We start from the raw sequence: 57,296 nt of genomic DNA on the forward strand, positions 1-57,296 counted from the left end.
CCTATGAGGTGGGAGTCCACAATATATGTTAAGTCTTCCCTACTCAGGCCCCCAGCATGGTCAGTGCCTGGGCTAGAGTTCAGACTTGTGGTTAATTAAAACGATGGCATTATCCACCTCACAAGCAAACAGGCGTTTCACACACACACACACACACACACACACACACACACACACACACAGATGTGGGGTGATTCTTCAAAATAAGAGATTCCTTGACAATTAAATATGATTTTACTTCCCCAGCTGATTGCCCAGATATTTTAAGCAACAGATTCTACCATACACAATAACTTCTGCCAGGTCCTTGAAATTCATAAGAGTGGACATCTAGTTTTATCTGAAGTTCACTCAGAGCTTTCCACTTCCTCTGGGCATCTACAGTACAAAGATAATAACATATTCATGAAAAGTACCCTGAGGCACTTACACGTTGAAGAGCCTTAGGTGAGCTGTGGTTAAGTTTTTTTTGTTTGTAGTTAAGATTTGATAGTCTACATGTGTATACCGTTGTCACCAATTAACCAGAATATAGAATCCATCAAAATGGCCAGTTCCTCAGCCAAGCAGAATAGCTGTTGGGCTATATTATTCTTTTCCTGGATGTGTAGAGACTGAACTACGTGCTCTTTTCCACTGAACACACTTACTTGAATATGAAAGTGGGAAATTCTGAGTTCCTGAATCCCAGAGCCTTGGGGAGAGAGCCTGTGTGTCTATATTAATAGCTTGACTGCAGGTCTTATTCTGTTTTCAGTTAAAATTTTTTTAAAATCAAAATCATGTTCCTTACTGCCTTTGTTTACTCTTGTTTTTAAGGTGGACTGAGCATGTTGAAGGCTCAGACCTGGCACGCATATAGACTACAGGTGTGACAAATTATTTTGGATGGAAGGGTAAGAGCCCAAAGTTTAGAGCAGTTGCTGGGGCAAGAGGGTTTAAAGATAAAGAGATGGGGAACGGGACAGTAACAGGGTCATGAATGGGAATTTGGATGTGGTGACAGGGAGTCATTCAAAGAAGGCAGAAGCAACCAGTCATATTTGTGTTTTAGAAAGTCACTAAGTGTGGGAAGGATGGGAGAGGAGGGGAAAGTAAGACAGACGGCAGGCCAGCTAGGAGCTGGCTGTAATGGTTCTGGGTGGGGAGGATGAGAAATGTCAATTATGTATTTTTAGAGAAGCTTGATTTCTTTTTTAAACTAAAGAAACGGTGAGGTTATTCTTTTTTTTTTTTTTTTAAGGAACGAAGAACTATTTTCTTAAAACCAATCACTTTCCTAAGTTATTTTGTAAATTGGGCTTGTTTGCAAGCAGGGCACACTTTTATGGATTTCAAAGGGAGAAAGATCCACATTTGTTGTTCGAGACTGAGCTGAGCACTGGGTTTCTTCTCTAAAGGAAAGAGGGGAAAGAAGTCTTCCCTCTCCCCTTTACTACCTGGCAAAGGAGAAAAGGACAGCCTGTGCCCTCCCAGGTAGGGTCCAGAAGGTCCGCCTCATAAACAGACAACAGCCAGAAATAGCAGTGCTTTTCCCAGACCCCAGAGTTCCATGTTCTCCTCTTCTGCTATGTGCTTGGCCTCTTGCTGGACAGGAGACTAGTAAACAAGAAGCCTGTCCTTGAGGAAATTTCCAATCCAGTGAGGACAGGATCAGCGCCAGCAGATAAGTGATTATAGCAAAGAGGGAGCTGTTATAAAAACTTAAGAGTGAGTGCACAGAAACAACTCTTTTTTGGAGATGCCCTGGAATTGTCTGCAAGTATGAGCTGGGTTTTGAAGAGCACACAGACATCCCTCCCAGGGAAAAAGGGGTTGGGCATCTTGGGTGCCCTGACAAGCAGGCACAGTGTCCAGACGATGTCATGGAAGTTAGCAGATCCCAAAGATCCTGGTCACTCCTGATCCTGAAAGACAGTCTCTCAGGATGTTCTCCCAGATGACCTGACTGAACTCCAGTTGAATGGGTTCTACTGCAGTGATCTCCATTTCCCCTTTTCGTTTCTGGGTTAAAATTTCGTTCCTGGGTTAAAATCCTGTTCTAAAATTAGAGATGCGACACACTAGCTTGTTAGAGAATCCTGCTTAACGAACGTTCCAGTTACTCAACTGATTGCCTGATGTGCAGTCCTCACACCAGATATTACAGGGAAGCATCATTGTTTTAGACCCATTCAGTTAGGATTCGGGATCATCTGGACTGGGCAGAGTTTTATTATTTACACCCTGTGAACAAAGGGGTTTGCCAAACAAATTAATACTTCGTTAAATAAGATTTCAAGAAGGATACCTAACCTGTTGATAATTATGGAGAAAATAAGAGGGTTTTTCTCTTTTTTTTAAAAGCGGGTTCCAGGATACTTTAAAGAAATGAATCTTTTCGATTCATGAAAGCAGCCCTGGTAGGAGTTTTAAGTGTTAATTTTTTAAAGTAAGTGAGACATGAACATGTCATTTTTTTTAAAAAGCAAGCAAGACAGAAGCAGCTAAAATAAAAAGTACATGTCCCGTTTTACCAACCAAATGTTTGTAGCTACCTTTTTCTGTGCATTTACATATATATACACTTAATGACATATAGTTTTGTTTTGTGCTCTTAAAAAACAGATCAAACCTAATCTGTAATTAGCGCTCATCTTATAACATTATGCCTTGAAGAGTGTCCTATGACCGTGGATACATGTCTACTTCATTCTTTTTTTTTTTTTTGCGGTATGCGGGCCTCTCACTGTTGTGGCCTCTTCCGTTGCGGAGCACAGGCTCCGGACGCGCAGGCTCAGCGGCATGGCTCATGGGCCCAGCCGCTCCACGGCATGTGGGATCTTCCTGGACCGGGGCGCGAACCCGTGTCCCCTGCATCAGCAGGCGGACTCTCAACCACTGCGCCACCAGGGAAGCCCTACTTCATTCTTTTTAACAGCTGTATAATGTTCAGTATTATGACTCTACTATGATTTACTTATTCATCTCCCTGCTTGTGGATATTTAGATTATTTGCATTCTTTGTCATAACAATGCAACAGTATCTTCCTCTATTCAAATCTTAGTGTCTATGCAGAAGTTTCTTCCCATAGGATTTCTATCAATAAGTTCTTGCTTAGCAGTTGTAGTCAATGTTTATTTATACTTGGAGATAACAAAAATATTCTTCTTTAGAAATATTCAATTTTCTTGTAAATTATGATGCCTTTTCTATAAATAGTTAGGCTTGTGACATCCTTTGTGGAGCATTCCATGTAGCCACTGTATGGGATGGTGTCAGCAGTTTTATTATGAAGTCTTGCCAAAGGCAGTGTCAGGAATGAGCCTTCATAGCACAGAAGCAGAAATTAGTTCCTGGTTCTTTTTTCGCCTTCCTATCCTGACACAAGATTAGAGGTTCTACAGAATGGCTTGTATAGTCATTTAGGCAGCTCTGGTAAAGCATGAATGCGTTCTCTTTTTTAAAAATAAAACAAGACAGAAGTAGTATATGGGATCTAGAACAGAGGGATGGGGTCCCCCTTAATTTAAAAAAAAAGATCAGAGGAAACAGGAGCCCCTCAGTTCCTTCATTATTTGTTTGTTGTTTCCCCTGTCTGTGTACTTCTCTGTCTCTCTCCTTTTTCCTCTCTGCATGAATTGTAACATTTCTTTCTGTGGCTATTGCCCAGATTAAAGCCATGGAGAAATGTATGGCTGCATATAGCAACTATTTGATACCTCTTACACAAGAAGGAAAGGAAAAGTAATGGGGCTACACTTTGGCCACCACATCTCTTCTCTTGCAACCCCCAAAGGCGATATTTATGGGATTTCAGTGCCAAGCCCTTCCATTGAAATGACCTCTTCTAATATTTAAATGCTGATTTGTGTTTTCTTTCTGGGATCTAACATATTCTCCAAAGATAGAAAAATTCTTATCTTCGTATTTCTATTCTTCTTTCTATCTAATTTTAACGCTTAAGTAAAAACAAGACATGATCTAAATCACTCAAAGTTATCAGATATCTTAGAAAAAAAGAAAAATCTTCTGAATAAAAAGGCAGGAGAAGGCCCACATATCCATCAATAGGGGATGGATATTTGGTACATCCGAGTAGTGTAAAATAGAATGAGGATGTTCTCTATCTGCCAATATAGAAAGATCTTCAGGACATTACTGTTAGGTGAAAAAAACAAGATTCAGTGAGTGTGCAGAATATGCAAATATTTCTATAAGAAAAGGTGAAAATAGGATTGTATATTTGTATTTACTAGTATTTGCATAAAGGAACTGAAGGCTACACAAGCAACGAGTAAGACTTTTCATGGAATACCTCTTTAAAGTGTCCTGATTTTTGAATTAGGACTGTATTACCTATTAGAAATAAAAATAATTTTTGAAAAGGAAGTTCTGCATTGTTAGGTAAGATCCTCTTTAAACCTACTGTGTATGTATTCCATCTCTCATGTTTGAGCCTAGGTACCTCTTGGGGTAGGGTCACTTGCAGGACTATGTATGTTGAGGAGGAAGGGAATAATTCTATAATTAGAACATGTGTGGCAATTTAAATTCTAACTATTTTGGTAGGAAATTGAAAAGGCAGATTTGCATCTAACTAACCTGTTTCTTTAGCTTGTTCAGACTTCTTGGGTTTGTTCTTTATTTTTTTCCTCAAAGTAATTGAAAGTTTTATTTATTTGTTTAAAACAGCTGTGTTTTATTTTATTTTTTTTTTTATTATTTGGCTGCATTGGGTCTTCATTGCTGCGCGTGGGCTTTCTCTAGTTGCAGCAAGCGGGGGCTACTCTTCATTGTGGTGCGCAGGCTTCTCATTGCAGTGGCGTCTCTTGTTGCGGAGCACAGGCTCTAGGCCGAGCACGAGCTTCAGTAGTTGCAGCACACAGGTTCAGCAGTTGCAGCACGTGGGCTCAGTAGTTGTGGTGCATGGACTTAGTTGCTCCGTAGCATGTGGGATCTTCCCAGACCAGGGATTGAACCCGTGTCCCCTGCATTGGCAGGCGGATTCTTAACCACTGTGCCACCAGGGAAGTCCCTAATTGAAAGTTTTAAAACAAGCTGCTCTTTTTTTTTCTTCTTTTAATTTTTAAATTGAAGTATAATTGATTTACAATATTCATTAGTTTCAGGTGTACAGCATAGTCATTCATTTTTTGTGTGTGTGTGGTTTTTTTTTTTGCAGATTGTATTCCATTATAGCTTATTACAAAATGTTGGGTGTAATTCTCTGTGCTATACAGTAGGGCATTATATAATGATAAAGGGATCAATACAAGAAGAGGATATTGCACTCATTAACATTTAGGCTCCCAATATAGAAGCACCTAAAATATATAAAGCAAATACTAACAGACATAAAGGGAGAAATTGACGAATGGCTTAAAACAAGATGTTCTTGATTCACAATCAAAATCCCTTGCTGGTGTCTTGGTGAACATAGTGAGAAAGTAAACTCAACTGTGGTCTTAAGCCTGTTTGTTGTGTCTGTGCTTTTATCTTTTACAGGAGCAGGAAAATTCAGATTCGAAACATCCCTCCTCACCTGCAGTGGGAGGTAGGCCAATGTCATCTCTATATTTATTATCTTCCTGCTCTCTTTCCTCATTTTATTTTTTAATGGGTTAATAAGGGATTTTCTCCCTTTTTTATAGTTCCCTTTCACATTTAGGAATTAGAGGTCCTCAGACTTTCCCTTCTTCAGTGCCCCTAATGTGCATGATCTGCCCTGAGTTTGGGGTCAGATTTGTCCCTTTCGTTGTGCAGGATGTGCACTTTGATCCCTTATGTTCTGTCTTCTCAGAAACCAAGCATCAACAGACAAACTGTGAAACAAAATACATACCTTGCTTGTGATTTTTATCCCATGATTTTATAAAAGATTTTTACCTTTCTAAATTACGATTTGGGGAAAAATAAAATAAATGGAAAACCCATAAGAATAGAAGGTTCTTTGTTAGTTTGAGCAAGTTTTTTGTTTATTTTGAATTAGTTGCTATGAATAACAGTTAAGACATATTTTCGGAGTTGTAAAACTTCTTACAAGATTGTTACCTTGAAATAAAATAAGCTAGAATATGAGGAGTGGCTTTACTGCATTATTGAAAACATACTGCCCCATGTTCCCCAACCCAAACAAAATCAAAATAGCCTTAAAGGAAACAGAATGTTTTGTCTAATGTTTTTATTCCTTTAAGAAAAAAAATTTTCATTGTGGAAAATTTTGAACATATACATATCTCATTACTTTGTAAAATAAGGAGATCCCTAAAGGAAAACTGAAGGAAGAAGGTTAAATCTTCCAGAAAGGAGAAGTGATCTTTGTACATTATTCTGCTTCTCATTTCAAAAGCAGCAAGTGGGTTCCAACCATCATGATGAACGTGATTGTTAACAATTACTAAGACTTCGAAGCTCTGCTGTGTTTCCTCAGTGAACAGATTACTTGAGAGCCAATAAGCACATGAAAGTCCTGTACATTTATTCAGTTCTAGCTGCTTTTATGGAAGACCTGAAATTCTGACAGCAAAGCTTCTTTTTCAGGTGTTGGATGGACTTTTGGCTCAGTATGGGACAGTGGAGAATGTCGAACAAGGTAATAAGTGACGAAATTAGCCTATTGAATTTTGAGAGGGATATTACCTGTTATTTCTTATAGGTCGGGTCAAATCCAAGGACAAATAATAAGTTCAAATTCCTTTGAAGCAAGCTTCCTAGAGTATATGTTTGTATATCTGTATGTGAGAGATGTCTATATCCGTCTATATCGATTTTTTCAAAGAATGGTTTTCAGGCTATTTTTCTTATACTCTTTAATGTACTCAAGCACTGGACAAATGCTGTCAGGGTGGGGGAAGCTTAATTCACTTGGAAGTAACTGGATTTACACTATTACAGCTTTCCTCTTCCTGGTTAAGAATAACATATCCCTAATATCTTGCGCTGAGTGTTTCTCAAGGTGTAGGACTCCTACCCCAGAATCGCCTGGAGTGCTTGGGAAAATGCAGATTCCTAGGGCTCACCGTAGACAGACCTACAAATTAAGACTACGGGGGAAGAAGTCATGAATCTGTATGTTCAACAAGCACCCCCAAGTGATTTTTGTGTGTACTCATTTGAGAGCCTCTGTCTTAGGAACAATGCTGTAAATCCCCAGAAAACATATATTCTTTTTCCTGCCGCCCTTATTTTTGTCTTCTAAAACATGAAGTGCTATGATTTTTAAAGAAAAAAAAAAAGGGTACCTCAGCTGATATCTTATGTAGCTATTTAAGAGTCCCTGAAAAGTAGATTCTAAGCTCCTGATAGGACAGGCAGTAACATGTGATAAAGATTATTTTTGCACTGACCTAGAAAGCAGACTATGAATTCAGTCACTTACTGACTGTGAGCCCTTGTAAAAGTCACTTAACCTTATTGACTCAGTTTCCACATGTGTATAATGGGGAGAATAAATTTACCCTTCCTGTATCACTGAATAGTTGGGGCACCCAGAGAGAACCTGAATAAATATTTACAGACAGTGGAGTCATACATAATGGTTAAAGTTCACTTAGGAAAAATCACAGAGAATCCATTTTCTCATATGCAGTCTGTTCTATCCGCCAGTATAATTAATATAATAGTTTTAAAGCAGTAGTTATTCAGATGCTCTCCACTCCTGGATATTAAAAATATTATTAGGCAGTTTCATACTGCTGACTGCCCATACCCAAAGGTGAAGGGAAAGAGCTCAGAAGGAAGACATGATTTACAAGGATTCTGTTTTCTCAGTTCTTGTTATTTCCCTCAAATGGAAAAGAAGACATTCTAATAAGGAATGGATTTAGTAGGCAGGATGACCTTCCAGACATGAACCTGTAGAAGTTACTAACTAAGACCATGTTATTAAACTTAGGACAGTGCCATGCAAAGAAGAAATACTCCAGGTCCCTGGGGGCAGTTCACAGCTCCAATGGCACCTGTGCCCTGAGAGCACCCAGTTTCTAGCTGCCTCACAGCTACGGGATAGAAGTACTGGGGTGTTGTTTTGTTCTGTTTCATAGGTGATTCCTGATTCAGCAGGAAAACATTTTCAGTAGGATTTTAAGGAGAGCTTTCATGTCCAATGAAATAAAGTTATTTCAATGGAGCTCAGTTTTTCCCAGAATCACAGGTCTGATTTCCTGAAGACAGATGTCTTTCAAGAACAAAGAATATGACTAAGGAGTAGAACAAAATCTGAGAATCTGAGACTTCTAGTGGATAGCTTTATTCGGGAGGTTCAAAGCCAGCCTTCCTCCCGTTTTGGAGTCTTCAACCTCATCTGTAGCACTACAAAGTGCAGATATGAGGCCTCGTAGCATTCAGTGTGTCAGCACCGAAAGAGGATGGTTGTGGGCTGCACATTCTCTATTTTGCACTATGAGGACCTCTCTGTGTATTAGAGAGCAAAACGAATACCCCCAGGCCAAGGCAAGGGCTGGGCTCAGCACCGGTGACACGGTGACACGTAAATCTCAGTGGCAGTTCCCTCCTGAGGAGTATGCCTCCCCTCCCCATAAGGGCTGCAGCTACTTTGAAGTTATTGGATAACAGTGGTCTTTAACCTTTTTGAGAATCATATGGAAATTATAAGCCAGAAAAATCCACGTACCCACAATTTTGAATATTTGCAGGGAAGTGGGGAGGGTGAGTAAAGAATTCCTGAAGCTCTAACATGGATTCAAGATTAAGAATCCCAGGACTTCCCTGGTGGTCCAGTGGATAAGACTCCAGGCTCCCAATGCAGGGGGCCTGAGTTCGATCCGTGGTCAGGGAACTAGATCCCCCGTGCCTCAACAAAGAGCCTGCATGCAACAACGAAGATCCTGCATGCCGCAGCTAAGACCCAGCACAGCCAAATAAATAAATAAATAAATGTTTTTTAAAAAAAAGATTAAAGGGCTTCCCTGGTGGCGCAGTGGTTGAGAGTTCGCCTGCCGATGCAGGGGACCACGGGTTCGTGCCCCAGTCTGGGAAGATCCCACATGCCGCGGAGCGGCTAGGCCTGTAAGCCATGGCCACAGGGCCTGCGCGTCCGGAGCCTGTGCTCCACCACGGGAGAGGCCACAACAGTGAGAGGCCCGTGTACCGCAAAAAAAAATAATAATAATAAAAAAAGATTAAGGATCCCTGCGCTATAGGGTTTTATTATTATTTTGAAAAGCACCTCTACTGTGGTTTTCTTGAATTATCCTCACCTTAATGTTGTTAATTCCAAGTCTCCCAATAGCTTAAATGTTTTAGTGGGGGAGGATGTGATTTAGTTATGTTTACTGGTTTTGGGGAAACCAGTATTTTTGGTTTAAGTTTACTGACTTAGATTGAGAAAGTTTTGTCTTGCTGTTTGAATTCATTTTTTATGTCTGACTTTGGAAGAAGAGGCAAGCAATTATGAATCAAGATAAAGCAACTCACAAGAGTGACCCCTTATTAACCACTCTTAGAATTTATGTGTTCTCTTCAGTCAAGTGGGTTGGAATTGTCAACTTTCTTTATCATTGTACACAGTTACTAGATTTAACTCACACAGTCAGTCAAGGAGGTCTATCAGAGGGGAACAAAAATAGTAATAGTTCAACCTTATCCATGAATGAAGAATTAAAATGAAAATACTTTCTTATTATTTTATACATATATCCAGTTATTTTTAAATAAATGCAAATTATAACAAAACTCATAGTGGTACAATAAATTGATACAAACTTTTAGGAGAATAATCTGAAAACAATCATTAAAAAGCATTATGTTCTTTTACCAATTATTTTCTTTCTAAATTACTCTAAAAAAAATAATTCAGAAGAACACAAATCAAGTGATATTTGCAACAGTGGTGATTTTTATCAACACTAGTCAGAATAGCAAATACTGGGAATAACCCATTTGTCAACAATTAAGGAATGGTTAGGCAAAAGTCATGGCACATTTATTTGCTGCAATTTTATGAAGGCATTAAAAATGAAAAATCCAAAGAAAATGTGCATATACATATACATGTGCAAAAGTGTTGATAAAATTAGTGAAAATGTAGTTTTGAGTTGTATATACAATGGATTACAAATGTGTATATACAGTTGATTACAAATTCCTATGAACGCGCATGAATAAAGATAGAGATTCAAGTAACTCTAAGAGATAGGGCAGTGACGTTTTTTTGTGCATTTTTCTCTAATAAGTTTATTTACATTAGCCAGAGGGTGGCAGCTTTTTTTTTTCTATGACAATGTAGTTTTTGCTTCTTTCCTAGTCAACACAGACACAGAAACTGCCGTTGTCAACGTCACATATGCAACAAGAGAGGAAGCAAAAACGTAAGTGGATTTGGGCTTATTTCCCTTCAAATTTGGGCGTGGGGGGGAGTGGAGCTTGTCTTGGAATTCCATTGAGTCCTGTATTTATAAACCTTTTCTGAAAAGATGCAGAACTTTGACACATCAGTGGAGCCCCAGGGCATTTATACCAGAGTGTCTGTTTGTTGATTGTACAGAGATTTTTATCTTGAAAAATGTTGAGCCTTGGTATCAAAACCGAGGTGGGAGCTGCATCTTGATATAGTCAGGAATAGAGGGCACCACGTCTGTGACATTGTGTCCACTAGAGTCTGCTTTGATGGCCACTAGGAGCCACTTCCACCTGGAGCTTCCTCCATGCACCATGAGGAAGAAGCCCAGGCCCGCTTCTGTCCAAACTCATTGAATGGATGCTGAAACCTCATTTTCCCTCTATGAATATTAAAAGAGGGATCCACCTTAGTGACATCAGCCCAAGGGAACATTGTCATCTAGGAGTGGTTCATCAAAGAGCACCTGGCTCAGGTTCTTTTTCCTACTCACATTCACCTCCTAATCCCACTCATGGCTACATTGCTTCATTGTTGGTTAATTGTGAGCTTGGCTGTTAACACACATGGGACTGAATTTTTTTTAAAAAACAACAACAAAAACAAGTTCCTTTTTGTAGAGGGTCCATGAAGTGCCTGTCAGGTCATTGTAACTAGAATTATGGTCACATGTGGCATAACATCTGTATTGGTTACATGTCCCAGGATTATACTTTTATTTCTTTTTCAAGGTTGCCACACCCATGAATACATGGTTAACCCATTCTCCTACCACTAGTTTTCAAAATGTTCATGTTGCATTGAAAAAGGCAGTAGTCATTTGCTGTTGACTTTTGCACACGTATGTAAGCAGGATACATATACCAACAACTGAACCTTTAGAGTTCTTGTCCATCTGCTACTTAGGTAGGCCCTCTGTACATGATATTACTTTGTTGCTTTTATTGAATTCAAAAAGTGCTGCTTTGTAATAAATTCGTAAACCCTAAACAATAACATTGTAGAAGAGGGTTCATTTTTTCACATGCTGCCAAAGACACGTGAAAAAATGGTTGCACTTCATGTATAGTTTTTAAGATGCAATAGTGGGATTTATCAAATTGATAAGTCTTTTAAAATCATAATACTTTGTACTTCTGAGGATTCAAGGAAACAAGTGCTCTCTTAGCTGCTATGGGATAGTACATGTTGAAACCTTTCCAGAAGGACACTGAGCAATAATGACTTAAAATGTTAGAATTCTGCCTGCTCTCTGACCCAGCAATTCCATTAGGAATTTGTCCTGTTTGCAAAGTTGTAGTTGCAAAGATGCCCATGACAATACTGTATGTAGTAGTAAAAGATTAGAAACATATATATATATAAAAAACAATAGAGAATCAGTTGCAAAAATGATGGCAAATCAATAGAATGTTAAACAGCCAGTAAAAACTAAATTGCAGGGTATTTAATCACTTGGAAAACTGTTTAGAGTATTAACTGTTTTTAAAGGTTATAAAGTAGTATGTATGGTATTAATCCATTTGTATACATAATAATATATTTATATTTAAGAAAGCTATAGGATGGGCTAGGATGTTTTTCTTATTTGTGCTTATCTACTTCTGAATTTTCAGTAATAACTGTATTACAATTAAAATTTTTAAAAAAGGACAATTTTATGCCAGTATTTTACAAAGAGTTTTTGATGATGGGGATACAGCCTTGAGTGGTGAAAAAAAGCAGACTGGCACATTGTATATCAAGTCTGACCAGGCCTGCACGTTGTAATTACGTGTTTAATTTGTTAACCACAAGCCCTGAGGGAGCAGAGATGGCACGTGTCTTGCTCACCGCTGCATCCTTAGTGCCGACAACGGCACTCACGTAGGCAACTAGTAAAGGAGAGTGAATGAACCGGTCCATTGACCCTGGGGGGGTCTTCTCCAACACTGTTCTCTAACAAAGCTCACTTGCCCCTGCTGCATTTCAGAGCCATCGAGAAGCTAAGCGGGCATCAGTTTGAGAACTACTCCTTCAAGATTTCCTACATCCCGGATGAAGAGGTGAGCTCCCCTTCGCCCCCTCAGCGAGCCCAGCGTGGGGACCACTCTTCCCGGGAGCAAGGCCATGCCCCTGGGGGCTCTTCTCAGGCCAGACAGATTGATTTCCCGCTGCGGATCCTGGTCCCCACCCAGTTTGTTGGTGCCATCATCGGAAAGGAGGGCTTGACCATAAAGAACATCACTAAGCAGACCCAGTCCCGGTACGTGCCTCCGGGGCTTCCTTTGCTTCCTTCTGAGGGGTCCCCTGAGTGCTGGTGGGTCCCGGCCATTCCCAGGTTGCTATTGCTTGCATCAGCAGCGGGGGGCTGTGCTGTATGGGACTATGGCTTCTTTAAATGGAACTACTAACAGACTAACACAAAGCCCAGGGGCTTTAATGAGCTTTCATGCCAGTGACCTAAAGGTCATACCCTGAAACACTAATAGTTCATAAACAAGGTACTAATGACCTCACAGTCAAGAATTGTTCTCATAAGCTATCTGATACCTGTGAACACATCTACATGTTTTTAAAACAACAGAGGTATGGGGCTGAACTTTACGGGACCCTAGAACCCGCGTATCTTAGCTCTTGCCTCCTCTCCTGCGTCAGAGCCCTGGGTGGTAGTCATTCTTTGAGACCACCTAGGGAGTCTCGCAAATAGCTACATAAAGGAAATGGGTGAGTCACTGTTACATTGAGCAATAAATAAAGTACATTAGTCTTATGTTTAGTTTTCTGTCTGTTTAAGGAGACTGAATTGGTAGTAGGAGTTGTAGTGGATAAAGTGACTTGTGAGGTTGCTGAGTTTGTGTGTTCATAAGACCACAGCATGATGTAATGAACAAAGCACAGGTCTTGAAAACAAAGACCCTTGTTCAAGTTTTACCACTTAATAGCTATATGATCTTAGAAAAAATGTTAAGGTCTCTGAGCACCAATTGCTTCTTCTGTAAGCCAGGAGTGTTGTGAGAATTAGGACAGTCAGGCAGATTGAAGGAAATTACAAAGCACTTAAATTACAAAGCACCAAATTACTGACAAATATTTGTTATTTACATGCCTAGTGCATTTTATTCAGGATATTGAGTGTCTTGTAACCTGAAAGAGAAAACACTGTTTTCTGCAAAGTGACTGAGTTACTTCCAAATAATGAACACTTACATGAGTCCCAGAGTTTAAAATCATAGGAGTGAAATGATGAGATAGTACAGGGGGCAAATACTATGTGGTGTTTCCTTTATTTTAAAATCAGTCCCCTTTTTTCCCAAGTTTTCTTCACTGAGAAAGTGATTTTTATTTGTATGTCTTTTTGTTCCAAAGATTATTTAAAGTGGCTTTATAAATGCAGCAAGGTTAGGGACTTCCCTGGCGGTCCAGTGGTTAAGACTCCACGCTTCCATTGCAGGGGGCACTGGGTTCAATCCCTGGTAGGGGAACTAAGATCCCGCATGCCGCGCAGTGTGTCCAAAAAATAAAATAAAGTAACTAAAAAAAAATCATTTAAAAAAATGCAGGAAGTTTAAATACAAGTGAGTTAGTTCTCAAAGTGTGTGCCCATTTTTTAAGAAAAAGGCCAGAGACTTGGATTTGGGCTTTCTGACAGCCAGAGTGAAAAAGGATACAATCAATTATGTGATTTTGAAAGTTAAAAACAAATAGAGCCACAACTACCCAAGGAAGTCTGATAAAGTCATCAAGCTTTTGAGCCATTAGTTTTTAAGAGCCTGGAAGAAGGCAGGCTGCCGGTGGCAAGGAAACCAAAAACTTAGGCAGAGAAAGGGCATGCCTCTGTTTTCTGTCCATACTCAGATACGTAAAGCTTGCTTGAATTTGGTGGAGTTGGATTAACATATGGCTTTTAAAAGCTGCAATCAGTTCAGAGACCGGCACTGTGCCAACGTACAGTATTATCCCGCTCACTTTACTCTTCACTTCTAAGATCATTGGAAAGACTACACAACATACTTCATTTACCAAACTGGCTTCATTACCACGTTGCCTTGGTGCCTTTGCCCAGTGGCACTCCTGTAAGAAAGATTCCCTTCTCAGTGGAGCTGCCGAGAATTTGGGTTTGGCACAAGACCCCCTGCACTGCTTGCCGCCTTCTTGGAGAATGGCATTGGTTGCAAACGTGCTCGTGACACTTCCTGGTCTGTCTGTGTCCTTGCTGTACATTGGCCAGTGCGACGCATTCTTGGGACTAGGATCCAGTCCCAGATGACGCTGTGCTATGGCTCCTGATTCTTTTCCTGCAGGGTAGACATCCATAGAAAGGAGAACTCCGGGGCTGCAGAGAAGCCTGTCACCATCCATGCCACGCCAGAGGGAACCTCTGAAGCATGCCGCATGATTCTCGAAATCATGCAGAAAGAGGCGGATGAGACCAAACTGTAAGTTTGCATGCAATGCACAGACCACTCAGCAGAAAAAAAGATTAGGTTGTCATTCATTTAACCCAGGAAAGTTTTAAAAAGCTGTAAATCTATTTCTCAGTAAAGAGAGCAGGGGAAAGATTATTTTTCAGAAATTTGTTCCTAAAGAAAATATGGTGGGAAATAGATCTTTTATGTTTATAACATGGCTGCTTCTCTACTTGTATGTTTCTCTTGGTGAGCCTAATGCTTCCATCACTCACTGGTAATAATTATTGGTAGGAACATATAGACCCGTGCTGTCCAGGGCCATGCAGTGATGGAAATGTTCTGTATCTGCACTGTTCAATACGATAGCCACTAGCCATGTGTTCCTGTTGAGTGCTTGAAATGTGACTAGTGCAATGGAGGAACTGAATATTTTATTTTAATCCATTCAGACTTAAATAATCGCATGTATGGCTAATGGCTATCATATTGGACTGGGCAGATACAGAAAATACATTGTTGTCAAAACCATCATTTACTATGCTGGAAAAGGGTTTTGTCACCATGCTCCTAAGCCACTTGCACTCTTAAAATTGGATTATGTTTCCTTAAATAGTAGAAACTGGTATCTGAGTGGCTACTTCATTCTTCTTTGTTTTTCTCTCTCCCCCTGTCCATTTCTTTTACAAAATATTTCTTAGGATTCCTGAGTGTTGTACCAATTTGAATGACAAATACAGTTTTTAGTAACTTGTATAATTTAGTAATACAAATTTATTAATTTGTATTATAAACAAATTAATGGTAACAGAATAGGCAATATAATAAAAAAGGCTGTATGTTTGTTTGGCAAAATCCACTTACAGGCATGTGTGGCAGTTTTAATAAAGAAGCAGTGAGGGGGCTTCCCTGGTGGCACAGTGGTTGAGAGTCCGCCTGCCAATGCAGGGGACACGGGTTCGTGCCCCGGTCCGGGAAGATCCCACATGCCGCAGAGCGGCTGGGCCCATGAGCCATGGCCGCTGAGCCTGCGCGTCCGGAGCCTGTGCTCCACAACGGGAGCAGCCACAACAGTGAGAGGCCCGCGTACCGCAAAAAAAAAAAAAAAGAAGCAGTGAGGGATGAATTGAATATAAAACTGATTTAGCAAACAATGTCAAATAATAGTGTTCCAAAACCAAGAAGATGAAAGTAGTTCCTAAAAGAAAAACGTTGCAAATCTATTCTTAGATTTCATAAGGGACTCTAACATTTCACTTAACTAATTATTTACTATTTGGGGCTTTTGAAACCCCCCACATGCTGTGTCTTAATTTGAAGAAGCCCCTCCCTCATCTAAGTTATTGAGAATTTTATAAATGTTACCCTCCTTGGTCCTTTGAGCTAGGTGTAAGCATCTTACAATATTCTGAAGAACCAAAAAGACTGATGTATAAATTGGATTCTTAAAGTATTCGTGTAGAGCCAAGATAGAATTTGACTGTCTTTGAAGTACTTTTTTTTTGAGTGCGGCACCTTGCTGAGCACTGTGCTGGGTTGAGGCTACAGCCCTGAACAAGATCCAGTTCCTTTTTTTATCCAGTGGGAGAGACATCTGCTAAACAAATAATTACACCAGTAAGTAATTAAGCACAGCTATGAGAGGTGCTACAGTGGAAAACAACTGCAGGTAACTGGAGGCCCTAATCAAGGTTTTAGGGGGCAAGAAGAGATTTGAGGATTTCAGAGAAGGCCTCCCTGTGTAAGTGACATTTAAGCTGAGCCGTGAGGAAGATGAGTAGGAGGTGGAGGACGGAGGAGAATAGGGATTCTAAACTTTCTTTCTATTCATTTACCAAATATTTATTGGGTACATACTGTCTGTCAGGCACTGTTCTATGTGCCAGTGGACAAAGCTGACAAAAAAACCCTGCCCTCTGTAAGTCACATTCTAGTGGAGCTTCTTCAAACATCCATGTATTTTGAGGCAGTAGTAATGCATCTGTTCAATGCTTTTGGTCTCAAGTAACAGAAAACATAACAAGTGGCTTAAGCAATAAGAAACAATTATGCTGTCACATAATTAGAAGTCCTTATTGTGTGAGAGTGACTGAAAGGTCAGTTGAATCATAGACTAAAAGGCCCATGACTTTTCTTTCTGCTTTACCTTCTTCAGGGTGTCTGATACTCCCCTGATGATGACAAGATGACTGAAGTGATTTCAGACCTTGGATCCCCACAGAAAACTATTTAAAAGTTGAAAGAGAAGGCATCCTCTCCTTGTCCCCCCCGCCCTTTTTTTTTTAACTTTTTTTATTGTAAAAAAAAACAAACAAAAAAACACCTATCATAAAATTTATCGTCTTAACCATTTTTAAGGGTACAGTTCAGTAGTGTTAAGTATATTCACATTATTGTGAAACAGATCTCCAGAACTTTATCATCTTACAAAACTGAAACTCTGTGCCTGTTAAACAACAACTCCCCTTTTCCCTCTCCCTCCAGCCTCTGGTAGCTACCATTCTATTTTCTGGTTCTGCGAATTTGACTCTTTTAGAGAACTCAGATAAGTGAAATCATACAGTATTTGTCTTTTTGTGACTGGCTTATTTCACTTAACATAATGACCTCAAAATGAATTCATGTTGCAGGATTTCCTTTTTTAAGGCTGAATAATATTCCATTGTGTGTGTATACCACATTTTGTTTATTCATTTATCCATTGATGGAGATTTGGGTTGCTTCTGCCTCTTGGCTATATGAATAGTGCTGTTTTGAAATATCTCTTTGAGACCCTGCTTTCAATTCTTTTGGATATATACCAAGAAGTGAGCTTGCTGGATCATACAGTAGTTCTATTTCCAATTTTTTGAGGAACCTGTTTTCCATAGCAGTTGCACCATTTTACAATCCCACCAGCCTTTCACAAGAGTTCAAATTTCTCCACATCCTTATCAGATATATGATTTGCAGATACTTACTTCCATTTCATAGGTTGTCTTTTCATTTTGTTGAGTGTGTCCTTTGATGCACAAAAGTTTTTAGGTTTGGTGTAATCCTATTTGTTAATTTTGCTTTTGTCAACTGTGCTTTAGTGTTATATCCAAAAAACAGTAGCCAAGTTCACTATCGTGAAGCTTTGCTCCTTTGTTTTCTTCTAGGAAAATTGCACTTTCAGGTTTTACATTTAGGTCTTTAATCTCTTTTGAGTTAATTTTTGTATATGAAATAAGGGTCCAGCTGCATTCTTTTTTTTTTTTTTGCGGTACGCGGGCCTCTCACTGTTGTGGCCTCTCCCATTGCGGAGCACAGGCTCCGGATGCTCAGGCTCAGCGGCCATGGCTCACAGGCTTAGCCGCTCTGCGGCATGTGGGATCTTCCTGGACCGGGGCACGAAGCCGTGTCCCCTGCATCGGCAGGCGGATTCTCAACCACTGCGCCACCAGGGAAGCCCCCAGCTGCATTCTTTTGCAAGTTTTCCTAAGATAATTTTCGAAGACACTGTCCTTTTCCCATGATGTAGCCTTGGCACCTTTGTCAAAGATCATTTGACCATATATGCAAGGATTTATTTCTGGGATCTCTATTCTTTCCTCTTGGTTTATTTTTCTGTCTTGATACCAGTACCATACTGTTTTTTTTTATATAAATTTATTTTTATTTATTTATTTTTGGCTGCATTGGGTCTTCGTTGCTGTGTGCGGGCTTTCTCTAGTTGTGGCGAGCGGGGGCTGCTTAGCAGTTGTGGCACACAGGCTTAGCTGCTCCGCAGCATGTGGGATCCTCCCGGGCCAGGGCTCGAACCCGTGTCTCTCGCATCGGCAGGCAGATTCTCAACCACTGCGCCACCAGGGAAGTCCTACCATACTGTTTTGATTACCATAGCTATACAATATGTTTTGAAATCAGGAAATGTGAGTTCTTTTTCAAACTTGTTTTGATTATTCAGGGTCCCTTGAGATTCCATATGAATTTTTTTTAATAAATTTATTTACTTTATTTATTTTTGGCTGCATTGTGTCTTTGTTGCTGTGTGTGGGCTTTCTCTAGTTGTGGTGAGCGGGGGCTACTCTTCGTCGCGGTGCGCAGGCTTCTCATTGCAGTGGCTTCTCTTGTTACAGAGCACAGGCTCTAGGCGTGCAGGCTTCACTAGTTGTGGCACATGGGCTCAGTAGCTGTGGTACACGGGCTTAGTTGCTCCATGGCATGTGGGATCTTCCCAGACCAGGCCTCAAAGCTGTGTCCCCTGCATTGGCAGGCGGATTCTTAACCACTGCACCACCAGGGAAGCCCCTCCATATGAATTTTTACAATGAGTTTTTCTGTTTCTGCAGAAGTTGCCATTGGGATTTTGATAGGGATTACATCAAATCTGTAGATTGTTTTGGGTGGTGTGGACATCTGAACAACTTTAGGTCTTCCAGTCCAGGCATCCGGGATGTCTTTCCATTGATTTCTCTCTTTAATTTCTTTCAGCGTTGTTTTATAGTTTTCAGTGTGTAAGTCTTTTACTTCTTTAATTAGGCTTATTCCTCAATACTTTATTCTTTATGATGCTATTATAAATGGAATTATTTTCTTAATTTCCTTTTCGTATTGTTCATTGTTAGTGTATAGAAACACTACTGTTCTTTGTATGTTGATTTTATATCCTACAGTGTTGCTGAATTAGTTTATTAGTTCTAACAGTTTTCTTGTGGAATCTTTGTTTTCTACATATAAGATCATATCATCTGTGAACAGAGATAATGTTACCTCTTCCTCTCCAACTTAGATGTCTTTTATTTTTTTTCCTTAGCTACTTGCTCTGGATAGGACTTCTAATAGTATGTTACATAGAAATACTGAGGGCATCTTTGTTTTGTTCCTGATCTTAGAGGAAAACCTTTCAGTTTTTCACCATTAAATATGATGTTCACTGTGGGCTTTTCACAAGTGGTCTTTATTATGTTGAGGTAGTTTCCTTCTGTTCCTAAATTGTTGGGTGTTATTAATCATGGAAAGTTGTTAAATTTTATCAAATGCTTTTTCTGTATCAATTGAGATGATCATGTGGGTTTTGTCCTTCATTCAGTTAATGTGGTATATTATATTGATTAATTTTCATATGTTGAACCATCTTTTCATTTCAACTTAAAGGACTCCCTTTAGCATTTCTTGTAGAGCTGATCTGATAGTAATGAACTCCTTTAGCTTTTGTTTATCTGGAAAAGTATTAATTTCCCCATCATTTTCAAAGACAGTTTGCTAGATGCAGTATTCTTGGTTGATAGTTGTTTTGTTTGTTTGTTTGTTTGTGGTACGCAGGTCTCTCACGGTTGTGGCCTCTCCCGTTGCGGAGCACAGGCTCCGGACGCGCAGGCTCAGCGGCCATGGCTCACGGACCCAGCCGCTCCGCGGCATGTGGGATCTTCCCGGACCGGGGCACGAACCCGCGTCCCCTGCATCGGCAGGCGGACTCTCAACCACTGCGCCACCAGGGAAGCCTGATAGTTTTTTCTTTCAGTGCTTTGAATATGTCATCCCATTCATTTCTGGCCTGCAAAATTTCTGCTGAGAAATCCATCCATAATCTTATGGAGATTTCCTCATATGTTACTAATCACTTTGCTGCTTTCAAGATTTTCTCTTTGACTTTAGACACTTGGGTTATAATGTATCTCAATGGAATTCTCTTTTGGTTTATCCCGGTTGGATGTTCTTGGAGCTTCTTGAATCAGTATGTCCATTTGTTGTCTCAGATTTAGAAAGTTTTCTGCCTGTTTTCTTTGAATAAGCTCTCTGCACCATCTCTCTCTTCTCCTTCTGGGATTCCAATGACATGTATTTTGATCCACTTGATAATGTTCCGTAAGTCCCTTAGCCTTTCTCCACTTGATTTATTTATTTTTTTTGGCTGCGTTGGGTCTCCCTTGCAGCGTGCAGGCTTTCTCTAGTTGCGGTGAGCAGGGGCTATTCTTCATTGCAGTGCACAGGCTTCTCTTGTTGTGGAGCACGGGCTCTAGGCACGCGGGCTTCAGTAGTTGCGGCACGCGGGCTGTAGGGTGCACGGGTTTCAGTAGTTGTGGCACATAGGCACTAGAGCGCAGGCTCAGTAGTTGTGGTGCACAGGCTTAGTTGCTCTGCAGCATGTGGGATCTTCCCGGACCAGGGATCGAACCTGTGTCCCCTGCATTGGCAGGTGGATTCTTAACCACTGTGCCACCAGGGAAGTCCCTTTCTCCACTTTTTAAAAATTCTCTTTTGTTTCTTCTCCTCTCATTTGATGATTTCACATGACTGATCTTCAAGTTTGCTGATTCTGTCTTCTGCCTGATCATGTGTGCTGTTGAACCCTTTTAATGAATATTTCAGTTCAGTTATTGTATTTTTCAGTTCTGTTATTTCTGTTAGGTTTTTTAATAGTTTCTTTTTCTTTGTTGATATTCTCACTTCATTCATGCATCATCTTCCTGATTTCATTTAGTTGTCTGTGTTCTCTTTTAGGTTATTGAGTATCTTTATGATCACTATTTTAAAGTCTTTGTCAGGTAGCTCATAGGTCTGCATTTCTTTAGGGTCAGTTTCTGGAGTTTTATTTTGATCCTTTGATTAGGCCATGTTTCCATTTCTTTATATGCCTTATAACTTTTTGCTGCGATTTGAGCATTTGAAAAAAAAACACCTCTCACAGTCTTTGCATACTGGCTTTGTTCAGGAGAAGATCGTCACTAATCAGTCTGGCTGGAGGTTCTAGGACCTCTCAAACCATTTCTGATCTCTTTCACCCTCTGGCTTCTGACTATGGAACTGCAGCTCTAACAGTTCACCTCTGTTTTCAGCAGCTTCCAGACTCTGGCACCAGGCTTGTCAACTCTAAGTCAGGCGAGACAGAAACCAATCACTCGGGCAGCTCCCAGGCAAGCCAGAACGTGGGAATCATGGTCCAGTTTTTTGTTTCTGTCCCAGGGGAGGATCCCTGGTATGGAGGATTTCCTCCCAGTTTCCCCTTGCTATACTGTGTAGGGGAAGGAGCATGAAAGGCATGCCAAACGCCACAAAATTTCCTACCCCTTTTACTTGAATCCCTTTTTGGTTTTATAAAAGCCTGGGTGCTGTAGCTTCTCACCTGATCTCTAGAGTTCTTAGAGAGATAGTCTAGCCTATCTTTTGTTGTCAACTTGGTGTCTCAGTGGGAGTAGGAGGGCCTGTAGCTTCCTAGTCTACCATCTGACTGATGTCATTATCCATTGTGCCTTTTTTAAGAGCAAGGAGAACCTTCCTGAAATCACCCAACAGACTTAATTCTCATACCTAGTTGGCCAGATCTCTCTCATGGACCCATTTCCAACCAGTCACAACAAGGGAGTATAATTACCATGATTTGGCGTGTGTTAATCAGAATTCACGCACCAGAGTTAGTGAAGGACCCAGCATCTCATAAAGCCCATGGCCACTTGGTACCTGAACAGAAATGGCTTCTATTTGTAAGAAACAAGGAGGGTAATAGCTCTTGGGAGGCAACCGTTGTGTTCACCTTAAATGTTAAAATGTGGCTTGTGTCTTTTAGAGCTGAAGAGATTCCTCTGAAGATCTTGGCCCACAATGGCTTGGTTGGAAGACTGATTGGAAAAGAAGGCAGAAATTTGAAGAAAATTGAACACGAGACAGGGACCAAGATAACAATCTCATCGTAAGCCTCTTGTTCAGATTAATTGTGCCCAATAATGGAGAATTTGAGCATTTTGATATATCCAACTCATTCATCTGCTTGAAAGTGGGAATGTAATCATAAGTGATATGGTTATATTCAACACCATCAAAACAAATACATAAATAGTTACCAGTCAAACATTTTCTACTGTGGATTTGATCTAAGTCACTACAAAGATTTGAGATAAGATGGCAGATATTCTGTGCCACAGCGTGTGGTGTCTTCTCCCTGTCTCCTCCACCAAGACTTGTTTGTGATCCTTCTGGGATTTTATTTTTCCTTTTGAAAAAAGGAAATTTCTCTCTTTTTCCTGGTGGCCAGCTTGCAGGATTTGAGCATATACAACCCTGAAAGAACCATCACTGTGAAGGGCACAGTTGAGGCCTGTGCCAATGCTGAAATAGAGATTATGAAGAAGCTGCGTGAGGCCTTTGAAAATGATATGCTGGCTGTTAATGTAAGTGCCTACTGCTTTCTTCTCCACTGGTTTTCACATGTATTTTCAGGCAGGACCCAAGCCTCTCTAAGCATAATTGCCATTCAGAAAGTGAAGAAGCACTTTAGAATAGGTATGCAGAGTTATTCATGTCTTCTTGGGGCAAGGGCATTAGAATAATCAGGAAACGAACTAGTAAATTATGATAAGTGCACTGGACAAAATAGTATGGAGTCAACGAAATCACAACTTGGAAGATTTTAAAATGAGGAATTGCTTATGATGTATTGTTAATTAAAAGAATATATAAAAGTATATATAACTAGGGTTATAATTATGTAAAATAATATGGGTCAAAATGCCTGGAAGGCTATATATAAAAATCAAAATAGCTGGTATGTTAGAAAAGTGGGATTTTTTTCCCCTATTTTCCAATTTTAAAAGTACATACTTTAAAAATAACTTCTGATTTTCATCTCTCACTGATCTGTTCTTTTATTTTTTAAATTAATTTATTTTTAAATTTTATTTATTTTTGGCTGCATTGGGTCTTCGTTGCTGCGTGCGGGCTTTCTCTAGTTGTGGCAAGCGGGGGCTGCTCTTCGTTGTGGTGTGTGGGCTTCTCATTGTGGTGGCTTCTCTTGTTGTGGAGCACGGGCTCTAGGCGTGCAGGCTTTAGTAGTTGTGGCACACGGGCTCAGTAGTTGCGGCACGCAGGCCCTAGGGTGCACGGGCTTCCGTAGTTGCGGCACGCGGGCTCAGTAGTTGTGGCTCACAGGCTGTAGAGCGCGGGCTCATTAGTTGTGGTGCACAGGCTTAGTTGCTCCATGGCATGTGGGATCTTCCCGGACCAGGGATCAAAGCCGTGTCCCCTGCATTGGCAGGCGGATTCTTAACCACTGCGCCACCAAGGAAGTCCCTGATGTATTTACGCCCAGTAAATGTTGTCATCCACCTCAGCTCTAATACTTCTAGCAGACTGATTTGGGTTTGTTCTTCCTGTTATTACTACTAGTTCCAACTTTTTAATGGAGAGACACCATTCTAAAGTTCATTCAGAAATCTTAAAAATATTTGTCCGTCAATCAAAGCACAAACTCAGCTCAGAGGAGTAAATTTTTTCATTTTTTATGGTAGTGATTTTTTTTAACATATACAAAACAGGAAAGGATACTATGATAAGCTCTCATATGCCCATAATCCAACTTCAACAGTTACCAACTCATGGCCTGTTTTGTTTCATCTGAACCTTTATCCATATCCCCACCCACCTTGGATGACTTTGAAGAAAATCCCAGACTTTGTGTATAACATTTCACAGAAGAATAAATGTTGACAAAGGACTAGGTAGGTTAAACGCAGCCCCAGTTTCCTCACTGCAGCACTTTCCACAGGACCTTCTTACTCAGGTCAGTACTCTCTCTCCCACCTCACCCCAAATCCCCCCTTAGTAGCCCTTGTCACATCATAATTACGAGGCACAACGAGGAGAAGACTTCAGTGTGAACTTCTCCCCTGTTTGTGTGTATTTGTCTGTGAAAGTATCATCCGCTGATCTCATTTACTTCTTTGGGGATCTTGATATCTTATGATAAACAGCTCTTTCCATGAACACCTGGAAATGCTGCAAAGGGTCTGGGTGCTCCAGACATCTTCCCCTGAGCATATATATCACTTAGGTTCATTCATGTCTGGGCTAAAGTCATGCATTGATAGGTGAATAACAGAACTACTAAATCTTATACATGAATGGGATCAAGGTTAAGGATCCTAGCTCTCCTATTCCAGACATTCTAAAAGAAGACAACTTACTGGGTGACCCTAGAGCCACAGATAAGAAAAGAGAAAATGTTAGAGCTTTGCTTAGCGTTCAGGGGGCAGTGGTGGGACAGGTTGGATACAGGCCAGGGTGGGCGCTGCATCATTCCTCTGCCTCTGAAGGGGCAGCCTATGTGAGCATCCCCATATTTAAATGTGAAATTAGCAAGTGAGATGATCATGAAGCTGGCAACTAAATGGTAAAGAAGCCAAGGTTGTGAACCATTCTGAATATGGATAATGGAGTTTACATAAGTGGTATCTTAGTGAAGGGTCTGATCTTTCCCTGGATAGAGTTAGGAAAAACTATTAATCTAATATGTTTTAAACATATTCATCCAGCAAATATTTATTGAGTACTTACTATGTACCAGGCACTGAGCTCACAGCACTAAATAGGACAGTCTCTGTCTATAAGGAAACTGTGGTCTAAAAAGGGGAGAGGCAGCTACACAGGCCATTCAGATACCATGTGATGCCTGCTGTTGTAAGGAAACGTGGGCATGTTAGGAGAGCACCTTGAGCTGAGGCCTTTGGGGTGAGAGAAGGCTTCCTCGAAGAGGGGACACCTAAGCTCAGGTGAAACCCACATGACGAGTAGGATGTAGCCAGGTGAGGAGGGAGAGAAGCACATTTCTTGCAAGGTAGACAGTGTTGGGGGGGGGGGGTGGTCCAGAGGAGGACGACCGGGCAGAGTGGAGGTAAAGGGTTAGCAGGAGAGATGCTGGTGAGGTGGCCTGGGTCCCCAGGAAGAGCCTTGCTTGCTGTGTTAAGATGTGTAGACACTCTCAAGGCAGCAGAGAACCTTTGAAGGGAAGCCACAGTCAGGTTGAGGTCTGGAGAGCTCACCCCTGCAACACGGTGAGGAAGAGGCCCACGGGGCCTGGGCGGAGCTGATTCATTAGGAGACCCTGGTGCCACCCAGGCAAGAGATGGAGGTTGACCCAGGCAAGCTGGACCTCTCAGGTCTCCTCCCCTCAACTTTTTCTCCATTTTTATTCCCAGCAACAAGCCAATCTGATCCCGGGGTTGAACCTCAGCGCACTTGGCATCTTTTCAACAGGACTGTCCATGCTGCCTCCGCCAGCAGGGCCCCGAGGAGCTCCCCCCGGTCCCCCCTACCACCCTTTCACTGTAAGTAGCTCAGTTCTCAGGGGTTTGCTCATACGCTCCTCCAGGCAGCAGCATTTCTCTGCCATGTTGAATCAGAGCCAGAGCCTTCATTTGGAAGCTGTGCTCATAAGGGATTGTAGAATGAATTCAACAGTTCTTAGGACTTCTTCCTAATGGACAGATTAATGTTACTAAACCATCTTCTAAGTATGTGCTCTTAAACATATAGTATATGTCATATCTGGGAAGGAAAGAGACTACTAGCAAATTTATTAGCTAGAAGGCTACTCATTGTAAAAAAAGGATTTGTTAGCTCAAATCAGAACCTTCATGAGTGTTGTTCACCTACTAAAATATTAGGGTACCTGGATGACTCATGTATAAAATTCCCACCTGTGTCTATGACTCAAATTCATTATATTCTATTAATAGGCAGTTTTAAAAAGAAAATAACACAGTGTCTAGATTTCTAAACACTTAGCACAATGCCTGGCATTTAGTAGATTCTCAGTAAGTATTTATTGTTTGAATCATAATTAATAGTGGCAGAAGAAATGTGAACTTTCTGCGTTTTCTGCTTGTTCGCATTCTCAAGCATCATCAGGATCAACAGATTACCAAATTAGGGCTCAGGGTACTTGACAGCCTTTTTTTTTTTCATTCCTAATTCTTCTCCACACATACTACTTATTTTTTAAGCAAACTAATTTTCTCCCAGTGTTTATACTGTTTAAATGGGAAGAATCAGGTTGGAGAACATTAGCTTAACCACTTCTTTCTTTTGAGAGGTGGTCTCTGGTGTGTAGTAGGCATTGCAGTGTCGGAATTCCTAGTAACTCTTTGGGTCTCTGTAGAGAGGTAGGATGAACCCACTGTGCTGTTTTGTCAACAAAATACAGACATGAACTTGCACCCACATCCTTAGTCACAAAAACATACACATTCTGTCATCTTGTTTATATACAGCTCTTCTGAGTCATTTTTAAATCTCCATACCGTAGAGTTATATACATTTTCCCTTAAACTAAAGGATAGGGTCCAATATTGAGCTGTGTGTGTGTGTGTTAGAGGGAGCTGGGAATATGGCAGGAGGGAAATGGCCGCTGTTATAGTCATGTAGCTGCTCTAAGGAGGGAGAACAGCTATGAGAGGTGCATGTCCCCGTATCTTTGCTGAGATTTGAGAATGACCGAGCCCAGTACAATGAACTGGCATTTAGACACATCTCATTTCTTGGGAGAAAGACTGTACATACTGCTCCACAGAAGATAACTTCAGAAGCCTCTCAACCTAAGTAACGTAAATGGTGGGAGAAAAAAGATATAATACAATAGACCACTTCTAAAATTGATAATCTAAAAGAGAGGTCAGCAAACGACAGCCTGAGGCAGCCCACCACTTATTTTTGTAAATAAATACATCTGTGAATGTTTGTTTACGTACTGTCTGTTTGCTTTCCTGCTGTGATGGCAGAGTTGAGTAGATGCAGTAGAGACCCTGAGGTATGCAAAGCCTAAAATACGTATTTGGCTCTTTACAGAAGATTTTGCAGACCCCTGAACTAAAACAAAAAGAGAACTTTTCATATGATAGCAGAATATTTTCTAAACTTGAAAATAGGTTTTGCCATTTTGAAAGCTTCCTTCACATCTGAGATTTTTTACTAAAATAGTAGAATAATGATTTTACTGAAATAGTTTCTGTTCTTTATAAAATAGATTTTAAATAAAATTTCTTCTTTAAGCTAAAAGCCATGTAGTTCTGATCTTGAGCCCATAGGTCAAGATTAGATTCTAACCCAAAGCACACAGTTGCCCCAAATCTGCAACAGTACATCTCCTGCAGACCTCTCTCTCTGACAGCTGCAGAACTCAGGGCAGGCATGGAGGTGGCCATCGCCACCCACCTGTGCAGAATCTAGAACCTGTACTGCAGGATTGAGGGCTTCCCTAGTGGGCTCAGGCCTCCTGAGAAGGACAGGGTAGGATGGGGTGGTGGGGATACTTCAAATACTTATAAAATATTATTGCTTGCTTGTCACAAAGGCATTCAGATTTCAAGGAACTAGGTTATTTCCTGGTTGCTTTTGTGCATCACCAAACTCTAGCGCTTTTGCTCTTAGCATCCAAAGGTCAGGAAGTCTGTGCACCTCTTTGCAGCTGGCTCACACATGCACAAATTGGTCTCTCAACTCTGGAAGCTTCTAATGTATGTGTGTATGTATGAAAATTACCATTATCATTTTCTGGTTATAAAAGTAATATGTGCAAAGTATTTAAGAAGCAAATAATACAAGTGCAGGTTTTTTCTTAATCTAGAAATAATCAGTGTTTCTGTGTATATGTGTGGGTATATATACAATTTATATATACATGTATAATGTATTAAATATATAGGTGATGTGTGTGTGTGTGTGTGTGTATTCCAAATTTTCACTCTACAGTGGAAATCCTTGTATATATATCTTGGTTCTTTTATCCAGCTATTTTCTCAATAAATTCCTGGAAATAGACTTGCGGAGCCAAAGAATGTATAAATTTTATATGTAACTATAAAAATATAAATATTGATAAATGATAAATTTTGATACATAAAGAATATACTACTTTTCCTTCCTATCTGGTATGTGACAGAGAGGTGTTTTTTTCCTCCTATACTCACTACCAATGTAATTATTCCTTGCAATCTGATACTTTAAAGGGTGCTATTATGAGATTTAACACTGGGGCTTATTGGCCATTTTTTTCCCTCTCTAATGAATTGTCTTTTTGTATCCCATGCCCATCAGTCTATTAAGAGGCAGTATAGATTCTGGAGTCAGGCTGCCTGTATTTGAATCTCTGCACTATATCACTTGTTATTTTTAACAAACTTGGGCAAGTGACTTAACCTCTTTGTGTCTCCATGTCCCTGTCTATAAGATGGGGGTAATAATAGTACACATATCGTGGGGTTGTTAAATAAGTAAAAACCTGCACACAGTAATTGCTATGTAAATCTTAGCTGCTGTTGTCATTTACCGCCATCTTTTTCTTAATGATTTGTAACAGCTAATTACATATTAAAGCTGTTAACCATTTGTCATGTTGTAAATATCTTCCACCAGCTTGTCATTTCTTTTTGCTTTATTTGTGGTGTCTTGTGCCATAGTAAATTCTTTTTTTGGCTTAATTTTTTTACCTTTTTTTTCTTTCTTCTTTATAAAATTAATTTTTATTAGAGTATAGTTGCTTTACAATGTTATGTGAGTTTCTGCTATGCAGCAAAGTGAATCAGTCATACATATACATATATCCACTCTTTTTTAGATTTCCTTTAGACCCGTTTAGGTCACCACAGAGCATTGAGTAGAGTTCCCTGTGCTATACACTAGGTTCTCATTAGTTATCTATTTTATGCATAGTAGTGTTTATATGTCAGTCCCAATCTCCCTCTTCCTCCCACTTCCCCTTCCCCCCTTGGTAACCATAAGTTTGTTCTCTACATCTGTGACTCTATTTCTGCTTCACAAATAAGTTCACCTGTACCATTTTTTTATATTCCACATATAAGCGATAATTTGATTTTCTCTTTCTGACTTCCTTCACTCTGTATGACAATCTCTAGGTCCATCCACATCTCTGCAAATTGTGCCATAGTAATTTAAAATAGATACTTTTTGAACAATCGAACTATGCTGTGTGAAGTAAATAGTAAACGTTTCCCTTCAGTCTTCCTTCTCTTACCCAAATTTCACCCAGCAACCACTCCCCAGAAGTATAGCACTATTATGTTTTAAAATATGTTTTATGAGTGTATATAATCCTATAATCATATTATTCCAAACAAATGGAATCATGCCACACACAATGAATTACTGTGTTTTTTATTTGTTTGTTTCCATTTTTTACTTACTGTGGGCATCCTTTCCATATTTAGAACTAATTCTCTTTGATGGCTATGTAGTATTCCATTGTATGAAATTTACTATAATTTTTCTACTGAGCATACTATTTTTCTACATTTGGGTTGTCTCTAGGCTTTCTCTCCTACAAATAGTGTCAAAATGAATATCCTTATACATAAATGTGTGAATATATCTAAAAGCAAATTCTAAGACTGCAATTATTGCATCAAAGGGGAATGTATTTTAAATTTTCACATTTCCCTTCAGCAGAACTTACGCAGAAATTTTAAGAATTAAGATAGTTAAATCAATGATGTTTTCCTTTATGGACTTCTGGCCTTTGTTGTTATGCTAAGAAAAAGCCTTCTGCCATCTAAGACTATAAAATATTCTCCCAAGTTTTCTTACCGTAATTTTGAGTTGTTGCTTCTGGGGGATCATAGTTTATTATTCACAGGGAATTTATCTTAACTTGTACTTTGAGATAGGGATCTAACGTTATTTTTTTTCCAAATAGCCAGTTTTCCGAAAGTCACTTACTGAGAAATGCACCATTTCATCACTCAATTTGAAATGGCAGCTTTGTTGTTCGCTTAATTCCCACTGAGTCATATTCCTGGGCTCTATTCTGTTCCATTCATCTTTTTGTCTACACTGCAGTTACTATAGTTTTATAGCATCTTTGACAGTTTCAACAATCTTTTTTTTCCTCAGAGGTTGAATTGGAAAGATGGTCAACTTATACTATACTTGGGAAAATTAATATGTAGGAATTTTCTGTTCCTTGAAGATTTGATACAATCCATCCATAAAAATTCTGGGCCTAGTACCTTTTGTTTGGAGAAAGATTGATCATTTATAACCTTTTCAATTTCTTATATTTTCCTATGAAAGTATTCATCTCTCTTTTCATACTTAGTGACACAAAGCTGTGCAGAGCAAACTGTTGCCTTTTAAAGCTGCGAACTTGCGAATCTCTCTCTCTTTTAATTCCTAACATCATATATTTCCTTTCCGTTCTTTTTCGTGATCAAATTTACTAGGGATTTTTCTTTTAATTTTTAAGTAGTTAAGGGTTTCTTTTTTGTTATCCTATAATTGTTTCCTGTACATTTTGTACTCAAAGAATGTTATTGGAACATCTCTGATTCTTGTGGTCTTGCTCATGCATGATCAAATTTTGGAAATCATGGGCACTTGGAAAGATGTACCTTCTCTGATGGACTCAAAGTTGTGTATATGGCTATAAAATCAAGCTTTTAATTGGTGGCTTGTATCCTCTATTTTATTATTTTTATCTCTATGACTTACTACATTTTGAGAGCAGTTTACTGTTCTCCCACTATGATTATGATTTTTCAAATTCTTCATTTCTAACAGATTTTTGTTTAATGTATTTTTATTATATTACTCTATAAATAACCTGGAATTTTAGTACAAATTATTAAATTTTCTTTCTAAGTCAATACACAGTCTCATATTTCACAGTTATTTAGAATTAACTAAACTTTTCTTACTGGTCTCTTTGCTCACTACAGATGGTTTCTTGAATTCCATATCCTCTTATTTTTTGAGTTATTTGTTTTCGTTTCTTTGTTTTTCTGGAGTAGTTCCTCAAACAACTTTTTTTTCAGGAATAATTATGTAAGTAGTATAATTTCTAAGCTTTTCTATACCTGAAAATGCCTCCCCCGCCCCACTTCATATGTGAATGAAAGTTCAACTAGGTATCTAAAAATTCTAGGGTCTTAGTTCCTTTAGAACTCTGAAAACATTGTTGCTACCAGTCTGATTTCTCTTACTTTAGTAGGTAACTTTTTTTTTTTCTTTTGTCTAAGTTTTTTGCCTTTTGTAGTATTTTACTGATACCCTTGGAAATCAGAAATCTGACTCTGAGCCCTTTAATCTGAACATTCAAGTTTTTCATTGGTTCAGGAAAACCTTCTGCGTCTGTAATTAATTTTAGCATTGCCTCTCTTCCCTCCACTCCATTTCCTCCTGGAGTTCCCACTTTATGGAGAGAGAGTAGATCTTCCCACTCTACTCGTCTTGTCTGAGTCCTTCCTCTTGTTTTGCGTGAGTTAATCTTCTTGTGCACTGATTGGCTTTTCAAGAGTGTCCATGCTGCTATTCGTATGACTTCTATGGAGTTTTTACTCCACAAGTCATGTTTTTAATTTCTAAGATCGATCTAGTTCTCTGATTGGCTTCCCTCATAGCAGTCTACTCACATATTAAAGCACTGCCCTCTTGAATCTCACTGAGAAATAAAGCAGACTTTTTAGAAAAGCTCTCCCTCTTTCCTGAATTAATTCACTGAGATCATTTTCTTGCCTTGCTCAGCTTTGCTCCCCTCTTCCATGCTGCTGATTCACTGTATATGTCCAGTGAGTTTTAATTGTCCATTCATGTACTTAAACTCAGCAGAGGGCATATTAGAATCCTTAGGGGAGCCTTATCATAACTACACCATGGGCCCCACCTGAACTAATAAATTTGGAATGTTCCAGAGGAGGGCAGTGTTGGGTTAAGATCTTGGGACGCAGAGTCAGACACAGAGATCTGTGCCCAAACCTTGGCTCCACCTCTTGCTAGCTTTTACCAATTCCTGGTCCGCCTCAGCTTCTGAGGTGGTCCTCTGAGAGCTCACAGGGGTGATAGGCAGGGGCTGGAAGGAGGCACTGGACAAGCTGGGATAGAATGGTGCACCTTCTGAATCTTGAATAGCTCTGCCCATGACTCTGACCAAGTCCACTCCCTTCCTCCCATGTCCGTATCCCTGGTTCCCAGGGAGAGCACCTGCCGTCTTTATAACAGAACTCTGTCATCACACTACGGCTAGTTATATTTTTGAACCTAATTTGTATGCCTGACCCTTGCCCTCTTTACTACCCCTTCAACACCCCTCTCTCTTTCTGCTCCCTGATTTCTTCATGATTCAGAATATCACCTAAATGATACATCAAATGGTCATACACAACAGCTAGGAACTGAGGAGCCTGCAGTTCTTCCAGAAAGAGCAGGGCCAACTTAAAATTGAATTCCATTCTAAATGTTCATGAGTATGTTTGATATATACGCCTCTACTACCCCCAGCATAGTCAAGCACAGAGGAAACGCAGACACTAGTTGCCCTCAAACGGAATTTGAAATGAACCAGTGGATAATAGTGACCCCCTGCACCCTTGCTGCCTCTCCTTTTGGGGGAGCATACCTGGCAGGGGCACCTTCACCATAACCTCTTCTCCCCCCACATATCCCAAATCATAATTCTTTTGAAACACTCAAAAGTAAAGTAGCTTCTCCCTCATAAAATATGTGGGGACCCTCAAACTGAGACAGTAAAAGCCCAGTTGCCATTTTAGGGTTGTGGTTCCATCCCGCCCACCCCACTCTGGGGCCCCAGTTTGTCAGCTGGCTACAGCCTGCTTTCCCATTAAAGAGAACATTTATTTAAGTCATGACAGGTTACTTTTTGGTCATTATGACTAAGCTTCTCTTCCAGTTGAGGTTGTGGACTCCATGTAAGCATGGGGGTGGGGGGAATGGAAAGTGTGCTCTGATAAGTGATAAATAAGTACGCACTTAACACTCAGTAGTTCAAGCCATACGGTGCCTGATGATGGATTCTCCATTCCTGTGACCTCATTGAATGCCACGTAACGTCCTTCAGGGGCATCCATTGTACTTTGGGTCAAATCCACGTCCAAATCAAGGCCCACGGAGCCCTCCCTGCGTGATCTCACACTACCTGCCTCCCCATGCCATCAGGCTGTTCTCTCAGTTGCTTTCACCATACTGGCCTCTTTTCTGTTTTCCAAACAGACCAACCCCTTTCCTAGCTCTGCACCTCTCAGAACCCTGCTTAGAATGTCTCTTCCCTAGTGCCTTGCATGGGGCTCCCTCTCCTCCGTGGGTCCCAACTCAGAGGTCACCTCCTCCAAGAGGCTTCCCAGACCCTCCAGCTGAAGTTGCCATCCCACTCATCTCGGCAGCTACCCATCCTCATAGCCTCCTGTTCGTTTCTTTCACATGCTTGTCTGCCTCTCCAGTAGAACCTAAGTTCTGTGGTGGCAGTGACTGACCTTTTTTGTCTCAATAGCTGTGTCCCCAGCACCTAGAGCAGTGCTTTGCTCAAATATCTTTTGGATGAATGAGTAAACAATTGAATGAACTCCCACAACAGTATTGTAAGCTCTGGATATTATTTTAATCCACTTGTGGATGAGGTTCAGAAAAGCTGAATAAATTATTCCAAGTTGTATAGAACTAGTGATTCAGACTCAAGTCTTCTGGGTCTTCTGACTCCAAAAACCAACTTATATACACAAAGGCTAATGACAGCCTCAGCTAGAAACAAGTTCCTGATTGCCGAGTTTTGGGGTTCTTTCTCCGCAACAGTTTTCCAGCTGTAACTCATGAATAAAAAGAGGACTGGGGAATTCTTTCTTTTTATCCTTTTATAGTTCATCGCCTCCCCTCACCCAAGTGGTAGATCTAAATTTGATATAGTGTTTATATTGGGAGTATTTGAACCCAGAATGGAGCTACACTTGTGGTTTGTCTATTTTGAGGCCAAATCACAATTCAAAAGAATTATTTCTGCCGAGAGCTGAAGGAAAAGCTCTCCAGGCGAGAGGAGGGCAGAAGCATCCTTTCCCCAAGGTAGAGCTTTGTCTGAGCAGAAAAGCTGCAGGAATTCTCCCTGACCCGCCGTGGCCCAGGAAAGGGACCTGCACTGAGAAGAGTCTGGAGCTGATGCTCTTCAAGAAAGAGGCAGGCCCAAGTGAGCCAAACGTCTTCACTCAGCTTCCTTTCGAAAGTGGACGTCTGCCAGAAGAACGCTGATCTCATAGCCCCCTCTTGTGGCCTTGAGGTGTCACTGCAGCCTCTTTCCAAGTCGTGAGAGCAGAGGCTTGCATTACAGGATCGTTCCCTTCCTTTGGCAAAGCTCTGTCCCCTGCAGGTGCTGTGGACACTCAGAGCACGCTTGGAGGAAGTTCCCCACCATGTTCACATCTCTTTTCCCCTGAAGTCCACTATCCAAACTCAAAAAGAGGAATAGTTTCATTTTTGTCCCTAATGAGTCCAAAGGCAAAGTTATGCTCTGGAACTCAGAATCCAACTGGACATTCAGGAGACAGAGGATACCAGGAGATTTGTTCAAGGACCCTCAAATGAAAGCTAGGTCCCCTAACTTCAAGCCTCCAACTGGTGTCTGACCACTGCTAGATGGCCCCTCAGGGATTGGTTCCATGGTGCCCAGAACTGTCCACCTCCCTTCCTGTAATAGGCATGTCAGCATTTACTTGGCCTTATGTGTAACGCACAGTGAACTAGACATTGCTGACTCTACTTAATGTCCTGCCCATAAAATATATAAATGCAGATGTATTCCTGTCTTGCAGGACTATTGTGAGGATTAAGAGAGCTTATGGGGAATTCCCTGGTGGTCCAGTGGTTAGGACTCCACGCTTTCACTGTAGGGGGCATGGGTTCGATCCCTGGTCGGGGAACTAAGGATCCCACATGCTGCGTGGCACAGCCAAAAATAAATTTATTTTTTTTAAAAAGAGTTTATGGATAAAGTATCTACCACAATGCCTAGGACACAGTAGGTATTCAGTAAAAAGCAGCTACTTTAAAAATTAACGCTACTTTCCTAATAGCTCTGTTTTCTTCTACCACATCTGCCTTCCTGTCCCCTGCTTCCCCCTCCCCCTCCACAATACGTATTTATTCATTCATTTTCTCTCCTCAGTTTCGTTTTCAATTTCTCTATTCTCAGTCTCTCCATTCCTTCTGAGATTCTCTGGACTCTCACTGACCTGACTTCCCAGGAACACTTTGCTTGTCTAGAGTAACTCTTGGATTTGTCCTGGCAGTCTCTGTTTCTTTAATCTGTGGTTCATAATTCCTCAGACAGTTGAAACCACTGGCGCTTCCTCTCTGCCTGAGGGCAGGTTAAAAAGTGCGTGAGCATGTGCCCTCCTCTGGTGGGTTCCTGGGAAGCCTAGACCATGACTCAGCTTGGAAATGATGAATATCCAGCCCAGCCAGTGCTCCGTGAGGGAAGGAAGCAGAGATCCGAGCTGCAGAGGCACAGGTGTGCCTTTAGGACAGCGCGGCCCGGTGGTGGTGCCGGGAGCCTGTGTTGTGTGTGGGAATCTTGCCTCCCTGGGTTTGGTGAGCGGCCCTATGGGCCCTGCTGACTGACGGTTTCTCTCCTGCTGCAGACCCACTCCGGATACTTCTCCAGCTTGTACCCCCCTCACCAGTTCGGCCCGTTCCCGCATCATCACTCAGTAAGTGCCCACAGTTCAGCCCCATCTGCCACTCGTCCCTCTCCTGTGGCCGGTGCCGCTCAGTCCTTGGCAGACTGACCAGTGCATGCTCACGGTGTGCGTGCCGGGTCCCCTGGTTCCAGGCTGTCCTGGGAGTGACACATTGCAGGGCATCAGCACACCAGACCGCCCGGCACTCAAGGGCACTGAGCGGCCCTTCAGCATCCTGCTGGTGCTCACAGATCCCACAGGTGGCCGGAAACTGGTGCAGAGGAGCAATCAGCAGGTCAGATTAGGAGGTGGTGTTGGGCTAAAGAACAGAGCCTCCAAAGTTCTTTAATAAAGTCTAGCAAGTGGGCCGTGTCATGCCCACAGACCCCTACAGACAAGAACAGCAAGGGCCCCTGGCGGGCTTGCCTGTGTCTCTGGGCCGTCCCCTCGCAGCCTGTTCGGGGCAGGTTTAATTACACTCTCGTTTTGAACCCAGTCCCCCTCCAGTGAAAATGCCGCTCCTGCCCACTAGGTGGGAGGGCAGCTCTCCATTCCTGCTAACAAAGTGCCTCAGGCCAGGTGTGCTTAATAGCTACTGATTCCTTGGATGAAGACGCAGGAGAAATACACATCACATTTGAACTTGACAGAAGGCCCGTGGACAGACAGCTTGCTGTGTCCAGCAAATTCAGAGCTGCCCAGGAGGAGTTTGCACTCTAGTGGTTGTGTAGTTGGTGTGGATCCTGTTCAAGTTCATCCCTCCAGCTTCCCCCCTGCAGCGCCCTAGGCCCCAGAAGAAGCCCATGCAGCATCCGGCCATTGCTCCGTTACTGCTGAGTGCCTGAAGGAGCAGCCCCAGTAGGAATGATGTCGTCTGTCTTGTCTTGTCCTGTCCTTCCAGTATCCAGAGCAGGAGATTGTGAATCTCTTCATCCCAACCCAGGCTGTGGGTGCTATCATCGGGAAGAAAGGGGCGCACATTAAACAGCTGGCCAGATTCGCCGGGGCCTCCATCAAGGTAAAGCCGCTCTTGACAGCTGCCCCTGTCCCACCCTCTTCCACCCCCATCGCCACCCCATGTCCCTTGTTCCTTCTGTCCGTCCCGGGCAATTCTTACACCATCCATAAAATCCTCCAGGACCTGGAAAGCCTGCCTTCCGGACTATTCCCATGTGCACTCATCTTTACCTCTCTCACTCCTTTTTTGTTCCACTAACAAATGAATTAGGAAAAAATACTAGTAATACGTAAGCCAACCTGGTCCTCTTTGGGCTACCATAGTCCTCAAGATAAAGCAAAGGCTGAGGATTCTCCCAAGTGAAAGGAGTGAGCCTAAGGAGAGCGATAATTTATATTCAGCAGTTGTCAGTGCTTTGATGCTTTAGTTAGTCTCCATTTCAGAAACCTTTGAACTTTGAAACAAAGAGCTTGAATGGAAAACTCTTTGAAAGGCAGTGATGAAGCCGCAGATAAACAAAAGCCGGTGACATAACCTGAGCCGCGGCCTCCCGGTTGAGGAGAGAGGTCAGGAAGGAGGGCCCCTGATTCACCCGAGTGCAGACACAGCTGCAGTTACATTCCCACCGCCTGTCTCCTGGAGCACAATGGGAAGAGTCGGCAGAGAAGCTGAAAGGGGAGGATTATTCGACCCTGGTCCCGCTCCAAGCCCAGCTATCAGCGCTGACTCACGGGCAGAATGCTGAGCACGTCCCAAGCCTCGTGAAACGCTGTCGGAAACAAGAGTTCCCGTTGTTACGTAAAATAATTTGCTGCCATGGGACAACCCGGAATTCCGAACAAGAAGTCTCATGACTTGGAGAGAAAGAATGCTTACACTTTCTCCCTAAGAAGAGCTGGAATTTCTCCCACAGCAAGTGTGCTGGAGAAAAAACAAAAACAAAACATTCTGAGTAGTGCAGAACAAGGATTGCAGTGATACCATGAAAGAATTTTATGTAGGTAAATCATTTCCCCTCTCGGTGCTCGTTTATCTCACCTGCAAAGCCCGCAGATTGGAGGAGAGCCCGAGGTGGGGGCAGACGGTGGTGGAGCACCCGGGGCCTTTGCACCCGGCAGGCTTGTTGCAGGTGAGACCCCAGCCCAGGTACTGACTGGCTGTACTGGGCCCGCCCTCTGTGTGGGACAGGTAAGGTATGGACGACCACTGGGCTGGCTGCACCCTGAGGGCCATTCTCAGTGTCCGGTCCTGTGGTCTGAGGTGCGATGCAGCGCAAGGGACAGAATGAGACAATTTCAACTAAAAGGGACTTGAGGGATCATTTCATCAAATCCTCGCTTTTTCCCCTGAGAAAAGGGAGACTGAGAGAGGGAACGGGAGATGGCCAAGGCACGCAGGTGGCAGGACTGGCTCTTAGATAGCAGTTCTGCCGACTTGTAGGCTACAGGGCACTTCCCAGGACTAATCGCAGCAATAACTCTCCACTTACCATTGCCCATAAGGAACTAGGGCCCAGTGTTTCATTGACATGTCAGTGGCCGCAAAGCTAAAGAATGTGAGGGCTGAGGTTGGACCGGGCTATCCTATTTTTGGTCCAATGTTTTTTCAACCTGAGTGCTATACCAGAGTCATTCCAGCAAGACTTTGGGAAAGTAGAGAAGGATCAACCCCTTGGGCTTCCCCCACAGCATCCCCATAGTCCCTCTCTGTCCCAGCAGAGTTGAGTGGTGGCATGACTTCTGTGATGGGCAAAGACAGCCGGGGACAGAATGGGCTCTGGCTCTCTCCAGAGTAGTAGAGAAAAAGAGAGGAAGCCAGGGAAACCAAAGATTGGCAAGAGACATATCCTACTTTTTAAAATCAATCTGGTTTTTGTTAGATTTCCTTTATCTTGACGGTTCTCTGACAGCATTTGTCTCTAAAGGTGATGATGTCACTAATTCCAGAGAACCACCCCCAATCCTGCTCTACCAGTCTTCAGGGGCCCCAACTAGAGGCACATTTGATGCTGCTGGGGCGGGGGGAGAGCTTTACACTGACACGTGGGAGCAGAGTGCTGGAAGGGGGTGGGCTGAGTTGGGATCGGGCGGTGCACGCAAGAGGTGTTTCAGTTACAGGCGGGAGCTGAGCCCCTGTCGCCTGCCTTTCCTGCACATCATCTGGCTGACAGCCTTCAGAATGCCACACACAATTCCTGATCCTTGTTTCAGCCCTGCTCACCCGTGATCTTGGTGGTCACCTCATCTTTCTGCATCCCATTTGCTTCAGTCATAAAGTGGAGTCCTCATTCCAGGTCCTCTCAGGGAGTTGGCCTGGGGAGTGCTATTCCAGAACTGCCGGAGCACACGTGCGGCTCTCAAGAGTTCTGGGCTGGGCTGTGAATACTAGGTAGTGGAGAGACGGGGGGCTTTCTTTCAGGATCGGAACAAGGCAACTGTGAGAACTGATGGGGTCAACGTGAATTATGAATGAGCCTTTCAGCCCTTCTTGATTTGGGTGGATAAGAGCTGGGAACCACTGTGTCCATGCTCCTGTCACTCTCATTTACTCTTGGAAATAAGGAGCAGATTTAGTGCCACCTATGGATGTAGAAGTAGAGATGAGGGTTCCCACCAGGGATCTTAAGGGCCAGTCTGTATGCAGCCTGCTGGAGGCTCTCAGTCCCCGGGACACGTCTGTTTTTTGGCTGAAGCTGCTGCCCTGCAGTTGAAGGCTGGCAGGTGGTCAGCCCACAGCCAAGGGAAGACCCCCCCCAGGAAGCTCAGTGGTCGGTGACCAGTGTCTCACGTTCATCCTCGTGCCACCAAGTAGTCAGGGCCAGATCTTCTTTGAAGGTCTCATGGACAAGGTCAGCACAGGCCTTGGGTCTGTCTTCATGGTGAAGCTGGGACAGCGACACAGGACCCTGAGGCCTGCAGGTGCAGCCTGGCTTAGGACATGTACTGAGAGAAAACTAAAACCCTGTGGAGGTGGAGGTCTTCTTGCGGGAGCCAAGACTGAGACACAGTGGTTCAGAGATGATAACTTCAGACACGCCCCGTCAGTGGTGAATCATGTTCAGCTGAACAGCTGTCTCGGGGTTGGGGTCTCTGGGTGGTGTGTAGGACTTTATGAGGTGCATTTGTGTACTAACCTCACTCCTGGCTCATCCCTAAGTGCCTGGTGTACTTTTAGATCATTTAAAAGTAACTTTATGGGAATTCCCTGGTGGTCCAGTGGTTAGGACTCCGCGCTTCCGTTGCAGGGGGCACAAGTTCCCTGATTAGGGAACTAAGATCCCACAAGCCACGTGGCATGGCCAAAAAAATAAATAAATTTAACTTTAATTATGCTACATTGTGTTTATTTTTAAAGCTACCTTAAAAGGTTTTTGAAATAAGGCAGGGTATGCGGGGAAAAAAATATGTAAAGAGGATCTAACAAAAAGATGTTCGGTTGTTCCATCTTGAGTTCTGTTACAAAAGACGTCAGAGTCACAGAGTGAGCGCTAGGAGGTTTTGAGCTTGCCAGGTTCAACTGCCATGTTTCATCTGTGGGGAGAGGAGGGGTTTGTAGAGCGCGCACTGGAACCAGGGTGTTCTCGTGCTTGCTCTGGTGCCATCGGTTGATTTCGTGTGCTACAGAGGAGCTGGTCCTAGTCACACCTGTCACTAACGGCCCTTTCTGCAGGCTGACTCCAACTTAACTCCTCTGTGGACCAGCCCTTCCTCGCTTCTGGGCCCTTGGTGGGCTAGTGGAGCTCCTTGGTGAAAGGAGGCTGGTCACACTGCTGGTGGGGGCAGGGACAGGCAGTAAGTACTAACTTGTTTCCAACTATTCCTGGGTGGCCAGAGACCCAAATTTGATACTGGGCACTACGGTCATAATCTCCTAAGACCCAGAGTGGAAGCAGCAGGGTCAGACAAAGCACCAGGTACAAAGGTGTGAGTCTTATAATCTCTTGCTAGTGGGTGTGCCATCCTCTTAGACAAGGAGGAGGAGCTCGGGGAACAGAGCCAAGCAGTAGCATTTCCCTCTTGCTTTGTGAACTGCAGATTGCCCCAGCAGAAGGCCCAGACGTCAGTGAAAGGATGGTCATCATCACCGGCCCACCTGAAGCCCAGTTCAAGGTCAGTGCCAAGAACCCCCTCAGCCCTGTAGCCCTGGATACAGGGCAGCCTGTTAGGGAAGGCTGAGGGCCTTTAGCAGGCGCAGCTGCCCCAGAGCCAGGTTCAGGCTCTTCTTTGGAGGCCCAACCTCCATTTCCCTTCCTTCTATAGTCCCACCCACCCTGTCTTCCCCCCCTCCAGGCTGCTCCCTCTGTGTGGAGCCCTCCTTTCCCTTCTTTCCCCTGGAAAAGTGGACTCTCTGTCAATGCCCAGTTAAGATGGCATCTCTGATCCCATTGGTCGTGGTTTTGAAGATGGGGCATAAACATGGGTGTGAGGGGAAATAGCACAGTTTGTTGGAAGTGTTGGGGGTGGGGGGCGGTGCACTGTTTTAATTTTTATTTTATATTGGAGTATAGTGCACTTACAATGTTGTGTCGGTTTTAGGTGTACAGCAAAGTGATTCAGTTATACATATACATATATCCATTCTTCTTCAGATTTTTTTCCCATATAGGTTAGTACACAATATTGAGTACAGTTCCTTGTGCTGTACAGTAGGTCCTTGTTGACTATTTTATATATAGTAGTGTGTATATGTTAATCCCAAACTCCTAATTTATCCCTCCCCCCCACGTTTCCCCTTTGGTAACCGTAAGTTTGTTTTCAAAGTCTGTGTCTGTTTTGTAAATAAGTTCATTTGTATCATTTAGATTCCACATATAAGTGATATCATGATATTCCTCTTTCTCTGTCTGACTGACTTCCGTTAGTATGATAATCTCTAGGTCCATCCATGTTGCTGTAGTGGTATTATTTCATTCTTTTATATGGATGAGTAATATTCAATTGTGTGTGTGTGTATATATTTATCTTTTGGTTGGAACATTTAATCCATTTACATTTAAGGTAATTATCAATATGTATGTTCTTATTGCCATTTTGCTAATTGTTTTGTATTTGTAGGTCTTTTTTCTTCCCTTCCTCTTTTTTTTCTTGTGATTTGATGACTATCTTAATGTTGTGTTTGGAATTGCTCTTTTGTGTGTGTGTGCTCCTGTTGTAGATTTTTGGTTTGTGGTTACCACAAGGTTTTGATATAGCAGTCTGTGTGTGTGTGTGTGTGTATATGATTGTTTTAAGTTGCTGGTCTCTTCATTTCAAATGCATTTCCAATATCCTGCATTTGTGCTCTCCTCAGGATTGCTGGTTTTGATATCACATTTGTGTGTGGATGATTTCCTACCTTTACTGTATGTTTGCCTTTTACCGGTGAGCTTTTCCATTCGTAATTTTCCTGTTTCTAGTTGTGGACTTTTCTTTTCCACCTAGAGAAGTTCCTTTAGCATTTGTTGTAAAGCTGGTTTGGTGGTGCTGAATTCTCTTAGCTTGTGCTTGTCTGTAAAGCTTTTGCTTTCTCTGTTGAATCTGAACAAGAGCCTTGGTGGGTAGAGTATTCTTGGTTGTAGTTTTTTCCCCTTTTATCACTTTAAATATATGGTGCCACTCCCTTCTGGCCTGCAGAGTTTCTGCTGAAAAATCAGCTGATAACCTTCTGGTGATTCCCTTGTATGTTATTTGTTGCTTTTCTCTTGTTGCTTTTAATATTTTCCCTTTGTTTTTAATTTTTGTCAGTTTGATTAATATGTCTCAGCATGTTCCTCCTTGGGTTTATCCTGTATGGGATTCTCTGTGCTTCCTGGACTTCAGTGAGTGTTTCCTTTCCCATGTTAGGGAAGTTTTTGGCTATTATCTTTTCAAATATTTTCTAGGGCCATTTCTCTCTTCTCCTTCTGGAACCCCTGTAATGCAAATGTTGGAGCATTTAATGTTGCCCCAGAGGTCTCTTAAATTGTCCTCATTTCTTTTCTTTTTTCTTTATTCTGTTCTGTGCCAGTGATTTCAACCAGTCTGTCTCCCAGCTCACTTATTTATTCTTCTGCCTCATCTGTTCTGCCTTTGATTCTTTCTAGTGTATTTTTCATTTCAGTTATTGTATTGTTCATCTGTTTGTTCTTTAAATCTTTTAGCTCTTTGTTAAATATTTCTTGTATCTTCTTGGTCTGTGCCTCCATTCTTTTTCCAAGATCTTGGGATTATCTTTACTATCATTATTCTGAATTCTTTTTTCAGGGGGATTGCCTATCTCTAATTCACTTAGTTGTTCTTCTGAGATTTTATCTTGTTCCTTTGTCTGGAACATATTTCTCTGCTGTCTCATTTTGTCTGACTTTCTGTGTTTGTGGTCTCCGTTCTGCAGGCTGCCAGATTGTAGTTCTTGCTTCTGGTGTCTGCCTTAACCCCTGGCTGAGGCTGGTCCAGGGGCTTGTGCAGGCTTCCTGGTGGGACGGACTTGTGCCTGCCCGTGGGAGGGTGGAGCTGGGTCTTGTCCCTCTGGTGGGCACAGCCGTGTCAAGGGGTGTGTCGAGAGGTGGCTGTGGGCTCAGGATGACTTTAGGCAGCTGTCAATGGGTGGGTCTGTATTCCCACCTTGTTGGTTGTTTGGCCTGAGGCCTGCAAGCACTGGAGCCTGCAGGCTGTTGGGTGGGGCCAGGTTTCAGTACCAAGATGACAACCTCAGGGAGGAGGCATACTCACGCTGAGAAGTATTCCGTGGGGCCCCCGCCACCAGTGTCCTTGCCACTGCAGTGGGCCACAGCCAACCCCTGCCTCCCCAGGAGACCCTCCAAGACCCACAGGTAGGTCTGGCCCAGGCTCCTATGGAGTCACTGCTTTGTCCTGGGTCCCAGTTCACATGAAACCTTGTGTGCACCCTCCAAGAATGGAGTCTCTGTTTCCTCTAGTCTTGCAGAGCTCTTGCACTCAAGCCCCACTGGCCTTCAAAGCCAAATGCTCTGGAGGCTCCTCCTCCAGATGCCAGACCCCCAGGCTGAGGAGCCTGGCATGGGGCTCAGAACTCTCACTCCTGTGGGAGAACCTCTACGATATAATTAGCTTCCAGTTTGTGGGTCACCCACCTGGTGCGTATGGGATTTGATTATATCGTGAAAGCACCCCTCCTGCCATCTCATTGTGGCTTCTTCTTTGTCTTTGGATGTAGAATATCTTTTTTGATAGGTTCCAGTTTTTTTTGTCAATGGTTGTTCAACAGTTAGTTGTGATTTTGGTGTTTTCGTGAGAGGTGGTGAGCTCAAGTCCTTCTATTCCACCATCTTGTCTCCCTTCCCCTGCATTGTTTTGTTATTGCCTTTTCACCCCTAGGAAAATTATAACTTGAGTTTTCTAAAAGTCAGAAACATTTATTTGTAAAAATATAATTTGTATTAAAAATATTTAAAATGTGAGAAAAAAATTAACACGTGTAAATGTTCAAGAACAATAATCCTTCAACTCATGAATGGATAAACAAAATGTGGTATATCCACATATTAGGATATCATTCAGCCATGGAAAGAGTGAGATTCTGATGCATGCTATATCATGGATGAACCTAGAAAACATTACACCAAGTGAAAGAAGGCAGACACAATTGACCACATAATATATATTTCGTTTATGTGAAACATCCAGAAAAAGCAAATCCAGAGACAGAAGGGTAGTTTAGTGGTTGCCAGGGACTAGCGGAAGGGAGGAATTGGGACTGTCTGCTAACAGGTATGGGGTTTTATTTGGGGGAATGGGATGAAAATGTTCTGGATAGCAGTGGTGGTTGCACAACCTAGTGAATATACTAAAAACCACTGGAGTGTACACTTTAAAGTGCTGAATTTTAAGTTACGTAAGCTATATCTCAGTTTTTTTACAAGTTCTTTTAGGGACTTCCCCGGCGATCCAGTTGTTAAGACTCTGCACTTCCACTGCAGGGGGCACGGGTTTGATCCCTGGTTGAGGAACTAAGATCCCACATGACATGCGGTGCAGCCAATAAATAAATAAATATATATATTTTTTAAGTTCTTTTAAAAAGAACAAAAAGCTTTTGGCTACACTGGCTCTGGAGTTAAACATCAAAGAGCAAATCCCATCAACACCACCCTTGCCTCCATCCTTTAATAACCGGAGGCCTGAACGTATCGTGGTGGGAGGAAGTTAAGAATTCCCTGAACAAATTCATTCAACCAAACATTTATAGTTGCTCAGGATACAGAAACAAGACATGTAGTTCCACCCTGACCCGATACACAGAAAGCTTCCTGTGCGATCCATGTGCAAACCTGAAGACGCGGGAGTGTCTGTGCATGTCTGCAAGGTACACTCCTTGGGTGTGGCAGGCATGCACCCACTGGGTCTGAGCGAGCTGAGCAGACCCCGGGGAGCATGGGGCTGGGGCTGTACCGTTGCCTGGACTCACTGGTTCCTGTAGCAGTGCTGCTAAAGCAGGCTGACGTGTCTTGCTCTCTCAGGCCCAGGGGCGGATCTTTGGGAAACTGAAAGAAGAAAACTTCTTTAACCCCAAAGAGGAGGTGAAGCTGGAAGCCCACATCCGAGTGCCCTCCTCTACAGCTGGCCGTGTGATCGGCAAGGGTGGCAAAACCGTAAGTGTGCTCTGAGCTGGCTTTGTCTCCTGGCCTGACTTCCCTCAGACCCCCACTGACTCTTCAAGGACAAAAATGTAATTAGCATCATCCAGAGCTGAGGGCCCCAAATCCACAGTGCTGAGCCAGACACCGAAAAACCAGGGTCCTGGGTCCAGGAACACTGCATCTAGGCTATGTGCTGGGAAATGAAGACAGGGAGGCTGCCTCCTGCCCTGTAAACCCACACACATAGCAGCAGGAAGACGATAAGGAGAAGAGTCCCGCCCAGAGTATACAGACATACCTTGCAGATATTCTGGGTTCCGGTTCCCGACCACTGCAGTGAAGCAAGTCACAGGAATTTTTTTGGTTTCTCCCTTCACAGGTGAATGAACTGCAGAACTTAACCAGTGCAGAAGTCATTGTGCCTCGTGACCAAACGCCAGATGAAAATGAGGAAGTGATTGTCCGAATTATCGGGCATTTCTTTGCCAGCCAGGTACCTGTGCTGTGAGGGTCCAGTCTCTCCTGCTAATCTCTTTGCAAGTCTTTAAGTTCTTGGTGACCTGTCCGGTGGCCCCAGGCCGTGCACACACACCCCCACCCTGACCCCCATGCACAGATGGAACAGGACAGGGGCAACTGTTCCTTGGCTCACCACTGCTCTCCCAGGCCTGCTGGAGGAGCCTGAGGAAGGGTATAGAGCTTTGGAGTCAAGCCAGCACAGTTCAAGCCTCTGAAATGCTGAACTGCGGGCTCTCCTGTTCCCTCGTCCTCCCGCTCAGGCCTCAGTCACAGCCTTCCCCTGCTGGGAGCCATATATCAGGCAAGGGCCACCCTTGGGCCCTGAGGACCAGCCTAGGTGCCAGAATTCCACTATTATGGGTTAAACGCTCATGTCAGGAGACCCTTGTTTCTCTTTCCTCTCCTCTGCTTCACTGTGACAACCCCCATTAGGACTCAGGGCCCCACACAGCTGCTTCTCTTCCAGTCAGAAGGGCTAGTGACTCAGAATCACGTGACCTGGTTCTTTTTGATGCTTTTTTGTTGTTGGGGGAGGGGGTTGGGTTTGGGGATAGAGCAGTCCAGTCCCTGTCCCAAAGGAGCAGAGGCAGTCTAAGCCAACACTGCAGGTTTGTCTGAGCGTCAGCCTGCGCTCTCAGTGCCGTGCCTTTGCCAGGACCTGCCACGCTGCTGTGCCCTGCACCCTACCAGCACCCTTTGAGACCATGCCTGGGGCTCTCCCATCCCAGCTCTTCCAGTGTTCCGGGCGTGGGTCTCAATGTCTGGGCTCCTGTAGGCGTTCAGTCTGCAGGGTTCTCCCTGCAGTGGGAGCAGCAGGGTGGGTGAGGGGACAGGTTTGGGTTCATGTGTTTTCTCCACTTGTTCAGGGTAGAGTGTCTGGCCCGTTTCTCACTTTCTCCCCATCCCATTGACCGTCCATCTTCCCTTGCCATACACCACTGTCTCTGCAGTAACTCTAGGAAGGCAGGGAGGAGGCGAAGCGTTGGACGTTGGAGCATGTGTTAGCTGGGAGGGAGGATGCCGTCTGACCTCTACAGGTTCCCTAGTCACTAATGCCCTGGTTCTGCTTCCTGGGGTCCCACCCTCTTACCCTCCACCCAGCAGCCTCGGCAGGGTGGGGGGTGGGGAACTCTGCCACTTTACTTCCAGGCAGAAAAGGCCTGGAGTCAGGGCCTCAGTCGGTAGATGACACTTTTCTGAGTTTACCGCCTCCTTCCCCCAAGTCCCAGCCCTGCTTCCCCACACCCCACTGCTTGTCCTCAGAACTGGGTTCCTTTTCTCCCCTGTCCCCCTCCTCTCCCTTGCTGCAGACTGCACAGCGCAAGATCAGGGAAATTGTACAACAGGTGAAGCAGCAGGAGCAGAAATATCCTCAGGGAGTTGCCTCACAACGCAGCAAGTGAGGCTCCCACAGGCACCAGCAAACAACGGATGAATGTAGCCCTTCCAACACCTGACAGAATGAGACCAAACACAGCCAGCCAGATCGGGAGCAAACCAAAGACCATCCTGAGGAATGAGAAGTCTGCGGAGGCGCCAGGGGCTCTGCAGAGGCCCTGAGAATCCGGGGGGCCAGGGAGGAGGCGGGAGGGCAGCCGTGCCGGGGCCCGGCCTCCCAGCTCCCCCAGGGCCTCTGCAGGCTTCCCAGCCATCCACTTCACCATCCACTCGGGTCTCTCCTAACCCCACCACGCTATCCCTTCTAGTTGAACTAACATAGGTGAATGCGTTCAAATCAAAGCAAAATTCACACCCTTTTCTTTTTGCGGAAAATTGTCTCTGTACATGTATGTACATATTAGAAGGGAAAGATGTTAAGATATGTGGCCTGTGTTACACAGGGTGCCTGCGGCGTTAATATATTTTAGAAATAATATATCAGATAACTCAACTAACTCCAATTTTTAATCAGTTATTCTTTTTTCTTTTTAAAGAGAAAGCAGGCTTTTCTAGACTTTAAAGAATAAAGTCGTGCTTTGGGAGTTCTAACGGTTTAGTAAGGAGCTTCAAGGCCACCCACACAAAATTCACCCGGAGGGAAATCTCGTCGAAAGGACACTCACAGCAGTTCTGGATCACCTGTGTATGTCAACAGAAGGGATACCGTCTCTCTGAAGAGGAAACTCTGTCTCTCTTCATCCCTGTCTAGCTCACACACCCATTTCTCTTTGCTTCACAGGTTTTAAACTGGTTTTTGCATACTGCTATATAATTCTCTGTCTCTCTCTGTTTATCTCTCCCCTACCCCCTCTCTCCCTCCCCATCCTCTCCATCCCCATTCTTGTTAATTCCCTCATCCCTCTGTCTCAATTCCCATATCTACGCACCCCCCAGGCAAAGCAGTGCTCTGAGTATCACATCACACAAAGGAACAAAAGCGAAACACACAAACCAGCCTCAACTTACACTTGGTTACTCAAAAGAACAAGAGTCAATGGTACTTGTCCTAGCATTTTGGAAGAGGAAAAACAGTAACCCATCAAACCAACCAACCAAACAAAGAAAAATTCCACAAAGAAAGAATGTATTTTGTCTTTTTACATTTTGGTGTATAAGCCATCAATATTCAGCAAAATTATTTCTTTCTTTTAAAAAAAATATGGAGGAACATAGCAATTTACACGAGGTCGTTGGCCCAGGGCGTTAAATTTACAGATTTTTTTAACGAGAAAAACACACAGAAAAAAGCTACCTCAGGTGTTTTTTACCTCAGCACCTTGCTCTTGTGTTTCCCTTAGAGATTTTGTAAAACTGATAGTTGGAGCATTTTTTTATTTTTTTAATAAAAATGAGTTGGAAAAAAATAAGATATCAGCTGCCAGCCTGGAGAAGGTAACAGTCCAAGTGTGCAACAGCCGTTCTGAATTGTCTTCCGCTAGCCAAGAACCTATATGGCCTTCTTTTGGACAAACCTTGAAAATGTTTATTTAAAAAAAAAAAGTGACAAAGAAAAACAGAGAGAGAATATTGGAGATGTCCTGAATTTCAATAGGGTACGCGCCATTAGGGCTTTTTGCGCTAAAGGATGAACATGTACTGGTTTATGTGAACAAGCCATTTTACCACCAGACTGCAATGCCAGTTTCCTCTACTGCAAACAGTGTTCTGTGACAAAAACAAAAACAAACAAAAAGAAATATATCCAGCTAACAAGATCCTGGTGTCTTGGTCTCTTATTTTACTAAGTATCACCCATCCCAAAGTGTCAGCTGAATTCCACCTCTGAGGGGACTTCAGGGAAATGGGCGGCATATACCGTCAGGTCTGGGAAGCTACACTGAGGAGGCTGGCTTCTCCAGGCAGGTCTTTGGGAGAGAAGCTAAACTAGGTCAGTGGTGCTCAGACAGTGCTCCTCAGACCAGCAGCACCAGTATCACCTGGGAACGTGTTAGATATGCAGGTTCTCAGGGTCCACCTTGGGACAGAAATTCTAAGGGTGGAGGGTGGGCCCTGAGCAGTCTCCGTCAGTGAGCCCTCTGGGTGATTCCGATGTACACTGAGGTTTGAGAACCACAGAACTATAGAGAGCTGGATACTGCACAGTAACTAGGTAAGGCCATCCCCTATCTCAAGAAACTTTAAGCCTGGCCAGGGAAGGAGCTTGCTTTTATGTGGGGAGAAGGAAGAGGATAATATGCCTGACAATTTAAGGGAAGAGGTACTTCCTTCACCCCTCCCCAGAAGCCCAGTTGTAAGTATGTCAGGAGATGTGGTGAGTAGGCCTGGACATCCCTTCTATCCTGGTTAGTTTCCCTCCAAATTTGCCTCAAGACAATCTCGTTTTCTCCAACATGGAGCTATGGAAAGGAAGAGGTTGTTTGCAAATTGGAAGACGATTCCAGCATAGAGAACTTAAAAACATGAGAAAAAGGATCGATAGAATAGAAATTTGGAGGGGTTTCAACAAAAGAGAGGAAATGATTAGCCCTAGACAGAAGTCATCTTGACAGGTAGCAAGGGTAGAAGAAAACACTGGACTTCTAAGGGAAGCAGGGGAAAATTGATAACCTGGCATCAGCTAGGATGTGAATGACTCGGTGACTGAGTAGACATAGGATGAGGACTTACGGAGTATGAAAGCATTTGGCCTAGTCTTATTCCTGTATCCCTGGGGAAGGACATGGGCAACAGGCATCCCCATGTGAATGACGATGAGGGAAGCCCACAACTAGAAATTCAGAGACCAGCCTAAATTGTACACGCATCCAAATCTTTCACTGTCTTAAAGCCTAATGGAAATATCTTTGACCTGCTACCGCTAATGTCTAATACCACTGCTAGCAAATCTCCTGATGTTTACTGTCAGCTGTTGCCACCTTTTATTTCTTCTCTACATTCCCCTTAAGGTGCTGGTGAATTAAAATGAGACTTACCCCATATGCATGTTAATTTTCTATTCTAGCTCACATCAGCCACAAGTCACTGTCTCTCTAGAAGCCATGAGTGCTCTTAATAGCTCTTGCTCTCACAGAAACAGCCAACATGAGGAGAAACCTCATGGAACAACTATATTCTAACTTGACCTCGATTCTCCTGCGTTCTCTTGTAAAAGCAGGGATCCAAGGTACTTGGTTTGTTCCCATTTTAAGAGCTAACCTAATCTCAGATGTGGCTGACAATAAACAGTGAAGAATATTCCCTTTTGCCTCCAGTAACCTCTAGTGATCAGGGCAAACTCTGAATGAAAAACCAAACTCAAACGGATCCCTGTATCAGTTTATCTGTAATTGCAACAATTCCTAATATGAAAGATTCCCGACTTCTGTGACTCCTGAATGTCCCTGATTCTCGATAGCTACAAAACTGCTTCCAGTCACCCTCACTGAACCTGGCAAAACCTTTTCTCAACTCTTAAGTTCACAGAACAGCAGTATTGGGAAAGGATTTTCGAGGTCATTTGGTCCACTTTCCTAATATGGAATAATGTCCTCTAAACTCTCTCCAAAGTCTGGCCACCACCTCCTCCCCCGGCGAGGAGAAACGCGGCTCCTAAGGCAGACAGTTCTGTCGTCACACAGTCCAGCCTCCTAGATCTTCCTTCCACTGATCTGAAATCCGCTCACCCCACAACCACCACACACTGAATCTGCTACATGTTACTTAGGACAACGCCCCTCATGTTTGAAGACAGTTGTCTAGTTCTCCCTTTACTCAGTTCCTCCAGTCATGCCTCATCACTGGGACTTGCTTTCCCTCGGCTGTGAAAAATCATTGTGGTGGAATACAGCTCCACCTCCTGCATCCGGCACCTTCAAAACCCCAGTAACTGGCTGTCAGCATGGGAGGCCTTGCTCAGCAAACAGAGCAAGGGGCTGTGAAGGGAACTTAACCAGGGCATAGCTCAGCTTTGCCCTAGGGCAGGCCTGAAGGCAGGGATGGGTGCCTCTTTCCCTGTACCAGATCTCTATCAGTCTCACTTTCTCATCAGGAGAATAAGAAAGCCCAGGCCCAGACGTTTTCTCCCTGGTTGCCTGTACACTAGCTAAATAACCTTGTGCATATCACAGCCTCCTGGAGGCCTGTCTCCTCATCTGTAAAATAAAAGTTTGAACACAACAAAGTCTTTGATTCTAACTGATGTATAAGAAGGGACTCTCAAGTCAAAAATGGCTTCTGGTTAGCAGCCTTCAATGTTCCTTCTTAAAATTTCTCATTAAACATCAAGAAAGAGGACTTACTGGTGGCGCAGTGGTTAAGAATCTGCCTGCCAATGCAGGGGACATGGGTTCGACCCCTGGTCCGGGAAGATCCCACATGCCACAGAGTAACTAAGCCTGCGCGCCACAACTACTGAGCCTGCGCGCCACAACTACTGAGCCTGCGCGCCACAACTACTGAGCCTGCACGCCACAACTACTGAAGCCTGCACGCCTAGAGCCCGTGCTCCACAACAAGAGAAGCCACCGCAATGAGAAGCCTGCGCACTGCAAACGAAGAGTAGCGCCCAGCTCACTGCAACTAGAGAAAGCCCACACACAGCAATGAAGACCCAACGCAACCAAAAACAAATAAATTTATATATTTAAAAAAAAGAAAACATCATAGGGCTGGGCCAAGGAGGAGTAGGAAGACCGTGAGCTCACCTTCTCTCATGGGCACAGCAAAATTACAACCATTTACAGAGCAGCTATCAATGAGAAAACCCAGAAGACTAGCAGAAAAGATCTACAACTAATAAGGAACCAGAAAAAGATGGGTAGGAAGGGTGGAGTTGCAATATTGTCAAGACCCACACCCCTGGGGGGGTAACCTACAAATGGGAAGATAATTACAATTGCAGAGGTTCTCCCCAAGGAGCAAGTGGTCTGAGCCCCACGTCAGGCTCCCCAACACAGGGGTGCACTACAAAGATGAGCCCCCAGAACATTTGGCTTTGAAGGCTAGTGGGGCTTACTTTTGGGAGATCCAGAGAGACGCTACTCTTAAAGGGTGCACACAAAATCTCACATGCTCTGGGACCCTGTGCAGAAGCAGTAATTTGAAAGTAGCCTGGGTCAGACCTACCTGCTGAACTTGGAAAGTCTCCTGGAGAGGCAGGGAGCAAGTAGAGCTCACCCTGGGGACAGACACTGACAGCAGCCATTTTTGAGAGTTCCTTCTACCATGGGGACACTGGTGCTGGCAACTGCCATTTTGGAATCCTCCCTCTAGCTTGTTAGCCTCGGGACCCAGCCCTACCCCCTCCCACCAGCCTGTAAGCCCAAGTACTGGGTCCCCTCAGGCCAAGCCACGTGGGGACACAGTCCCACCCATGAGCAGCCAGGCTGCCTTAAGACCCCCATAGCCCAGAGCCATCCCTGAAAACAGCTCTGTCCACCAGAGGACCCAGGACCTGAGACACTTAGTACACAGGCACTGCACTCAGGACTTCCAAGACCCTGCAGCCAGAGACCCTGGGAGCCAGCTCTGCCCACCAGTGGGCCAACACCGCAGGACCTCCTGGGCACTGACCCCACCCACCAGTGGGTAGACAGCAGGAACAGAACCACCATGCCCCACAGCCTGCCTTGTCAGGACTCAAACAATACACCAGTAGGACAGCACCACCCTCAGGAGCCCCAAGCTCCAGCCCTTTCCATCAGCAGGCCAACATCTCCTTTGGGACACCTTGGGCACCTCAGCCAGAGGCCTGTGGATCCAGCCCCACCCACCAGTGAGCTGGCAATAGCTCTGGGAGCCCCTGGGCTCTGGCCCCATGCATCAGCAGGCCAATACCACCTCTGAGATAGCATGCACTATTCAACCAGCCACCCCGGGATCCAGCCCCACACACCACTGGGCCAGCACTGGCTCTGAGACACCCTGGAACCTACAGTGAGCCATTTCCGGAACTGGCCCCAACCACCAGCAGGCCAACACTATATCCAGGAATGCTAGCTCTGCAACCACCCACCCCAGAACCCAGTTCTGCCCAAGAGTGAGCCACCACTAGCCCCAGGGCCCTCCAGGCTTCTGTAGCCAGCCACATGACCTGGCCCTGCCAAACAGTGGCTGGCAGCCTCCACACAAGGCAGACCCTGGCAACCAACCAGACCAGGGGTCAGCAACTCCTACCAGACAGCCCACAATAACCAGCCCTCTATAATAAAAGGGCCCACACAGCCCACGTAGGTTAGGAGCACATCTAGAGCATACAGTACTGGTGACCAGAGGAGAGTACACTTCTGGGATGCACAGGATGTCTTCTACAAAAGGCCACTTCTCCAAGGTCAGGAAACGTAACCAACCTACCAGACACATAGAAATAAAAACAAATTCAGAAAAGTTAGGTGACACAGGAACATGTTATAAAAGAAGGAACAGGATAAAACCCCAAGAAGAACTAAATGAAGTGGAGGTAGGCAACCTATCAGATAAAGAGTTAAATTTTTACAATCATAAAGATGATCAAAGAACTCAGGAGAAGAATAGATGAACAGAGTGAGAAGTCAGAAATTGCTTGGAATTCCCTGGCGGTCCAGGAGTTAGGCCCTGGTTCAATCCGTGGTCAGGGAACTAAGATCCTGCAAGCTATGTGGCATGGCCGAAAAAAAAAAATTAGAAGTTTTAAACAAAGACTTAGAAAATATAAAGAAAAACCAATCAGAGATGGAGAATACAATAACAAATGACTGAAATGAAAAACACACTAGAAGGAATCAACAGATTGAATGATACAGAGAAATGGATCAATAAGCTGGAAGGCAGAGTAGTGGAAATCACTGATGCTGAACAGAAAATAGAGAAAAGAATAAAAGGAAATGAAGTCAGCTTACAAGACCTCTGAAACAATATCAAAATGTTATAGGTGGCACCTCCCTGGTGGCACAGTGGTTAAGAATCCACCTGCCAATGCAAGGGACACAGGTTCAAGCCCTGGTCCAGGAAGATCCCACATGCCACGGAGCAACTAAGCCCATGTGCCACAACTACTGAGCCTGCATTCTAGAGGCCACAAGCCACAACTACTGAGCCTGCGTGCAATAACTACCGAGCCTGTGTGCGACAACTACCAAAGTCCGCACACCTAGAGCCCGTGCTCCACAACAAGAGAAGCCACTGCAATGAGAAGAAGCCTGTGCACCGCAACGAAGAGTAGCCCCGCTTGCTGCAACTAGACAGCCCAAGCGCAGCAACAAAGACCCAACACAGCCAAAATTTTTTTAAATAAATAAGTAAAATAAATTTATTAAACAAAAAAAAAATTTATAGGTGCCCCAAAAGGAGAAGAGAGAAAGGGGCAAAAAACATATTTGACAACACAATAGCTGAAAACTCCCCAAACCTGGGAAAGGAAACAGACATCCATGCCCAGGAACTACAGAGAGTCCCAAACAGGATCAACCCAAAGAGGACCACACCAAGACACACTATAATTAAAATGCCAAAAATTAAAGATAAAGAGAGAATATTAAAAGCAGCAAGTGAAAAGCAATGAGTTACATGCAAGAGAACGCCCATATGGCTGACTTTTCAGCAGAAACTCTGCAGGCCAGAAGGGAATGTCATGATATATTTAAAGTAATGAAAGAGAAAAACCTACAACCAAAACTACCCAGCAAGGCTTTCATTCAGATTTGATGGAGAGATCAAAAGTTTTACAGACAAGCAAAAGCTAAAAGACTTCAGCACCACCAGATCAACTTTACAAGAAATGTGAAAGGGACTCTCTACATGAAAAAGAAAAGACCATTAGAAACATGAAAATTATGAAAGGAAGAAAAGCACACTGGTAAAGACAAATATACAGTAATGATAGTAAACCAACTATGTAAAAAGGTAGTAGAAAGGTTAAAAGACAAAAGTAATAAAATCATCTGTATCCACAATAAGAAAGGGATACACAAAACAAAAAAATGTAAACTATGATGCCAAAAACAGTAATCACTAGGTGAGGGGAGTAAACATGCAGGGTTGTTAAACTGCATTTGAAGTTAAGAGATCAGCAACTTAAAATAATCACACATATATAGATGGTTATATATAAATCTCATGGTAACTACAAATGAAAAATCTATAATAGGTAAACAAACCCAAAAGAGAAAGGAATCCAAACATAATACTAAAGATAGGGGTTTCCCTGGCAAGGTTAAGGCTCCATGCTTCCACTGCAGGGGATGCAGGTTCGATCCCTGGTCGGGGAACTAAGATCCCACATGCTGTGCGGTGTGGCAAAAAACAAACAAAAATACCCTCCAAAAAACTAAAGATAGTCATCACATCACAAGGGGGGAAGAGAGCAAAAGAAGAAAGGAACAAAAGTGAACTACAAAAACAACCCCAAAACAATTAACAAAATGGCAATAAGTATATACCTATCAATAGTCACCTTAAATGTAAATGGACTAAATGCTCCAACCAAAAGACACAGTGTGGCTGAACAGATACAAAAATAAGACCCATATGTATGTTGCCTATAAGAGACTCACTTCAGATCTAGAGGCACATACAGACTGAAAGTAAGGGGATTAAAAAAAAAGGTGGAGAGATCATCCAAATAGAAAATTGGTCTTAAATGACATGTTAGACCAAATGGACTTAATAGATATATATAGAACATTCTATCCAAAAGCAGCAGAATACAAATTCTTTTCAAGTGCAACATGGAACATTCCCCAGGACAGATCACCTGCTAGGCCACAAAACAAGCCTCAGTAACCATATCAGGCATTTTTTCCAACACAACATTAAGAAACTAGAAATTAAATACAAGGAAAAAACTGCAAAAAAACCCACAACACATGGAGACTAAACAATACACTACTAAACAACCAACAGATCACTGAAGAAATCTAAGAAATCAAAAAATACCTGGAGACAAATTAAAATGAAAACACAACGTTCCAAAATCAATAGGACACAGCAAGAGCAGTTCTAAGAAAGAAGTTTATAGTGATACAAACCTACCTCAGGAAACAAGAAAACGCTCAAATAAACAACCTAACCTTATACCTAAAGGAACCAGAAAAAGAACAAAGAAAACACAAAGTTAACAGAAGGAAAGAAATCATAAAGATCAGAGCAGAAATAAATGAAAGAGACCAAAACAAACACCAACAACAAAAAAAACATTAAAAAAAAAATCAGTGAAACTAAGAGCTGGTTCTCTGAAAAGGTAAAATTGACAAGCCTTAGCCAGACACATCAAGAAAAAAGAGGGCCCAAATCAATAAAATCAGAAATAAAAAAGAAGTTACAACTAACACCACAGAAATACAAAGTACTGCAAACAGCTATATACCAATAAAACAAAAAACCTAGAAGAAATGGATAAATTCCTAGAAATGTACACTCTCCCAAGACTGAACCAGGAAGAAGTAGAAAATATGAAGAAACCAATTACCAGTAATGAAGTTGAATCAGTAATTTTAAAACCCCCAACAAACAAAACTACAGGACCAGAGGGCTTCACAGGTGAATTCTACCAAACACTTAAAGAAGCATTAACACCTATCCCTCTGAAACTATTCCAAAAAACTGCACAGGAAAGAACGCATCCAAATTCATTCTACAAGCCCAGCATCACCATGATACCGAAACCAGACAAAGATATCACAAAAAAGAGAAAATTACAGGCAGATATCACTGATGAACACAGATGCAATAATCCTCAACAAAATATTAGTAAACTAATCCAACAATTCATTAAAAGGATCATATAACATGATTAAGTGGGATTTATCCCAGGGATGCAGGTTCAATATCTGCAAATCAATCAAAATGTGATACACTATACGAACAAACTGAAGAATAAAAGTCATATGATCATGTCAATAGATGCAGGAAAAGCTTTTGACAAAATTCAACATCCATTTACGATAAGAAAAACTCTCCAGTAAG

At 43.0% G+C, this 57,296-nt stretch overlaps 1 protein-coding gene across 1 annotated transcript; it reads left to right on the top strand.

Annotated features, from left to right (window-relative positions):
• Positions 1-828: 828 nt before the first annotated feature.
• Positions 829-49,498, top strand: IGF2BP2 (insulin like growth factor 2 mRNA binding protein 2). Its single transcript, XM_060010993.1, has 15 exons — positions 829-896; positions 5,489-5,537; positions 6,524-6,575; positions 10,248-10,311; positions 12,313-12,585; positions 14,624-14,758; positions 22,257-22,379; positions 22,722-22,857; positions 25,660-25,788; positions 35,890-35,958; positions 36,830-36,946; positions 40,921-40,995; positions 45,339-45,470; positions 45,838-45,951; positions 47,288-49,498. The coding sequence occupies exons 1-15, from the start codon at positions 889-891 to the stop codon at positions 47,378-47,380; spliced, it is 1,569 nt and encodes a 522-aa protein (XP_059866976.1). The 5' UTR covers positions 829-888; the 3' UTR covers positions 47,381-49,498.
• Positions 49,499-57,296: the final 7,798 nt, after the last annotated feature.

Source organism: Delphinus delphis, chromosome 4 (genome assembly GCF_949987515.2).
Source record: "Delphinus delphis chromosome 4, mDelDel1.2, whole genome shotgun sequence".
Classification (NCBI taxonomy): Eukaryota; Metazoa; Chordata; class Mammalia; order Artiodactyla; family Delphinidae; genus Delphinus; species Delphinus delphis.

Bases quoted from the DNA above. Each gene is read 5' to 3' on its own strand.
- IGF2BP2 (XM_060010993.1), top strand. The intron at 5,538-6,523 runs GTAGGCCAATGT...CTTCTTTTTCAG, and splicing joins CTCCTCACCTGCAGTGGGAG to GTGTTGGATGGACTTTTGGC. The intron at 22,380-22,721 runs GTAAGCCTCTTG...CCTGGTGGCCAG, and splicing joins ACCAAGATAACAATCTCATC to CTTGCAGGATTTGAGCATAT.